Source organism: Lytechinus pictus, chromosome 1, assembly GCF_037042905.1.
Source record: "Lytechinus pictus isolate F3 Inbred chromosome 1, Lp3.0, whole genome shotgun sequence".
Taxonomy (NCBI): domain Eukaryota; kingdom Metazoa; phylum Echinodermata; class Echinoidea; order Temnopleuroida; family Toxopneustidae; genus Lytechinus; species Lytechinus pictus.
The window spans coordinates 6311237-6372184 of NC_087245.1; the positions used below are offsets into that span (position 1 = coordinate 6311237).

The 60948-nt window shown below is 36.0% G+C and overlaps 1 protein-coding gene across 3 annotated transcripts; it reads left to right on the forward strand.

The window, feature by feature from the left end:
• Positions 1 to 23046: 23046 nt before the first annotated feature.
• Positions 23047 to 53895, forward strand: LOC129256462 (DNA helicase MCM9-like). Of its 3 annotated transcripts, XM_064113251.1 has the most exons (18): positions 23050 to 23233; positions 31946 to 32140; positions 32467 to 32563; positions 33261 to 33402; positions 34779 to 34890; positions 35942 to 36030; positions 37520 to 37699; positions 39052 to 39128; positions 40997 to 41126; positions 41605 to 41655; positions 44443 to 44602; positions 45133 to 45309; positions 45637 to 45716; positions 46211 to 46433; positions 48374 to 48470; positions 49477 to 49660; positions 50584 to 50662; positions 52241 to 53895. In XM_064113251.1, exons 2-18 carry the CDS (start codon positions 32092 to 32094, stop codon positions 53866 to 53868), a joined length of 3555 nt encoding a protein of 1184 aa, XP_063969321.1. In that variant the 5' UTR covers positions 23050 to 23233; positions 31946 to 32091; the 3' UTR covers positions 53869 to 53895. The 3 variants fall into 3 exon arrangements, with proteins under 3 accessions (XP_063969370.1, XP_063969321.1, XP_063969415.1); XM_064113300.1 differs by lacking the exon at positions 31946 to 32140 and having other exon boundaries at positions 23047 to 23233; XM_064113345.1 differs by lacking the exons at positions 23050 to 23233; positions 31946 to 32140; positions 32467 to 32563; positions 33261 to 33402 and adding an exon at positions 33540 to 33558.
• Positions 53896 to 60948: the final 7053 nt, after the last annotated feature.

The following is a 60948-nucleotide window of genomic DNA, read 5'->3' on the forward strand; positions in this document are numbered from 1 at the left end:
TAAATCACTTATCTTTTTCTATTCATTAATTCATCCTAAACTCTATTCATTTTGTGTACATTAGGTTTTTGTAATTCATTCATTCTCTCTTTTCTTTATTTTATCCCAATTATCATATTACTCAAAGTTATTAATTCAAAATATTGTTCATTTATTCAGCAATATTTAATATTTTTTGCCCTTCTCAATTAATAAATTTCCACAAATCAAAGGTACATGTAGTCTCCATAGTCTACAAAGTACCGGTAGACTAAAGGGGTCTATCACCTTTGAAGAGACCTGTTTTTTTGTTGTTGTCATTCTGAACATGTTGGATCATATTGGACTATGTATGAGGCATATTTGAAATCCTCATCGGTAATCACAAGGGTTGGGCTCAATTACGTAATAAATTGCATTTTTTTAGTATTGCAAGTTTAATTGCAAGTTTTAAAGGGAAAGCAAAATGTAAAAATTTTGAGGGAAAAAAAATGACTTCAAATACAGTAGGCCTACTGGTATTTGTATTTTATATTCAATTACTTTGCAATAAACTACCGGTATCTAGTTTACTCTGGTTTGCATATTGCCTAAATTCATAATTTTGAGAAAAAAAAGAAAATCTACATGAATAAACATTACACTACTGTATGCTGTTTATATAAAAATCTCAGGCCCATACCTTGAAAATCTTTATTGTTAAACATGAATATCTAAACTTGGCTCTAGCCTCTAATGCAGCCCTTGATTGATATACTGTATCCTACATGTAGTTTAATACTGAAGCTAGCTCTGCTTTGTGAATATATATAAATGTGCATTTTTCAATTTTCAGGGAGATGATATTTATATTAGCATGAAGGCATTTGCAGATCCGGTATGTGGGGGCCAAAGCGCCACCCCCCCCCCCCCCATTGTGGCAACAACAAACTAGCACATCAATGATGTGGAGCTCATCCGGCATCTCGCAACGAAATTTAACACAATTTTAATTTCAGCCCAGTTGACACTGTAGGTAATGATATTGGTGACATAAATTGAGGATATAATCAATTGAATTTGATGAAGAAATGACATGGAAGCATTTTTGTGATCTATGAATAAATTTCATATAAATTAGCATAAATAATTTTCTGGTCAAAAATTTTAAACTCTTGTGTAGAACCTAAGTGATGAACCTCATGTAGCTCTCAGATGGAACAAAAATAATCAAAATCAATCAACAAATGAATAAGTATTTTTTGTGAGATTTGAAAATATATGAATAAATTAGCATATTAATGAGTTTCAAAATTCTGTGTTGAAATTTTGTATCACCACCTAGAGCTATCATATAAAGCAAACAAAATTGAAACTGATCAACAAATGAAGGAGAAAAATACTTTTTTTGTGATTTATGAATAAATTTTGCATAAATTAGCATAAATAATTTTCTAGACAAAATTTCAAAGTTTTGTGAACAAGTTTGGTGTTCCCCATGCAGCTCTACCAGATGGAAGAAAAAAAATCAAAATTGGTCAACGAATAAAGAGGAAGAGGCATTTTCTGTGATTTATGAATAAATTTCGCATAAATTAGCATAAATAAATTTCTACTGAAAATTTCAAAATTCTGTCTAGAAGTTTGGTGAACCTCATGAAGTTCTACCAGATGGAAGAAAAAAAATCAAAATCGGTCCACAATTTAAAGAAGAAGCATTTTATGTGAATTTTTAAATAATACGCATAAATTAGCATAAAAAAATTTCTAGTCAAAAGTTAAAAATTCTGTGTAGAAGTTTGGTGAACCTCATGAAGTGCTACCCGAAGGAAGCCAAAAGATCAAAATTGGTCAACAAATAAAGAAGGAGAAGCATTTTTTGTGAATTTTGAAAAATGCACATAAATTAGCATATTTAATGATTTTCAGAATTCTGTGTAGAAATTTTGAATCCCCCATCTAATGCTATCATAGAAAGCAAAAAGAATTGAAATCAGACTTGAAATGGCGAAGAAGAAGCATTTTGAAATTGTGGACGGACGACAGACGACGGACACCACGGCATAAGCTCATCTTGCCCTTCGGGCCAGATGAGCTAAAAAGAGAAAGAAGAAAGGGAAGGACATTAGAAAAAGAAAAGAAAATGTAGTACTTAAAAGGCTTCACATTCATATTAACTGTTTATTAGATTACTCAGCATGTTCTTTATTTTTAAAAAGTTTAAAATGTCAATTTTCTGATTGTATTCAATATCAAAAACTTTTGCATCATCTATTTACATGTAGGAAGATACTCATCCTTTTGATTCTTACAAACTGCTCATACAGACATGTCTCATTTTGGGGTCTAGCTAGATCTAAAAAAAAATAGCTCACACTCAGACAAATCAGAGCTTGGATGTCCAGTTTTCAAGTAAGTGAAAAACTTAATAGTCAGATAGCCATCCTATTTCATACATGTACATGTATGTAGTTACAAAAAGTGTTCAGAATGACTAGTTTTTAAGAAGGGAAAAATATATAGTTACATGTATTGTGCTAAGTATTTTAAAAGATCATAACTTTATATCAGATCTTGTTCAAACTACAGTGCTGTTTCACCAATCTGATTATAGATTTTTTTTCTTTTATTTTACCATACAACTTTGATAATAATAACAGTTGGCTTTTATATGGTGCTTTATCAATCAATGACTACTCAAAGTGCCTCACATTTATTATTACCTGGTCACTGGATTCATAGCTTTTCAAGCAGCCTGTTAGGCGCACACTTGCTAAACCAACCACAATGATGGTTGTTTCCTACCGGTACCCAATTAGCACCTGGGTGAGATTGGCAAAGTGTGGATTAATGCCTTGCCAGAGGACGCTAGGCCATGGTGGGATTCAAACACATGACCCTCTGATTACAAGGCGAGAGTCAGAACCGCTACAGCTACATGTACATCACAGTGCTTCAACTTGGCTTCCCCTTGCATGGCAGTCCAATAGGAATTCAGCCTGCAATTCAGTCTCAATTAGCAATCAACTACAATAATTCCCTCTGGGAGCTCACTTCATCAGTAGCTGTATGGCACCACGGGCCATGCATGTACTCACAATGAGGACTTCATTTCAATGGTTTTTAGGAATGCAAATTTTCAGTCACAGTCCATTAATCTTACAAAGATAATGGCAATAGACTAATGTCCCTTACAGGCCGTTCAGACTGGAAAGGGGAGAGAAATCTTATCTCTTTCCGACCGACCGTTCATACATGTACATACCCCGGTGTCCGGGAGATTGGCACCGGGGAATGAGTGGGCTAGGTCATACGCAGATGATACGCGGGAAATGCAATTATAGTCGATCATGATCGACCTGAGCGGAAGCAGTTCTCTTGACACCACATTTCACGCATGCGCACTTATGATTAAAACAGGTGCGCGATCTCGGGTTACGAGCCAAGGTCGCTCTTCCTTCGGAAAAACCCTGGGCATAGAACCGGGAGACGGGGGACAGTCCTCCAGACCGTCCAGACTGTCAATTTTCCGGGGGATGTCCCGGGTGACGGTCTGAACAGGGTGATAAAGTGACTTGCTGGTCTGGACTAGGCCCAGGCTAAGTCGCAAATTTGGAGTTTATGAACCAAAATAGCCCGGCCTGGCAAAATAGCCCACGCCAGGCCCGTGCTACTTTGGTGCTGCTTTTATCAGCACCAGACCAGCGCCAGGTCCTCAACATGCATCAACCAAAGAGTTTATGAAGGACAGCAGCACCAGGCCCCTGCCAAAATTCCTCGTACGGACAAAGGTAACAATCAATACACATCACCTTGATTGATTTTGATTTGATTGCATTTGTTCTATTTACCACTAAAAAAACAGAACAAAACAAGTACAAAGTTAACATTTGTAATGCACAATGATAAAATCTGAAAATCATTTGGTAAAAAAGAGTATATGATATGGTACTTAATTTATGAATGAATAAATGACGCAACTAGAAAGGCAAAGCCTTTAGTGCTCCTACTATTTTTGTGTGGGTCTCGTGCACACCAAAAATCATGAGTTACTGAAAGCGGTATAAGCTTGTCATCTTTCAACTGATGTTATTGGACCCATATCGAGTAGGTTCTTCTTATTCAAGCACTGATGTTGACTGAATATTTATGCTGTTTTTCAATCAATTAAGCATGATTGCTTTTGTTCTAATTGCTTTTTGTATTAAAGGTCAAGTCCACCAAAAAAATAAATAATGAATAGAGAAAAGTTCAGAAAGGAATCAAATCTTATTTCACATTATTTTATAACAAGGAAAAAGATCAATCTAATATTTCATGAAATAAAATACAAAAGAAATAGTGAGTGGGTAAGATAATCAGTTTGCTCATTTGCATACTGACCAGGATGTAACTTTTTATTGTGAAATAAAGTGAAACTTTAAAGTTCCATTAACTTTCTTATTTTAGATCCAATTTTGATGAAAGTTTCAGCATTATATTGAGTTTAATATCCAAAATAACTTTTTGTGGTGACTTGGAGTTGACTTGACCGTTGATACAGGCTTTAACAAGCGAATGATAAATACTGTACATGAACCAACAAACTAGGAAGGAAGTCAGGAGCTAGGGATTGCATATTTTGTGCAAGAAATAAAAATACAAATGTAGCAACTTGATACCTCAACGTGCCATGAAGGATTTCCTATCCATCTCCAATACCAGTTCAGGATAAACTGCATCATTATCAAAATTAATATGATTTATCCAGGAACTTAAACATGTTTAATTATTAGCTGAACTTGAAATGCCCTGCTTCTGGAGACATTTTCTAACACTTTACCCATAAAACCCATAAATTGGGGATGTTCGACAGGCGACAACCCGGGATGGCCCGGTCGAGATGACCATGCTAATCAATTCCTCACCTAATTTCAAACCATGTCATGTCGTAAACTTATGATTTGTAAAAAGGTCCTACATGTATTCAGCCAAATAAACTCAAGCTGTGTGTGTAAGCCAAGGATTAGGAAGATTCTCTTGAAAAGTGTACCATGCTGATGTTTTGTATTTACTTTTTGAATAAAACAAGTGGAGCGCCTCTAGCAGTCTCACCTGCATCACGCGATTCAATATAGCAGCAGTGCTAACTTTGAAAACTGCTATAAAATAATTATTCACAAAAAACACCATTTATATAATGATACAATACTATGTTCATTGACAATAAATGACATTTGACCTTGATCATGCGACCTAAGACTTGTCAGTGATACTTGATTACCCCTACATGTATATCCACATTTTATAAGGTATAAACTTTGAAAGTTATGACAGCAATCTAATAATTACCTCCAAAATGGCCAAAGTTCATTGACCTTAAATTACCTTTGACCTTAATCATGTGACCTGAAACTCGCACAGGATGTTCAGTGATACTTGATTACTCTTATGTCTAAATTTTATGAACTAGACCAATAAACTTTCAAAGTTATGATGGTAATTCAACAAATACCCCCAATTTGGCCAAAGTTCAATGACCTTTGACCTTGATCATGTGATCTGAAATTTGCACAGGATGTTCAGTGACACTTGATTACTCTTAGTCCAAGTTTTATGAACTAGACCAATAAACTTTCAAAGTTATGATGGTAATTCAACAAATACCCCCAATTTGGCCAAGGTTCAATGACCTTTGACCTTGATCATGTGATCTGAAATATGCACAGGATGTTCAGTGATACTTGATTACTCTTATGTCCAAGTTTCATGAATCAGATCCATAAACTTTCAAAGCTATGATGGTGATTCAACAGATGCCCCCCAACATGACCAAAGTTCATTGACCTTGGACTTTGGTCATGTGACCTGAAATTTGCACAGGATGTTCAGTGACACTTGATTACTCTTAGTCCAAGTTTTATGAACTAGACCAATAAACTTTCAAAGTTATGATGGTAATTCAACAAATACCCCCAATTTGGCCAAAGTTCAATGACCTTTGACCTTGATCATGTGATCTGAAACTCGCACAGGATGTTCAGTGATACTTGATTACTCTTAGTCCAAGTTTTATGAACTACATGGAGACCAATAAACTTTCAAAGTTATGATGGTAATTCAACAGATACCCCCAACATGGCCAAAGTTCATTGACCTTTGTCATGTGACCTGATATTCGCACATGATGTTCAGTGATACTTGATTACTCTTATGTCCAAGTTTCATAAATCAGATCCATAAACTTTTAAAGTTATGATGGTAATTCAACAGATACCCCCAACTTGACCCTAAAATAAATGACACTTGATTACTCTTAGTCCAAGTTTTATGAACTAGACCAATAAACTTTCAAAGTTATGATGGTAATTCAACAAATACCCCCAATTTGGCCAAAGTTCAATGACCTTTGACCTTGATCATGTGATCTGAAACTCGCACAGGATGTTCAGTGATACTTGATTACTCTTAGTCCAAGTTTTATGAACTACATGGAGACCAATAAACTTTCAAAGTTATGATGGTAATTCAACAGATACCCCCAACATGGCCAAAGTTCATTGACCTTTGTCATGTGACTTGAAACTCCGGCAGGATATTCAGTAATACTTGATTAACCTTATGTCCAAGTTTCATGAACTAGGTCCATATAATTTTTTTTTAAAGTTATGATGACATTTCAAAAACTTAACCTTAGGTTAAGATTTTGATGTTGATTCCCCAAATATGGTCTAAGTTCATTGACCCTAAATGACCTTTGACCTTGGTCATGTGACAAGAAACTCAGGCAGGATGTTTAGTAATACTTGATTAACCTTATGTCCAAGTTTCATGAACTGGCTCCATACACTTTCCAAGTTATGATGTCAATTCCAAAAACTTAACCTTCGGTTAAAGGACAAGTCCACCCCAACAAAAAGTTGACTTGAATAAAAAGAGAAAAATCCAAAAAGCATAATACTGAAAATTTCATCAAAATCGGATGTAAAATAAGAAAGTTATGACATTTTAAAGTTTTGCTTAATATCACAAAACAGTTCTATTCACATCCTGGTCGGTATGCAAATGAGGAGACTGATGACGTCATCCACTCACTATTTCTATATGAAATATGAAATATTATAATTTTCTCATCATTGTCAAGTGAAATAATGATTAATTCCTCCCTGAACATGTGTAGATAGCATTGTTTAATACTATATATGGTTCAATCAAGTTGGTCCGTATTGTCAAATCTGTAAAAAATGAAAAATTGTATAATTCAAACAATAAAAACAAAAGAAATAGTGAGTGATGGACATCATCGACTGGCTCATTTGCATGTCACTGAGTTGTGCACATCACTGTTTTGTGAAAAATAATCGAAATTGTTAAAATTCCATAACTTTTTTATTTTACATCCGAATTTGATGAAATTTTTAGCGTTATGCTAGTTTGATTTTTCTCTATTTATTCAAATCAACATTTTTCTGTGGTGGACTTGACCTTTAAGATTTGGTGTTGACGCCGCCGTTGGAAAAGCGGCGACTATAGTCTCACTCTGCTATGCAGGTGAGACAAAAATGAATTAAATTCAAGATTTTATATGAGAATGAACTGTCAGCAAACACGTCCCCACTTAGGCTATTATGATAAATGAGTCCCCTACATATATTTGAAGATCTAATTGTGATGCATTCTGTACGGTTCTTAAAAATTTGTAACTTCATTTTGCACCTGAGTCCTGAGGTCAGCAAAATTACACTGAACTCTGTATACTTGTACATCACATGTGTACCTTCTGTGATTTGTTTACCAATAGACAACAAAAATGCTATAAAATGTGCTAAAAAAAGTGCCCCAATGAGTCTGTGCAGTACCCTTTGTCTGCGCATACATGTGCGGTTCTAACAAAGAAAGATACGCAGCGACCACAAACATGTACATAGACAGATAGTCTCTCGCTCAATAAACAGAATGGTGGAAAAATATTGAATTTCAGGCATTTTATTACATTTCCTCAAAATTTCTATATACAATATAAATATAATACATGAAAATCAAGGAAATATTTACAATGGAAGATAGCCCATTTCAGTGACATTTACAAAATACCAAGGGGTCCTAATTTAAAGAAAATAACTTATAAGATGTAAGATTAATGATTCATGATATTTATCGGCTGATGCAATTATTTTTTTTTATCTAAGTTGGCACTGCTCATGATATTGTCGCCCTCTTTAATACGCGTCTTGTATCTAGGCTACGATTACAAAGACGGCATTAGAATAGTTGGAACATACACTTGAGTATTTTCAAATACAATGACCAAGGGAGTGTTCACACTGTGTGATGGCCTGGCATAACTTGACATCATTACACCTCCCTTTCCTCAAAGAAATAAATTAGCAATAAAGAAAAAAATAAGGTGAAAATGGGGGTCTTGACCGCGGCACATACAGGGTCACCAGACGTCCTGTATTTCCCGTGATCGTCCCGTATTTTGCTCCTTTGTCACGGCGTCCCGACAAACCCTTGCCGGGATGCCTATTTGTCCCGTATTTCATAATATTGAACAAAATGTAGTTAATACATTTAAAAGTGACAAATTTTCATCAAACAACCAACAGATGACGAAGCAGAGACAACAATAAAATCGATCATTTAACTTTTGCAAGTTCTGCTGTGATTTTCTTGCTAACCCAATAATACATTGCAAACGAACTGGCCTTCTGCCTGTGTGTGGCAGGCTACTAGCTAGCTAGGCATGTAGGATCGGAGCAGATTCTCAATGGTGCAAACAATAACATGATAAACAGTTTTCCACCAAAATAATCACAAAATCGGCGGGAAATTTATATAACTATATTATGGATTCTCAGATTACTGATTTGGAGATGTAATCGGAGGAACAAGTTACTGAGTTTTCATAACTAGATCTAATTGTTTCAGATTTCGTTTTGAGTCTTGTTGTGTATGATGCCGCGATCTAATTTCTAAGTTGACAATGTTTCACTTTGAAATTTCTAAAACATTTTAGTTTTTTTTAATTTTAAAAATATATTTAAAAAACACCAAATATCATTATGATTTTTGTTAGATGATCGGATTGTTTGTTTTTTTAAGTTTGAACTTTTTTCCTCTTTCTTTCTTTTATATCCTTCTTTCTTCATCCTTCTATTCTTCTGCTTGCCCTTTTTTGTTCCATCTATCTTTATTTCCTATCTTAATGTTCTATCTGTCTTTCCTGATCCTTTCACTCTCTCTCTGTTCATTTTTCCTTCTTTCTCTTACCTGCCTTCTAAAATTTTCTTCATTCTTTCTTTCCTTTAAACTTTTCTTTGCTTCTTTTTCCCTTCCTCTCCTTTTCATTTTCGTTCTTTCTCTCCTTCCATTATTTTTTGTTTCATTCTTTCCTCCCTCTCTTTCCTACTTTCTTTCATTCTTTATTATGTTTTTCCTTCTAACCCTCCCTCCCTTCCATTTTTCTTCTTTCTTTGTTTCTTTCTCTCCTATCTTTTCCTATTTTGTCTTTCACACATTTATTCATCTTCCCTTCCTTTCTTTTTCTTTCTTTCTATATTCAATTCAAAGAATGACGGAAATCTTATTTCTCTTTTTTATTCTTTCTTTCATCCTTCTTTAATTCTAACTTTCTTTTTTATTTTTTCCTTCATTTTCCCCTTCATTTTTTTCTTCTTTCTTCTCAATTCATCTCTTTTCTTTCTCTCCTTCATTCTTTCGTTCACCCTCCCTTCCAATTCTTTATATTTTTTTCACAAGTCTACTACTGTTTAGCCTTCTTTGATGATTTTTTTTTGTCGCTTGTCTCGTATTTCATTTTGTGAAATTTGGTCACCCTGGGCACATACGTATCACACGTTTACACTGACTAAGCGTTAAGAACTAAGGTACCCTTTCCAGGTGTAAATTGCCCTTCCCTGGAGACATTTAAACTGATACAACTTCAATAAAACTCCACACACACTGTGCACTAGTATCTTGAATATTAATTTAAGTTAGGGTGGATGTGTCTATCATTTATATCATGAACAACATTTTATTTTGCTGACTCAACTACCGTATTCAGATTCTTAATAGTCATAGACCTCAATCGGCATTATCGTGAAATTGGGAACCAGTTCCTAATTTCCACCGGACACTTTTTCATGACAAGACATGACCTACCTACCTTTTCGAGCTTGCTCACTGCTTCACCGCAGCTGGCGCGCTGATTCTAAATAAATCTAATCCTTCAAAGAGCTTAGATTAGAAAGATTGATTTCGTCGCTGTCTATTCTCTACTCGCTAAAACGGTAACCAGCGTGGAAAAGTCCCCTTAGAGTTGTACACACTGGTTCCCATTTTAGCGAGTAAACTAGTTTTATCTACTCGCCTAAATGGGAACCAGCGTGGAAAACTCCCCATAGAGTTGTACGCGCTGGTTCCCATTTCAGCGAGTAGATAAAGACAGATTACTAATTATATTTATTTTGTTAGTGATGATCTCTGACAAAATAATTAAATCTCACTAATAAACTCGTGAAAATGGGAACCAGCATGTATAATTCAGAAGAATTTTCTTAGGTGGTTCCCATTTGAAGAGTAGATATAAAGAGAGATTGCCAATGATTGCCAGTGATTCTGACGAAATGAATCTCACTAATAAAAACTGTCTTTATCTACTTGTGAGAATGGGAACCAGCATGTATAATTCAACTGGTTCCCATTCTGAAGAGTAGATAATAAAGACAGATTACCAATGAGATTTATTTCGTCAGTGATGATTATGACAAAATAAATTTCACGAGTACCGTATAGAGTTTAATAAAGTGATTCATCCCCATATAGGTCTATATCTTGTTTGTGATTTATTTAGTGATTTGATTTTGTAAAAATTTTTTGTCAACATTGTGAAAGTGGCAGAGTGGTCTTGAAGAAGAGCAGGGAAATGCATGGTAAATGTATATAAATACAAAAATTATAATTCTGCGGAATCGTCAATGTCATCTAAAAACTTGTCCACTCATGGCAATCTGAGCCCGATAAATATCGCATAAAAAGAAGTAACCAGTTGTGTGAGGAGCTTCGCATCGTAAACAAAGCCTTTCGCATCAATTCTTTTCAAAATCTCCAAAGCGAAGTTTCTTTACAATTATCGTGGTGAAAGGAGGTACAAATTCGATTTGGTGACAAGTTCCCAAAGGCCAAAAGCACGGAATGGCTCCTCGATCTATATCTTGTCTAACCCACGGAGCTCCGGCCCGCTCGTGGGCCGGAGCTCCAGCTCCCTGGGTTATCTTGTCTTGTCTTTCTAGTTTCTGTAGTCATGCCAATAGCCATTATACTGTTAATGCCCACAATCATCAGTAGAGGCGCACGGCCAATATTGGAGACTGTCTCCAATATCAGAGACTTTTGTAAAGACAACCCGGTATCCAATTTCAGAGACAGTCTCCAGTTTTGGAGACCAATTTCCTTTGTTTACATTTGCTGCAAAAGGATTACCTTGGCGGCAAATAAAAATGTGATAAGCAGATTCCTCATGAAAAATTACCCCTTTTCACCATCTACTTTACAAATTCACCGTCTACTTTTGTTTTGATAAGGATTTTTGTTGTCAATCACACACAAAACAAATGGGCTTCTGACCTCAGTGAGACAAAATTTTGGGTGAAAAAAATCATGCTTTTGTTGGTGTTGTTTCTTTTGTCCTTTTGCAAAGCAAGTCTCCAATGTGGGAGATTGTCTCCCCAATTGGAGAGAGTCTCCCATATTGGCCATGCGCCTCTACTGATCATTAGGCCTAGGCCCTATATTGATTATTATGGCATATGAACGTCTAACCCTGCGCGGGCGGGAGCCCAGGAGCTTACCGTGTATTTGACCATAGTCACCGGACTAGGGTGATTTATGGTCTAAATATTTCTCCAAATGAATTGTGAAAACAGAAAGTATACAATTACCACGATTATATGGATGAAGGTCTAATGAGTGGCAGTTTCCTGACATCTGGGCACAGACTGGAACCTCAAAAAAACGAAAAGTTCTCTCCTTCTACCCCCGTTTCGATCGGCCATTTTTGTTAAAAATCGTAACAAAATGGCCGATCGAGACTGGGGTAGAGGAGAGAACTTTTCGTTTTTTTGAGGTTCATTAACCCAGGGAGCTCCCTGGGTTATACCTCAGGCGTAGTTCGTGCAGGCTCCACTCCACTTCACTACCGCTACACTACGCTCCACCTACCCGAACATCGGGACAGTGAACTAGATCGGATATTCCGAGTCATAAAAGGTGGGATGGCAATCATGGTTATCGTAAAAATTAAAGAAAAAAAATATAAAGAGGGATATGAATGACTTAATATCTTACTTTACACCCGTATTTCACTCCGTGTCCATCCTCCGGTTATCCTCAAAATTGGTGATTTTGGGCCAGTATCTTTTTCCTCACACGTATTCTATTATTCACGGCCGATTTCAAAACATTGCATGCGATCGCGATCGATCAGCGACCGATCGCATGCGATGTTTTGAAATCGGCCATGAATAATACGTGTGAGGAAAAACATACTGGCCCAAAATCACCAATTTTGAGTATAACCGGAGGATGGACACGGAGTGAAATACGGGTGTAAAGTAAGATATCTGGGGCCCGTTTCTCAACACATGGACAAGTTAGTCATATCTTTATCCACCAACCACGGAGTTAGTTCCAATCTTACTAAACATGTTTCTCGAAAGGTTTCCTAACTAGAATACCTTGATATCGATACTATCGGTAGAACGAGCAGACGAGACGTAGCCTTAGTCACAAAATAGCATAATATTAAAAAAGAAAAATTATTACAAAATTGCAAATATTGTGATAAATTGGGAAATAAATCTTTTCAAAATAATAGCACAGGTGAATTATGCATCATACATACTTAGACCATGAAGACTTGAGCATTCAATTGCAGAGAAAATTAAATTATGAATAATTCATTTCATGACTAAAAAATCACTTGTGGACGTTGAGATTGGGTACCCCCGGGATATCCAATTTCAATAGTTTACGAAAGTAAACCATAACGGTTTTCTTTGTAAAATGATGATAATTATGCGGTCTTTTACGATTCCGAACGTCATCAAAATATAGTTTAACGAAACATTTTTAACCATTGATACCGAAACATACGATATTTGACAAATTATATGCATAAATTAGAGATTAGAATTTATCCAACTGTTAATAGGGGTCTGAAAACAACAAATACGAGTTCAGTTATGGATGGCCTGACGTGGTAGAATATTTATCGATTAAATCATTTTACTATTTCAAAATGAATGGTTTTGTGGCGTTTTACCAATAGTTTTTATAGTTTCTTTGTATTACAATTATCATTGAATGCATTAACCCACTTGTTTTGTGATGTAATTTCAACCTCTATGATTGATTACGTAAGATTATAATTTTAAAATTTATATGCGCTTTTGCATGTCATAGTCTACCCACGTGATGCCACTACGTCATTAAGAAAGAAGTTATGACAGGTTCGGAGGTGTCATGAATATTTAGTGAGGTTGTTGTACCCGATCTTGGTAAAGAGGGCTTCGTGAAACGGTTAGCGGACAAGTAGCTCACTATCTCCGATTTAGTCAAGAAGTTAGACTTATGACGGTGTTGAGAAACGGGCCCCAAGTCATTCATATCCCTCTTTATATTTTTTTTCTTTAATTTTTACGATAACCATGATTGCCATCCCACCTTTTTATGACTCGGAATATCCGATCTAGTTCACTGTCCCGATGTTCGGGTAGGTAAGGGTAGGTGGAGCGTAATGATGAAGCGGTAGTGAAGTGGAGTGGAGCCTGCACGAACATCGCCTGAGGTACCGGGTACCTGGGTTAATGAACGTCAAGATTGACTTGACCAAAATATACATGATATATAACATAGCCCACGGTCTTCATGGTCTTGCCTCTCACTCAGACTTGGCGCGCTGGTGTGGCTTCACGAACTGACAAAGTCAACTCAAAGAACCAGACCGCCCGGGCATTATTTCGAATTCGAACACTGCGGTGAGACCCCGGCCGGGGAGCACAGGGTAAGATCTGTACCACGGCACCGGTCACCGGCACCATGCACCAGCACAATAGTCAATACGTTCTGAACTTAGTTTAGACAGTTGAGAGGCGTCAAGTATTTCGGCAATGCAATAGAGGTCGATTCATAAAATAGAGCAACTTACCAATAATGTACCGGTTGAAATTAACCAATAAACAATAAGCTTACAGGATACTGTCTTCGAGCAGAACTAAAGTCCAAAAATTAAGTTCACTCAAAAGTTGCACAAAGTTCGGTGGCGAGTGTCGAAATATGAAACTTTTTTTGTAAACATCACACATAATTTAGGCGCGCACGCGTGGCGCATACGTATACGGTATAGGTACGAACAGCCCATACAGCCTCGTATGTACAGTAGCAGCGCGCGGAATATACTAGCGCTTTTCATTTTCCGAAAGGGTCTAGGATCAGGACTAGGATCGATCAGGGGGAGATGAAGATGGAGATCGAGAATGAGGAAGGTGGATCACGTGAGGTTGATCCAAGTCAAAGAGATATATATCTCTATGATCCAAGTACTAATATCGACAAATCCCCCCACCCCCACACCAAATGAATAAGTAAATAAATACAAATATGATTAAATAAAAAGATGATTGAATAAATAAATAAACAAATAAGTATTATAAGTGAGTAGATAATGAATGAATAAATAAATAAATGAATAGATGAATAAACAAATAAATGAATAAATTGATAAATAAATAAATAAATAAATAAGTAAATAAATCTAGTTCCCTATTCAGAGGTGCAGAGGGAATTATTACACAGGAATGGGAGGGGGTGTTGACATTATGAATAGATATGTCTTGGCTTTGAATAACTCTAGACTTAGCATTGCTTATTATTGAAGAGAGTGCATTCCACATGCATGGGAGCACTCTTTGCAAAAGCTTTGAATGAGTGAATGAATGAATGAGTGAGTGAGTGAGTGAGTGAGTGAATGAATGAATGAATGTATGAATGAATGAATGAATAATTGAATATATGGATAAATAAATTGATTAATTAATTAATAAATTAACTAATTGATTAATTAATTATAGACTGTCTCACGCCGGGCTAACATGGCTAATGAACTAGCTTCGAAGCTTCAAGTAACCTTAGGGGCAGGGGCAGCGGAGACCCGGAGCGGAGAGAAGTTGAAAATGGGGGGCACAGGGAAAAAAGAGCAAATCTTTTGCTTGGGGGCAGCACATGTAAACTTTTTGGAAAAAAAATCGAAAGCGAGGGAGTGAAGCGACCCGAAGCTTATCATTTAAGTGCTTTTGTATTTTTATAAGTTGATGGATTTTGTGCGTACTCTTGGTGAATTTGTGAAAATCATGATGTGTTTTCCAAATTTCGGGGGGGGGGGGGCAACTGCCCCTCCCCCCCCCCCCCCCCCCCCCCCCGCTGCGTGCGGCCATGATCTTAAAACAAAGAAGCAAATGACATATCTACCCCACTCACATGACTCATGAAACTTCATGCACGTACATATATTTTTACATTTTTTTTTCATTTACTGTGCTCTTGCAGAAGGATCGAAGGAGAACGGTGCTAAATCGCCGGGGTACCGCGGGCGATTGAACGGGGCACGAAACGAGTGTTTTTTCAGGACAACTTATCTGATATGAAGAACAGGCACCTATGAGAAGGCAAAGGGGTACTCGTTATCACATAGAACAGCTAGGTCTTTCTCATGTGAAAGGGGATGCACAGAACACGTTTCTTTGGTAAAAGGGGGCACTGTTACGTGAAAGGGCACCTTTAAGAAGGCAAAGGGGCCATGGGTGTCGATCACGGGGGGGATGGGGGGGATATATCCCCCCCCCCCCAATATTTCAAGTGGGGGGGATGGCCTGTATTATCATCCCCCCCAATAATTCAGGGTAGAAAAATTGTAATAATGATGATGAAAAAATGAAAAGTTTGATAATGATGATTATAGTATGCCATCAATCAGTTTGTTTCCCTCGCAATATTGTTATTAAATTAAAACATTCTTTTCCAGGGCTTTTAAACAGATGGGTGGAGGTTCAAGATGAAAAAGAATGAAATGTTTATGTACCGGTATATGATATTTTTTAAACACATGACTTAAAAGGACCCCGACGAAAAAAAAACTTTTGTTGATTGGGTGTTCCATCCCACCAGTGGTGAATAAATTAATTTTAAGAAATCAATTAATTCAAAAGGGTGGAAAAATAAACGGGTGGAAAAGGGTGGCAAGATAAACAGGGAAACCTCCATGGACGTAAATCCTAGAGGGGTAGATCTTGAAAAAGTACAAAAAACTTTTCTCAGATTTACCCCTCCCCACATCCAAGTGCATGATGTTTGTCCCATTTAATCTACAACCCTTTTGAATATTAAACATTTTATCATGTGACCCCATCAGATACCTCTCATGAAAATATTGAGGTTCAGTGAGCTCAATATAATATGATCATATTTTTACAATGCCCATCCAATCGGCTGACAAAAAAAAAACGAGGAAAAGGAGAAAAAGAGGGAGAGAGGAAGGGAATGTAATGGGAAAGAAGAAATTATTGTTCATTATGATGTTAGATTATACTATAATTCTGTTATTACATAAGACGCATTTTTCATAACTTTATGAAACATAATTTTATTAGGGCCCATGTCTTCATTGTTCCTGGTGCTCACATTGTCTGTTTAACTTTAACGAGATATATAATCCTGTGGCACTAAAACCTCCTGTTTTCAATATACTTCCTCGCACTTCGAATTATTATTTTTTGTGCAATAGTATGCTTCTTTTCATGACTACTCAAAGTGATTGCCACAGTTTAAGGTCTTAATATAAAACATTTCTTGTCCGTGCTTATGTTCGCATTAGTGAGATATGTCTGCTCTCCATGAATTCCTAGAATCAGTCCTTAAAATGTCCCTTTTTCTGATCTCAATATCAAAACTTTTCAGATCGCGCTTCGCGCTCGCATCATTTGGTTAATGAAATACGTATGGTCTTAGTGAATTCCTACAAACAAGCTTTAGAATGCCCCTTTTCAGGTCTGAATTTCCTAAATTTTCAGCTCGCGCATCGCGCTCGCAATATTTGATTATTGAGATGCGTATGTTAATAATCATGATAACAATGACTTCAAGTGCTTCATGTGTAATTCTAACAAAATCAGCAAGCGCTTAGCACTCGCATTAGATGACTGTGGTGAGATATGTAGTGGATTCCTTAAATATAGTCCTTAAAATCTCCCTGTTTGGGGTCAATATATACAAAAATTTCAGCTCGCGCTTCGCGCTCGCATTGTTTAGCGAGACAGGTAAGTATCATGATTACAAAAAGTTGATTATAATGTCCCTTTTTACGTCCGAATATCAAAAATTTTTAGCTCGCGCTTCGTGCTCGCATTATTTCATCAGTGAGATACATATCTGTTTAATATATGGCACTGTCCTTAAAGTGTGTCTATTAGGTCGGTATACCTGGCAACTGAGCGCGCTTCGCGCGCTCACTAAGTGACTCAAAATGTTTGCTGGTGCCCCCCAATGCCATGACCCACGGTATACGCCACTGGGCTTACTTGTAACACAAATTGAATTTTTTGATTTTAGTGGGGGTAATATTGAAAGATCCACATCCACAAGAATATTTGTGTCAATCATCCCCCCCCCCCCCAACCAAGAATACCGATCGACACCCATGAAAGGGGCACTTGCTCAGACATGAAATGGGTCCTTCTCAGGTGAAAGGGGCACTGGACATGTTCGTGAGGGGCACTTTTCTCGGGTAAAAAGTGGCACTGATTCGAGAAAGGGCATACAAGAAAGACAATAGGGAGCACTTGCTCGGACGGGTCCTTCTCAGGTGAAAGGGGGCAAATAACACGTTTGTGATGGGGAATTTTTGGGTACAACTTGGCACTGATACAAAATATATGGCACGTACTTGCTAACACGGGTCCTTCTCTAAGGTGAAAAGGGTACAGAACACGTCCGTACGTGAGGGAACATTTCTTGCTTCAAAACGTGCATGGGGGACACTGTGCCCCCCCCCCCCCCCCCATTTAGGATCGTTGTCCCTGGGTAGGGGAGACGGGGACGATATTGTAACAAACTTTACTAAATTTGAATTATCATATTTAAATATTTGTTCAAACCTAAATAAAACAAAAGATGCATATTCTGGATTGACATGAATAGGTTTAGAAATTAATTTAGAAGCTATTATCGTTTTAAAACAAGAGGTCAAGTGTATAGGCCTATTATAAAAATTGCCCCAAAACACGGGGTAATATCTTATTGTAACGCACCTCTGGGGCAATAATATATTGTAGATGACAAAAAGTGCTTATAGAATGTCCAGGTTTCATGCAGGTCTGAAAATCAAAATTTGAGCTCGCACTTTGTGCTCAGCTCGTTAATGAGTAATAGGTCTATAGGCCTATATAGTCGATATATACAGTTTTAAGGTCGTGATATTAAAAACTTCAGTTCGCACTTCGCGCTCTCATTGATGGCTGAGATATGTATTCTATTCAGGAGTCACTGCAAAACAGCTAATTAGTAGGCCTTCATATCTATCCTACTCATGATTACAAAATGTGCTTAGAATAGATTTCAGGTCGGGATACTAAAAATTAAGGGGTACTCCAGGCTGAAAGTTTATCTAAATAAATAGAGTTAAATTCACCGAGAAAAATGCTGAAAATATAACAAAATAATAACAAAGTTATTGACTTTAAACTTTAGCAATATTCTGTGAAAACAGTCAGGCCCATCAGCCCGCCAAATGAATATTCATGATGACATATTTCTCACGTGAAATGGTAATTATTTCATTTTTTTCAGAGGCGGCGGAACATATTTTCGTTTGGGGGGGGGGGGCAAAGCCCAAAAGGGCATTTTGATGCAAACGGATATTTTCACCATGAGATTTATTACATGTGAGAAGAAGTTGTGTGTTTTGTAATAATTAAGTTGAGAAAAAAGTTTTTTGAAGTAAATTTCTGATTGATAAAATTTAGGTTTTATTTTTTCGCAAGCGAGCATAGTGAGCGAACGGTTTGGAAAATTTTTCAAATCTGAAGTTGTAAAACTCGCTTTTTGGTCAATTATGGACCTAATTACTGTTAAAAGGGCATCCTTCCGAGATGTTGCGAGCTCGAATCATGAGCTGAAACTTTTAAAAATTTCATGTAATAAGACATGAAAAGAAAGTTTTTGAAATAATGAAAAAGGGATGTAAACATAAATAAACAATTTACGCGAACGCGAAGCGTGAACGTAATTTTTACTCTGACCAGAAAAGGAACCTTTTAAAGATCAGTGGCGGATCCAGGGGGGTGGCGCAGGGGCGCGCCCCCCCCCCTAATATTTGAGCGGCGCCGAATCAAAAAAAAAGAAAAGAAAAGTAAAACAACAACTTCGCCGGTTAAAAATAATCAGCAGTGCGCTGCCTGCATATAACTGGCGCCAATCAAGAATAATCAGCGCCACCTTAATCTAAATCGGCGCCGGACAAGAATAATCAGCGCCATTTGGTTATAAATCGGCGCCAGTCGAGAAAAATCGGCACTGCCAGAGTCTTAACCCGCGCCGATCAAGGATAATCTGCGCCACCTTAATCTAAATCGGCACCAGATAAAAATAATCGGCGCCATCTGGTTATAAATCGGCGCCGGTACGGAAAAATCGACGCTGTCTGATTTCTTTACCGGCGCCGATCAAGGATAATCAGCGCCGCCTAAATCTAAATCGGGGCCGGACAAGAATAATCAGCGCCATCTGGTTATAAATCGGCGCTGCCAGAGTTTTAACCGGGCGCCGATCAAGAATAATCAGCTCCACCTAAATCTAAATCGGCGCCGGGCGAGAATAAGCGGCGCCATCTGGTTATAAATCGGCGCCGGTAAAGAAAAATCGGCGCTGCCTGAGTTCGTAACTGGCGCCGATCAAGGATAATCAGCTCCACCTAAATCTAAATCGGCGCCGGTCAAGAATAATCAGCACCACCTGGTTCTAAATCGGCGACAGTCAATTATGAATTGCCGCTGCCTGAATCTTACGTGACGTCGGTAAAAATAATCAGCACTACTTGTTCTAAATCGGCGCCGGTCAAGAATAATCAGCGTCCCCTGGTTCCAATAAATAGGCGCCGGTAGAATAATGAAGAAGGGCCTATTGCCAACCAAATCTAGATCGGCGCCGGTCAAGAATGATCAGTGGCACCTGGTTATATATTTTATTGTTGAATGGTCATAACAAAGCTTATCGCATGCCCTTACAGAGTGGACTGGGGCGGGGCAGTTGCCCACAGAATGACAGATGTCATGAAATCTTTAATTTATTTTAAAAATCCCAGAATCATACAAAAGCGTAGAGCAAATCCTTTAATTTTGATTCTATTTTCCAATGCTTTAATAAAAAGAAGGTCAGTCACTTCTCTTCTTTACACATTCCACATTGTGCCACCTCTATGGCCTTTAGTTTAAGACAGCTACTATAGTGTTTTATGAAGATGATTCGATTTTTAGCCCAAAACTTTGCTAAAACCCATTGCTAGTACCGGGAGTGTATAATTACGCAACCAGTCGTAAATTGAGATTGAGCTATACACAACTCGTTCTTTATTTAAAATCGTGCTTAAATTATCCGCTTCTCAGATTGGAATAAAAAAAAATTCAGCTCGCGCTTCGCGCTCACATCATTTCTGTAGCAAAACCCCATACTTTTCATAATTAAATAGGTGAATAGAATGTCCCTTTTTCAGGACTAAACGTCAAAAGAACTCCCGCTTCGATTTGCAATAATCTGTTGCTGGATATAATCTTGTTCTTTATTACAAACGTCCATTAAACTTTCATTTTTTTTCAGATCGAAATATCAAAATTTTAAGCTCGCGCTTCGCGCTCGCATCTATTGTTTTTTTAGATACCCATCTTAATCATTGGTACCAAAAATGCATAGAATATCAAGCTTTCTGGTAATATAAAGAAATTTCAGCTCGCCCTCGGCACTCGCATTATCTGTGTAGTGAGATATGTATCCTCCTCATGAGTTACTATACAAACAGTCCTAAACAGGCACCTTTTTCCTGTTTTCAGGTCAGTATACTAAAAAATTTCAGCTCGTGCTTCGCGCTCGCATTAATTTGTTGGTGAGATATGTGTTTCTATCTCATGAGTCATATAAATATATGTATGCATATGTGTGTTTGTGTGAGTTTGTTTGTTTTGTGTGATATCGAGCGCCTTTGGAAAATTGATTCATGATTTTGCCCCCCAAATCTTAAAAAAATGGATCGACGCCCCTGTGTTTATATATATATATACATATAGTAAAAAAACTTGTATCTCTATTAATATACAAAAGTATTGGCCTCATCGCAATAAAAGGGTTAATACACGAGATTTTGAAATCGCACATAACATGCATAATTTGTGTTACTTTTGGCTTGTTTCTTTCTTTAATAAGTTTTTCAGTCTCTCTCTATATATGTTTTAGAAAGAGTATATGTTTAAATTGATGTATATTTTCTGTTATAATGAGATATGTTTAAGTGGACTTCAGGGAATGGTCGTACGCAGCAAGGGGGAAGGGGGGGGGCACATTCGCCATCTGCTGTTGTGAAAAACATTTTTTTCCCTTAACATTTCATGAAAACTATGAAAAATGTGCAAATGTGAGATGTGCACCAAATTTTCGAGTCTTGCCCCCCCCCCAGAAATATTATCTGCGTGTGGTCATGCAAAATGGCATGACTGGAAATCCTACATTTTGAAAAGAGCATTTGACAGGGTCAGACTCTTTACCCCTTTTTCAACATTATGGCGCCGGTGAAGTGCAAAAATATGTGCGCCGCTCGGTAGTGCGCCCCCCCCTTTCGCCAAAAGCTGGATCCGCCGATGAAGATTGCATTTAGTGCCTCATGAATAGGATAGGCGGGCTACGTACGTATCTCACCAATCGAATAATGCGAGCGCGAAGCTCGAGCTAAAAATTTGTGATATTCTTTCCAGAAAAACACAGTCTAGGCATTTTATTTAACCATGAACAGAATGACTACCTAATAATAAACAATAATTGGTGCGAGCGCGAACCACGAGCCAAAAATCAAATTCCAACCTGAAAACTGGACATTCTATGCATTGTAACAGGATTACCTTATACTAAACAATAATTGATGCGAGCGCGAAGCACGAGCTAAACATTTGGTGATTTTGTAGCCTGAAATTTATTCTATTTTGATTACAAAAGGATATTTCATTTTGAAAAAAGGGCATTTTCCATTTTGAAAAGAGGCATTTTTTTTTTGGGGGGGGGGCATTTGCCCCCCCCCCCCTCTCATTGAGTATCATGAAGACATGCACCGAACTGTTTCAACCGAATTAAGTAATGCTAATCTTTAAAGGGATGGTCCAGGCTAAAAATATTTATATCTTAATACATAGAGTAGAATTCACCGAGCAAAATGCCGAAAATTTCATCAAAATCAGATAAAAAATAATAAAGTTATTAAAGTTTAAAGTTTAGCAATATTTTGTGAAAACAGTCGTCATGAATATTCATTAGGTGGGCTGATGATGTCACATCTCCACTTTCCGTTTTCTTATGTTATTACATAAAATCATAATTTTTTCTTTATTTCATACTTGGGGGAATAATATGTCTCCCTTATAATGAAATAAGTTGCAACAATAAATATCTAATGCACTAAATCAGTTGTCGATCCAATTTTTATAGTTCTTGGAGGAAAAAATTTGAATAAACCTAATTTCATATAATAAAATACAAAAGAACAAGTGGAGATGTGACATCATCAGCCCACCTAATGAATATTCATGACGACTGTTTTCACAAAATATTGCTAAACTTAAAAATTCAATAATTTAGTTATTTGTTATCCGATTTTGATGAAATTTTCGGCATTTTGCTCAGTGAATTCTACTCTATTTATTAAGTTATACATACTTTCAGCCCGGACCATCCCTTTAAAATGTCATAACTTTGTTCCTTGTCCGATCATTTTCGATCAAATTTTCAGACCGCCCTCTTTCCTTTCCCGCGTGACAAGCGAGCTTTTCAAAACGATTTTGAACTTGCAGCTGGTTAACGTTTTAACGAGAGTTCTTGTGTTACTTGCTGTTCCTGACCTGAAATATTAGATGGGTTCTGTAACGTGTCGTTGAATTCATGTTGTGTAATCAAACTAGGGCCCACATTCTTCCAAACTGATGTCTTGGTGAGTAAGATTAGCTTGTTAGGCTTAAGTTACCCAGGCCAGGGAGCCCAGGGACAAGTTAGTCATATCTATAATCTTTATCCACCAACCACGGATACTAAACCTGTTTCTCAAAAGGCTTCCTAACTAGAATTTAGAATACCTTGATATCGATACTATCGGTAAAAAGAGCAGACGAGACGTAGCCGGCCCTTAGACTTAGTCACAAAATAGCATATTTTTCAAAAAGAAAAATATGACAAAAATTGCAAATATTGTGATGAATTGGGAAATACATCTTTTCAAAATAAATAGCACATGTAAATTATGCATCATACATACTTAGACCATGAAGATTGGAGCATTCAAAAAAATTTCAATTGCTGAGAAAATCAATTATCAAATAATGAATAAATCATTTCATGACTAGAAAATCACATGTGGACGTTGAGATGGGTATAGTCATGTATTGTATTACCGGACACTATTGTGATTCCGGACGCGCATATAAATGCGTTCGAAAACAATTTCGTACCGTAAGACTTCCACAATTCATTTTCACAGATCAATAGACAATACATAGAACAAGATTGCAAAAACAAGGCGAAAAAATCACATTTCTACCTTATTTATCTCTAAAATGACAGAAAATGCTTAAAATATCATATAACATAGTTTTGCATTAACAATTGAATGAATTTATATATTTTCTAACGGAAATATGGGCCTGATTTGCCGAATTTCAATCTAGTCGGCTCCTCCGATCGAATGATGAGGTGAGGTGTATTGTGGGTGATCGTCGACGGCTAGTTCTCAAGGTACCGTGCGTGAGGTTTACCGTGAGTAGAGCCGTCGACGATCGGCTACGCATCGATAGAACTTGATGCGTCACGATACGAACGAGCACTGGAAAGTGCCATGAAACATGCAGCTAACCAAAAAATAAAAAATAAATTAAGTTATCAAACACGAATTTATTACCAACATCTGCTCAGATTCGATATAAAAAAAGAAAACAAAAAGTTAGAATTTATTCATGATATGATATAAGAAGAAAAAAATCACAGAAATTTATTCTTACATCATTATAATCAAGGATATCTTTACCCGTCCGGCGCGCGTCCGGAATCATGATGTAATTTGTCGCGCACGAAAATAATTGTTTTTCGTGGAGGGGTATGCGGCAAGTGCGATGCAAAGAAAATGGTTGGTAAATATAAAATAATTTTATCATATTAATAATTTTCATAATATTTGGAATAGCAAGTGCGAATTTTTCTTGATTGTATTTCCTCTAGTTGTCATTTTTAGAGCACTGAAATAAAGGTGTCCGGCAATAGGATACACTGCCATACCCCCGAGACATCGAATTTTAATAGTTTACGAAAGTAAACCATAACGGGTTTCTTTGTAAAATGATGATAATTATAGTACGCCCTTCTACGGTTCCAAACATCATCAAAATATAGTTTAACAAAAACAAAAATAAATCTATGAAACTGAAACATACGATTTGACAAATTCTATGCATAAATTAGAGATAGAATTTATCCAAATGTTAATAGGGGTCTGAAAACGACAAATACGAGTCCAGTTATGGATGGCCTGACGTGGTAGAATCTTTATCGATTAAATCATTTTACTATTTCAAACTGAATGGTTTTGTAGCGTTTTACCAACAGTTTTTATAGTTTCTTTTTATTAGAATTATCATTGAATGCATTATCCCACTTGTTTTGTGATGTAATTTCAACCTCTATGATTGATTACGTAAGATGATTATTTTCAAATATCTAGGCACTTTTGCTTGTCATAGTCTACCCACGTGATGCCACTACGTCATTAAGAAAGAAGTTATGACAGGTTCGGAGGTGTCATAAATATTTAGTGAGGTTGTTGTACCCGATCTTGGTAAAGAGGGCTTTGTGAAACGGTTAGCGGACAAGTAGCTCACTATCTCCGATTTAGTCGAAAAGTTAGACTTATGACGGTGTTGAGAAACGGGCCCCAGGGGCTTACCAATACCACTCACACGTATTGCGAGGTTAGTACCGGTATTAATAGTATACTAACCTCGCACCACGAACCGCGTTTGGCAGTGGATTTCTAACTAGTGGGTCGCGCGTGCTGGGATCTCACTTCTTGGGTCCACAACACACGACTTCTATGGCTTGATTTTTCTGTGCGTGGCGGCATGTAATGAACCCTTGGGTGGGGGCTTACCGTGTATTTGACCATACTCACGGGACTAGGGTGATTTATGGTCTAAATATTTTTCCAAATGAATTGTGAAAACAGAAAGTATACAATTACCACGATTATATGGATGAAGGTCTAACGTCTCGATCGGCCATTTTTGTTAAAAATCGTAACAAAATGGCCGATCAAGACTGGGGTAGAAGGAGAGAACTTTTCGTTTTTTGAGGTTCCAGTCTGTGCCCAGATGTCAGGAAACTGCCACTCGTTAGACCTTCATCCATATAATCGTGGTAATCGTATACTTTCTGTTTTCACAATTCATTTGGAGAAATATTTAGACCATAAATCACCCTAGTCCCGTGAGTATGGTCAAATACACGGTAAGCCCCTGGGCTCCCTGGGTTACGACTGCCTAGGCCCTAACACAGAGAGCTCCGGCCCGCGAAGCGGGCCGGAGCCCAGAACTAAGGCTCTAAGCTCACCGTGTATTTTCCCATACTCACGGGACTAGAGTAGATTGTGGTCAAAATATCTAGCAAAATAAATTGTGAAAACAGAAATTATGCACTTACCACGATTATATGGATGAAGGTCTATCGTGTGGTCATGGTGGTGATATCCACTCATTCAATGAACAAGGTTATAATATGATCTGATATAACCTTGTTCTCAGACTCAGGCTCAGCTCAGCTCAGCTCAGTTACATCTCCATGACCATGTGTTGCAAAATAAGGGTAGCAATGTTTGGCTTATTTTCTCTTTTTTTTTTGGACAAATGCTTCATTTTTTTACACTGTCTGTTTCCATTACAGCTATTCATCATATAACTTGGCTCTAAGTAAATTTGATTCTTTAAATTGTCTTTTCTTAATTAAGATTGAAAAATGAAAATTTTCTTACCATATTACTTTCCACCAATAGAGGGCGTACACAAAATTTAAGTTTTTGAGTGCTCTGGTGAATACAAAAATTATTCCCTGGTTACTACTGAAAAATAAATTGCAACTGTATGGAAATGAGTAATTTTGGTCACAAAAGTGACATTTTAATGATTTTTTAAAGTGTGTGCTGTGTACAGCATTGGCATACCATAGTCCTACCTGTAGATTCCCCACAGGCAGGATGGTTGCAGTGAACAAGTGGTAGTATCCTGACATAGAGGCACAGACTGGAACCTCAAAAAAACGAAAAGTTCTGTCGCGGTAGCTCTCCATCTTTCAAAATTCAAAACAAAATGGCCGATCGAGACCGGTACCGAGGGTGTAGGGCGCATGCGCGAATTTGACCAAGTCTATATAGCCTCGGTCTCGATCGGCCATTTTGTTTTGAATTTTGAAAGAAGGAGAGCTACCAAAGCAAATACAAACAATGAAGGGTAGTAAACTTATGACAATACTATCAGCACTCACCATTTTACGATGGAATGCGCAGGGCATGAGTGCGCATGGTAAAGAATTAGTAAAATTTATTTCTTAAAAAATAGCAAAGTTTACCATATAATTTGTGTACAGGAGACGTGGTTTACGGATGATAAGATTTTTCACATTCCTGAATACACATGTTTCCCCAGGAATAGAATTAACCAGGGTGGACAAAGTAGGGGTGGTTGTGCAATTTATGTGCACCATTCTATAAACTTTTATTACCCTCGATATGATGAAGAGCTTGAACTTAAATCGGTGGATATACATATCTTGCAATCTAGAGTATCTGTAGTGAATTATTATAATCCATGTAAAAAAATAGATGACCATATTCTCAGTAAATTAACTAAATTTGATTTCAACGCTCATAACACTTTATCGGGTAGTGAGAAAAACGACGCCAACGGTCGGGCTGTTGAACATTTCATTGCTTCAAATAATTTTGTTATACTTAATAATGCAACAGGTACTAGATTGGACCCAGTGACTGAACGATGTCGTGTTTAGATCTAAGTATAACATCCCCGGATATATCGAATAAATGTTTTTGGGAAGTACTCGACACCTCACTTGGAAGTGATCACTTTCCAATAGCAATAAAGGTGCTAATGGAAAAGACTACAAACATATGTTCTGAAGTTGATAACCACACTCCAGAAAATTTCTGGTCATTCAAGAACATGGACTGGATAAAATTCTCTGAAAGATATGAAGAAATTTTCAAAGATATGGCTTGGTCTGATTTACAAGAGGACTACGCTCTCTTCAAAACAATGTGTTTTGAATGCTATCAATGAAACAATACCTAAAAGAGGCAAAAACATCACAATTCTATCCCCTGGAGGACAAAAGAATGTTCCAAAACAATTAAGGATAGAAATAAAGCTAGTAACAAATTAAAAAGACACATCTCAATAGAAAACCTGAATACATTCAAGAAGAAAAAAGCCCAAGCCCAAAAGACGCTCCGTCAAGCGGAACGTATAGTACTTGCTTTAGAATGGTTAGAAAATATTAATGTTTATGTAGGAACAGTCATCTTAAGTGACTCACAAAGTGCGCTGTTAGCTATGCAAAATATGAAAAAATATCATTTGTAACTGAAATACTAACTTTAACTGCTAAACTTCAATACCAGGGTAAAGAAATCTTCCTAGAATGGATACCAAGCCATTGGGTGATTTCAAGTACGGTGTTGAAATCTGGTGTTGGTGTTGTGACAACACCAACACCAGCCACAACACTGTACTTGAAATCAGGCTGGTGTTGGGATTGACCTCGGAAAATATGACGTATTTCCGGCAGTTCGTGTTGAATGCTGGTGTTGAATGTCGTCTGCTGAACCCAGCACTGCGGCTGGTGTTGACGATCTACGTGCAATATCCCCATTCACCAACACCAACCCCCAGGGAATTGGGAAAATCATGATTTCAAGTTCGGTGTTGGGGTTGGTGTTGGCAATCTCAAGCTCGTGAACAGGCGGCGAACACGATGAAACATCCCCGTAAAATTAGCTTTTACAGTTAAGATGAGTACAAATCATTTGAGCTGTATATATACACAACAAAAAAAGTAAGTCCCCCCTTAAACAAACATCAATAATTTCCGAACCAATGCGAGTCTTGAATATATTTTTACATGAGCGTGTAGGTAATTTTATAGGCTACCCTCTGAGTAAATGTTATGGACGTATTTTACGTCATGCTTCAGTGAGCACCGCCAGAAGGCAAAAATGTCACTTTTTAAAAGTCACAAGCCAAATATCATGACTTTGATTCCATTTTTATTGGAACTAATTCATCATTCTCATCATGAAAAATAGTCAGAAGGCTTGTAAAAGGTACTTTCTAAAAGATGATACAACTTTTCTGGCTAAATTTCACGGTTGAATGAACACAAATCCAAATTTGCTATAATTGGATTTTTTACACATTTCTATCAATAAAAATGATAGAATATGATGACAGTTATTTTTGGGAAGAGTATCTTCAACAATATTTATTGTTTCACGGTTCAATGAACATTTATTGAAAACAAAAGATATGATTTTCAAATATCATAGGCAAGTATTGTTTCATTTTGGTAACTGAAAATGATCTTTTCTCAACTTTTTCGTTATGTTCATGACCAATTAACATGCTTCAATGATTCAGAGGCGTTTAATTAAACATTCACGCTTGAATGAACATGTGGAATGTGATTAGCTCTTTTTTACGTTATTGGAAAAAATGCAATTTGTAACTATGGATATCTATCACAAACCTCCTTGCATGGTTCATTTGATTTAATTTTTATGAAAATCCCGATGTTTAATGCATCAGTGAGCACACAATATTAAAAAATTATGCAAATGAGAAGAAAGTTCAAGGCCCTGGCCCCACTCTGTGCCGTATCAAATGGTTATTTTGGTGTGCGCACATTTTGGATAGTGTTACACTGAAGCCATGTGCGAAGTTTCATGAAATAACTGTTGGCAGAAGTAACAAAAACTGTCCATGAAACAAACCCTCATTTCATATTTGTTAAAATGTTGACTTCCTCTCTCATAGACTTGTGTACATTATGGGTGCATATGTTTAAGAATAAGTAACCCCCTATTCAATGTGGTGGAACTTTTTTTCAAGGCTGTCTTTAGCAATGTCATTTGGCGGTAATGTTTATCAACCTATGGGCAGAATTCTGTGCAAAAATGAAATCGATTTGTTTATTTATGGATGAGTGAGCACACATCAAAGTGGGAAATTGGGTATTTTCAATATCACAGACCCATTTTAAATGGTAATAAAGTGAATATTGGGGGCAAATTCGGTTTCAAATGTGACTTTAATTGCTGTTGTTTTTATCATCCATCATTTCTATCACCACACACTTTCCGAAGTTTTAAAATTGTCATGGTTGAGCGAGCACATTCGAAAACTTAGGAATGAATACTCTTCATACTGCATAAATGTATTTTTTCTTACAAATTCTCACGATCAGTTTAATTTATGGACAAATCAGTGGTGGATCCAGAATTTTAAAATGGGGGAGGGGCCTATAATCGGGGGAGCCACCAACATTTTCAAATGTTAACATGATCTAACAAGTTGTAGAGGATACTACCATAAACCCCATTGATGATACGTCACTATACAGGGGCCGCGGAACGGTTTTCAAAGTGGGGGGGGGGGGGGGCTGACCATGCAAAAAATCACAATCGTATGGTCATTTTTACATTTTTGTACATGCTTTTGGAAAAAAGTGGGGGGCTGACCATCCCCCCCCCCCCCGCGGCCCCTGCATTATTGTGCTCACTCAACCACGAACATACAATATCAAAATTGTGTGTGGAGTGGCTAAATGATGGATAGTAAAACAGCATTAACACCATAAAATTCACCTAAAAACAACTTTTGCCCAGCTTTGTATTTGCACAATCTGAAAAACGACTCTTGTGACTTTCAAAAATGGTAATTTTTAATTCAATCTTTAATTACTCATGCATGACTCAACCGATCAATCTCATTTTTCCCCAGAGGTTGTTTAATGAGTGTAGAAAACCACCTACGAAATATCATATCTCAAAATAATTCCGTTCAAAAGTTACAGCAATTTGATTTAGGGGGGACTTACTTTTTTTGTTGTGTATATTTTGATGAAGAATAATGTTCACTCTTTCGAATTCTTGAATTAATTAAAACATTGGTATTTTGTACGATGAGAATTTAATGCATTTCTCTCCGATTTTTCATTTTCGTCGTCGAGACTTCTCGCGTGAAGTTGAGATGATTTAGCAGCGCAGCGCAGAGGCGTGACGTCATGTGCTATCGATAACGCAATCGGTATCATTCCTCTGAACCCAGCTCGGTGTTGGAGCTCGGTTCAGCGGCCTTTTTACTCTCTCAACACCAACACCAACACCGAACTTGAAATCACCCAATGTGGTATAAGTGGAAACAAAACAGCAGATTTTTATGCAAAAGTAGCTTTAACGAATAGAATCAAAATTCAAAATAGTTTAGGTTACGATGAAGCAAAAACATTGATAACAAAAATATATACGCAGGAATGGCAAAACAGGTGGAAGAATTCCATTTGTAATATGAGACATATACAACCAGGGGTGAATCTTTCTTTATACGAATGCCACCTAAACAGATTTGCCGAAAGTATACTACATAAACTTCGTTTGGAATAATAGGTCTTAACTTTGATCTTTTCCAATTAAAACTACATCCAACTGGTTTTTGTGATTCTTGCAAAATATTGGAAACTATTGACCATTTTCTTGTGACATGCCCACGTTATATCATTCAAAGAGCTATGCTGCTCACTGAAACAAATTTGACGGAACCTATAGAAATTCTCTCCCTGCTAAAAAGCATAGACACCGACAAACAAAAATCACTCGTACGTTTCGTCCTAAGAACGAAACGAATATATAACAAACAATATCACATATAACTTCTCCTCAGAACAGTTTTATTCCAAAGAGCCAGTCTCGGGTCATGTTTCTATTGCAGCTTGAGCATACGAATGCGCCAGCCAATCACTTTCTTGTAACCATGATGAACTGAAAACGGTAGCACGAACGTGATTGGCTGGCGCATATGTATGCTCAAGCTGTGATAGGAACATGATGAAGAACAAATGCTGGATCCGCTCCTGTGTGTATCTAGGCCTACTTGCGTATCAGTCAGACTTTCCTTGACATGTTTTACTTGGCAGGCTTATACATGTATTATGTATAGTATAAATAGCACCCCAAATTTGCTCTGATTTCAAATTTGCCCCCCCCCCCCCCCCCCCTCCAGGAAATTCTGGATCCGCAAGACATTGACGGAATACTATGGGTTCAACTTCAAATCCAGTTCTCGATTGATATAATTATAACAAAACTGGATTGAATTTAGACCTGCCAAAAGTGAACAAGAAATTTGACTAAATATTCACTTGATTTGGTAGATTTAATGGTGGCTTGGCACCAATTTGGCCTGGAATTATAATAGTATGCAGGGCTTAATATATTAAGAGAGCAATAATTAGCAAAGTTACAAGATAATTTCCATTAGAAGGGTACCTTTTTGATGATTTATTTGAAAATAGAAATGAATGTATCATACACCTGCAGGTTGCAGACAATCTCTAATCCTCAGTATGTCATCCCATGGAAGTGGTAGTTGAGTCACCCAGATAGAATGACACAGGGAGCCATGTTCATGACTGCTATGACTGCTGTTTCTCTTAACTGTCTTTAAACATGTTTCATATGGAAAAATGGGGAGTAGAGAAGAATTTTCAACCTCTGAAAGAGAAGAATACATCTGTAAGTTTTCAAATTTATAAAGCTAAAAATGAATATTTTAATTTGAATCAGTTCATTATTTTATTCTTGTATTCATCTATTTATTGTTTGAATAAATTATCAAATAATTCATTCATTTATTTGATTAAATTATTGATTCTTTCATTTTTTCAACATTGACATGTTTATTCTTGTTTAATGTATTCATATGTTTGATTAATAATTCATTTACATGTAAGTCTTTTGTTTTTCAATTTCATTTATATTCATTCGCTCATCTTATTTCTAATGAAATTTGGATTTCAAGAGCTTGGTTAAATAAACCTGCATTTTCCCCTTTATCTTAGGTATCTTTGAGAGCTACAGTAAGGAGCAGCACAAAGGAGAGATTGAGACTATACTCCTCAAAGAAGATGACAGTCAACATTATAGTATTCAGATTGAGTAGGTCATGCTGATATCTTTCGATGATGATAAGTTCTTAAACTACACTCCAAACCAGGCGCGGATCCATCCGGATTAGACACCGTACCATTTCAGGGGCCATATCGTTTTTGCACAATAGTCAACCCCTCAAATCTGTTGTGTCTAATCTGGTTAGATCACGCCTGCTCCAAACAGAGTGATTTTTATTCAGGTGTGTGTTGGGGGGGGGGGGGTTGCAATAGCCAGGCAAACATTGATCTGATGATTTTTTGAATGGGCACAACATTATGTTAACGGCACCTTATTTTGTGCTGTAAAAGTCAGTTTTTAATGTCGGCTGCTAAACCAAGTATAATGGTTGCAGATTATTTGTTCTGGGTGAAGATTGTAATTCATCAATTCTTCCCCCTAGGAATCAGAGACATACAGTTGTAAAACGATACCACCTCCCACCTATGTTGTTGGCGTTATGCTTTGAGATGGTCTTCCGGCATGTTAATAAAGACAAATTTAATCTAGACCTAAGATTTTTAAGTTTGTAGGAGATTTCCTGGTCATATTTGTTTTAATACTTGAAGTATCCCAAATTTGCATGAGTGCAAAAAGCCAAATGGAACTGATTTGCATCTCTCAGTATGAAGCAAGAACTGTAGTTCAAACCCCCATATGCAGAATAAACAGTCCTGGTTAAAATCATTGTTTTTTCTTTTGACAGTGCTATGACATTGTTTGAGACTAATATGGAGGTGAGTGATCTGATCCTGAACAGTCCACTCATCACATTGCCATTACTAGACATAGCTCTTACCAGGATAGCAATGGATGTTTTCAGGAACCATCTAGAAAAAGATAACATGGTAAGTTTTTTTTCATCAATTGTTCTAGGTTGTATTTCTTCAAATTCCTTCTTGGGGTTAGAGTTTTAAGATTGGATTAATGTTATGGTAAGGCATAGTGTTGAATCCTGGATTAAAATTTAGATTATTATGAACCATCTAGAAAAAGATAACATGGTAAGATCTCTTTCATCAATTTTTCTAGGTTGTATTTCTTCAAATATAATGGTCTTGGGGTTAGAGTATTTAGATTGGATTAAGGTCATGGTAAGGTATAGTGTTGAATCCAGGATAAAAATTATTATTAAAATTATTATTAAAAAGTATTATAAGTGAATAAAATCGATGGAGAACAATTGACATAGAATCATTTTGGTTCTTTTTGGGGAGACTTAAAGCAACATGTAATTGCCAAATCATGGGAAAATTTAATCATACAGAATTTGCAAAAGGCTTATTGACTTTACACTTAATTATCTGTCCATCATGCAAACTTGTTGGACTAGTTTAATAAAATCTCGGAAAGCATGAATTTGACCGAACTCAATCCCAAGTCCTAGAATCCTAGTACAGGTCTCGTGATTTTTTACCCAAACACACGCTCTATATTTAACATGCAAATATGTTCAAATTGGAAATGCAACTTTTATTCTGATTGATGAGTCTAACTATTCCTTCTCCCAGACCGTTCTAGAGATACCAGCACTGATTACATAACACCGCATTAGGCTGCATCTAGACGTATAATTTTGTGATTTCTTTTCCATATTAAACTTCAGCTGTTTGATTGGCTTATTTTTAATTTGAATTTGAAACTTGGGGCAATGAATAATGTCACATGGCATAGATTATGGGTGGCTTTCTTATGACTTCTTGATTGTATACCGCTTTAAAGTCTTGTCACATCTTGCCATCTCATGATACCATCTAAGAAATTAATATATCCATTCAGTTTTATTCCTGAGCTGGATTTCAGTTTATGAATCTTGCCCTTTAATGAAAAGAATGTTTTAATCTTTCTGCAACCAGACACATTGAATTCCGTCATGTCAGGGAGAAATTATCCTTTATGTAGACATGCATAAGCCTAGAAATTAGTGATTTTATCAGCGATTTTCATTCCAAAGAGAGTAAATTAAGATCAACCTTTGGCAGAATACAGGTCTTGTGGTTGAGCCGCGATATATCTCTTTTGTTTCTGAAGCAACTCAAAGAACTGAACTGGATAGTTGTATGAGAGAGAACTTTGAGATGAGAATTCTTGTGAGTTATAATTTTTCTGATTACTTCTTCCAAAAGGGTTATGGGTTGTTGCAAGAAGCTTGCATTAAAAAACCTAAACTTTCATTGATTTATGAAGCTTGCATTTATAAATGTCTCTATTTTTACCCTCTCAGACTATGAAGACAAACATCCATGGAAGGTTGTCCGGGTTACCAGCTTGTCCTGAACTTGTCAGGGAACAACTCCCAAGAAACACTGATATTGGCAGGTTTCTCTCAATCTCAGGTGATATTTCAAATGTTGTTTCATTTGGAATATGAAATGATATTCTTTTCCAATGTGGATTTTACTGTGTAATTTGATTATATTCATTGTGCGCGATGTGAACGCCTAGCTTAGCCGGGTAATATAGGAGCGCCTTGAGCACCTAACAAGGTGGATATGTGCGCAATATAAACAGACCTGCCAACCAGTACGTTTTAGCCGTATTTAGTACGTTTTTGCAACCAAAATACGGCAGTACGTTTTTTCTTTGAAAAGTACGTTTTTTGTAATAAAAAAAAAATAAAAATAAAAATAAATCGTAATTTATTGAGAAAAATAATCTATATATGTCTCTATTTCATAAAACGTGCACAAATATGGTTATTAGATCAATGTAATTTCAGGTAACTTGTTTTTTTTCAATCATTTTGTTCAAACCAGGGTAAAGATATACACATGTTTTAATGTTTTTTTTTCATCTACAAGAGCAGTGCGCATTTTAGCTTGCATGCAGCTTGAGCGCCGCGATGAGCGAGTGCGCCAAGCATTTTATTATGAAATACACTTTTTTGGGGAAAAATACATTTTTTTTAATCACAGAATACAGTTTTTCATTCCCAGAGGTTGGCAGGTCTGTATAAATACCTTATATTATTATAATTGATCAGTTTTTTTTTTCTCATATCTTTTTTAAACTTGTAAAACATACACTAGTAGTTAGTTTAATTTGTACTTAAATATACAATAACATTCTGTTCCAATGTGGATTTTATTGCATGATTTTTAATATTTGGTTCATCAATACATTTATTCTCTAAAGTGTTTTCAAAATTTAAAACTACAAACTTCATTTGTTCCGGATATTACTACAAGATAATTCCTCTAATTCTTATAACTTCCATACATCCAAAATTATTTTTAAATTTATCATCAAGAATCTGTCAGCATAATATTGACAGAAATTTCTTCCAGAATTTGACTTGCATAAAAGGATGTTGCTGAGTTACTGTATTGGTTTAAATGTAAAACGTGAATTCTATCCCCTTAATCACATTCTGTGTATTTCAAACAGGAACTGTGATCCGCACAACACTGGTCAAGATGCTAGAGTTTGAGAAAGATTTCCTGTGCTCTAAATGCAAGCATGTCTTCAGTGTAGAGGTCAGTTTCAAACGACATAGACCATTTCATTGGCTTTCAAATTCATGACTGCTTATTTTTGTATGTCAAGGTTGGTTTTACTTTATTGTCTCGACCACCAGAGGTGAAGGCGAGACTTAGGGATCCAAATGTCGTCCGTCCGTCACAAATCTAATGACACATAACTCCACAACCGTAAGTCACTTTTCAACCAAACTTGGATGGTAGATGGACTAGGGGGACCTGCATGTTATGCTGCAGTCGGAGGTCACATGGTAAGGTCAAAGGTAATTTTCTGGTCAACGTTAAAGTTTACATGCAAGACTCTCTTATGACACCTAACTCCGCAACCGTAAGTCACTTTTCAACCAAACTTGGATGGTAGATTGACTTGAGGGACCTGCATGGTATGCTGCAGTCGGAGGTCACATGGTAAGGTCAAAGGTCATTTTCAGGTCAACGTTAAAGTTTACATGCAAGACTCTCTTATGACACCTAACTCCGCAACCGTAAGTCACTTTTCAACCAAACTTGGATGGTAGATGGACTTGGGGGACCTGAATGTTATGCTGCAGTCGGAGGTCACATGGTAAGGTCAAAGGTCATTTTCAGGTCAACGTTAAAGTTTACATGCAAGACTCTCTTATGACACCTAACTCCGCAACCGTAAGTCGCTTTTCAACCTAACTTGGATTGTAGATGGAATTGGGGGACCTGCATGTCATGCTGCAGTCAGAGGTCACATGGTAACGTCAAAGGTCATTTTCAGGTCAACGTAAAAGTTTACATGCAAGACTCTCTTATGACACCTAACACCGCAACCGTAAGTCACTTTTCAACAAAACTTGGATGGTAGATGTACTTAGGCGACCTGCATGTATTGCTGCAGTGGGAGGTCACATGGTAAGGTCAAAGGTCATTTTCAGTTCAAAATTAAAGTTTACGTGCAAGGCTCTTATGACAAGTGTTATTCCATCCCAGTCATTTCACAATAAAGTTTCGATACAATTCTGTTGCGTGCCCTCGCAAATCACAATATTTCTAGTTATTTTCATAAGTGGGCGAGACACAAAATCGCTTTTGCCTTGTTCTAGTTGGGCATTTTCATCTATGTAAGATCAGATGAACTGTTGTAATCTTATAACGTGTATGACATAGAAGTGGAAAGGTTTCAGGGAAGACTTGTTAGAATAGAATCAATGGATTGTAATGAGGATATCTGAGTAAGGAGATGGTTTTACAAACATGGCACAGCTGCTGGAGAAAGCTCTGTCAAACTAACACGACCTTGTTCTCTTGGATGCCAGAAGATTCGTACCTTAAGAATTCAACAATAGATCACCATGAAAGACATTATCTTTTTATTTTCCATGTCCTCTAGTGTCAATTTTTTTCAGTTGTCATATAAAACATAAGGAAATTTTTCTTTAAAATAACCTTCAGAGTTATTGACTTGTATATGTGCTCTGCTCTATGTCTTTTCTGACCTTTCAAATCTTATATTCACTAGGCTAATATTGAAAGGTATTATAATGAGTGCAAGCCAGACCGATGTCCCAATCCCGAGGGCTGCAATTCTACCAAGTTCTCTTGCCTATCAGGAATGGATAGTGAAGGGGTGCCCTCTAGCTGCCGAGATTACCAAGAGATCAAGATCCAGGAACAGGTTCATAAACTCACCATGGGAACTGTATCCTTTATAATCTCAAATTAGTTGATTCTCAATGTTTTGCCAAACAGTTGATGTTAATTTTAATGCAACATTTCCTTTGAAGCAGATGATCAAAATGGAAGCATGAATACTGTCTGTTGGCGAAGACATATGTGATGTATAAGAATATTAGAAATAAAAAACATACATTTTCAAGAGAAGTGAAAAGAAATAACAATTTTGATGAAGATATTTGAGATGGCCAAGATAGCCGGACTACGTCTCTTTGTATTAGTAACAAATCTGTTTTTTTTTAAGGAGAATGAAACCCTTGAAACCAGCTGAATCCATATCAAAGAGAAAAATCAAAGAAACATATTGTTGAAAGTTTGAGGAAGATTGAATGAATAATAAGATAGTTATGAGCATTTGAATATTGAGATCACTAATGACAAAAGAGTTTCATTCTCCTTTAACCCTAAAAAGACTGGGGGGGGCTGATTCAGCCCCCCCTCGACATTTTTCGCAATAAATCTGTAACGCAAAAAGCTGGTGCCGCGCCGTTCCATGACTTTTTTTTTTCAAGTCTTGCGCAACTTTTGAGACCAAATTTGCGACGCCCGGGTACTTGGTTCCGAAATTACGCAACATTTTGTAAGTGCATGTCGACCCGAAATTGCTCAAAAATGTGAATTTGTGTACAAATCCAATGCAAATTGTGTTTTTAGCCAAAATTCATAAATGTATCATTATTTTCAATTTTACTAATCAAACTCAATTAATTTCATCTTGTTTATGGTCAAAATAAAGTAGCGGACGATTTCCATTGAAAAAACAATAAAAAACAAAAAGTCGAAAAACAAAGAAATACATAAGAAATTTTAAAAACAATAAAATACATAAGAAAAGAATTGTGATATTGAATTTTTTTTAAAGTACATTTGATCAGAATCCTTCAAAGAGTCTGTGAATTAAAAATTAGCAGTTTAGAGGCCTTATTTAGTTAATTAGAGCAAATCTTTGATTTTACGCATAAATTAGCATAATTAATGAATTATGAGATTTTTCGGAAAATTTGATCCTACAGTCTTGGAGATTATGCCATGGGTAATGCACGTGCCAATTTTCATCGCGATCGCGCGGTCGACGGCCGAGATCATAGGGGGGGGCTGAATCAGCCCCCCCCCCCCCCAGTCTTCTTGGGCATCAAAATAGCCCAGTCTATTTAGGGTTAAACTGATGTTATCATCATCCTGCTCTGATAATGTTTCATCCATACATCTTCTTTTCCATTCCGTAAACAAATGAAAACTTTCTCATGTTCATCAGGTTTGGTAGTTGCAAATTTTGAACAAGATTTCTTATTGTTGACCTTGACCTCTGACCTCTAGATTCCAAGGTCAATGTGGGTTGTATTGGAAGATGACTTGGTGGATTCTTGTAAAGCTGGTGATGACATCACAGTAACGTAAGACAACATAGCTTTTATATAGAATCACTTTTTAACTGAACTTGAAAGATGGATGGATGCATTAAATGCATTAGAGTTTGACTTTATTAGAAGACTATCATTAATGGGCACAAGTCCACTGGAGAAAACTTTCTGCCAAAGACTTTGTACTCTTGACTCAACCCAAGGCCGTCAAATTGTGGCCTTGAGATAATCTAAGACTCTATCCCTGGCTAAGGGCTAATGTGCATGGAAAATGCTTTAATTTTCTTTTCTCTGTCATATCTCTCTTAGTACAAAGTAAGTAAAACCAATAAAAATCTCTGTGCATTCCTTGTGAAATCACTTCTAATCAATAATGAGGCTGGAGGATATGTGGGGGATAATACTCGATATGCATAGCTAGTATTGAACAACTATACATATGAATGCACTTTATGATTCAGAGACAGAGAGCTGAGAAGGATTTTTGAGAGAGAGGAAAAAAGATGAAAGACAAAGTGAGAAAAGCATGAATTACCATATAGGGCCTAACTAGTAGTAGCATGGAAAAATATTTTTACAAGTAGTATTCGATGATTAGTAAAACCAATACAATATGATCTAAATGATATCATTGTGTGCTTGACTAAAGTCGCCATGGTACAGGGATATCATGGAACCAAAAAAAAAAAAGACAAAACTTGACTGCTTTACCCTGTATCTTTTATTGTATATTTTGCATGTAATGGGATTTATTTTTGCAAAAAGTAAAAAATATGGCAATGTTTATGACATCCACCTACATGTATATTGTACAGGGCCCCATCCTCGCAAGCTATGCTTTTCTTGGGGTCCTTCCGATTTTTATTCATGAATTATGTATGTATATATTTTGATTGATTTTTTTTAATGGAAAATAAATGAACTGAACTGAAAACTGTATAGCGAGAAAAGACAGCGTTTATTCTACCGACCCAGGTTATTAATCACACAATTGTGCTTAAAATTAACATGAATGTGGCCTATAGCGCAATCTACAAACTTGCATCCCCTGCCTTGTTAGGTTTTTTGTCTCACCTGCATAGCAGAGTGAGACTATAGGCGCCGCTTTTCCGACGGCGGCGGCGGCGTCAACACCAAATCTTAACCTGAGGTTAAGTTTTTGAAATGACAGCATAACTTAGAAAGTATATGGACCTAGTTCATGAAACTTGGCCATAAGGTTAATCAAGTATTACTGAACATCCTGCCTGAGTTTCATGTCACATGACCAAGGTCAAAGGTCATTTAGGGTCAATGAACTTAGACCATGTTGGGGGAATCAACATAAAAATCTTAACCTAAGGTTAAGCTTTTGAAATGTCATCATAACTTAGAAAATATATGGACCTAGTTCATGAAACTTATACATAAGGTTAATCAAGTATCACTGAACATCCTGCTTGAGTTTCACATCACATGACCAAGGTCAAAGGTCATTTAGGGTCAATGAACTTTGGCCGAATTGGGGGTATCTGTTGAATTACCATCATAACTTTGAAAGTTTATGGATCTGATTCATGAAACTTGGACATAATAGTAATCAAGTATTACTGAACATCCTGTGCAAGTTTCAGGTCACATGATCAAGGTCAAAGGTCATGTAAGGTCAAAGAACTTTGGCCACGTTGGGGGTATTTGTTGAATTGCCATCATATCTCTATAAGTGTATTGGTCTAGTTCATAAAACGTGGAAATAAGAGTAACCAAGTATCACTGAACATCTTGTGCGAGTTAAAGTAGTTTTCAAAATCAGCACTGCTGCTATATTGAATCGCGTGATGCAGGTGAGACGGCCAGAGGCATTCCACTTGTTTTTACTTTATATGCCTCTGTTGATAACATGACTGTTATTTCTTCAACAGAGGTACAGTGATGAGGAGATGGCAAGCTACGTATGTTGATTCTAAATGTGAAATTGAGTTAGCTCTCAAGGCTAATCATATCTCAGTGAAGAATGAACAGAGAGAGGTTCTTACAGTTACAGAAGAAATGGTGAGCTTTTCCTTCAAATTTTGGGTCATTCAATGTAAGTAAGTCCACCCTGATTAATGTTGTAGCTGCACTGTGAAATTGTCTGTATGTAGACCAATTTGATAGAAAAGGGAATTAATACTAAAAAATGGTATAAATTGTTATGTGGCTGATTCTTCAACTCATTGTAAAAAATTGAAGTTACTTTAGTGGTCGAAGGCTACTGAGTTCAATGTCGCATTGTTCAGCATTGAATGGAAAAATACCCTAATTTTAGAGGCTGATGAATTCAAACAAGAATATTGAGAAACTGTGTGCACAAATCATGTCTTTCCATAGTTCTATTTTGTTAATATGAATAGTGACAGTCCTGACAGACAATTTGTAACAAATGTTCGTGACCATACCGGCTCAGCACAAGATTTGTTAAAATTTGATCGTGAGTGAAAATTGAATCAAAATCTACTGATTTAGTCAGGAATTGTGTTTTAATTCACAGAGACAAGAGTTTGAAGAATTCTGGGACAATCACAGGTTCCATCCATTATCGGTAAGTAAGTCTTTTGATTAATACAGTTATTCAGAACTTCTACCATAGTCATAGTGTTAACTCTTATTCATTTATTTATTCATTCATTTATTTATTTATTCATCTATTTATTCATTTATTTATTCATTCATTTAATTCATTCATTCACTTATTTTTTTATTTTTTTATTTAATTAATCAATTATTAATTTTTGTATTTATTTATTCTTTCATCAATCCACCCATCCATCCATACATTTATTTCAATAATATCTTATTAGGGTACCCTTTCAGTAATATGCTGGTATCAATAGGGGGCCCATGCATAAACATGATATACAAAAAGGAATATATAAAATAATTTAAAAGATATAAGTTAAACAAAAGCATCCTTAAAAATAAATGTAATATATGATTTGAGCTCTTTTTTTAAACTAGAGAGGAGGGTTGGGATTTATAAATGAAGGGGTTAGGAATAAACATAGATATTGAGAAGACAATGAACATTTATAGTAATCAGTATTATGTTTTTTTTAATATGAATTCAAAGTTAATTTTGCTGTAGTTATGTCAATAAATGGCTTAGCTCATTTAAGTAAAGGCAAGAATAGCACTTACTCTTTTTTACAAACATGTTCAACATGCTGGTGCCAAAGTTGTTTAGTGTCTGTTATATCTCCTAAACACTTAGTAGGGTGAACCCTATCAATTTGTACACCATCAAACTTGATAGAATTATGAGAATCAGATTTTCAATTTTTGTTCAATCTCTGTCTTGAACCCAATACCATTACCTTTATATTTCTTGTTTTCAACATTGAGTATTAGTTTATTTAATGCTAGGAGTCCACTGGGCTGTCACCAGTTTGGCCAGTTGGCGCCAGTTCACGCCATTTCAACATTGTAGTCCAGGACATAAGTTAAATTTAGTAATGTAAAAAAGTAATATTAAAGACAATTTATGATATAGTACTAAGGGTTAGTTGCAAGAAGTCATTATACATTGGCCAAAGCTTATCCTGCCAGGGGACCCTTTCATAACGCTGTTCGTAAGTTAAGAGCAACATTAAGAATGACTGGTAAATGTTTCTATGCACTAAACCATTGCCAATTAACATTTTGGTGTACTGTGTAAGCTGTAATTTTCGCGGATTTCGCGAATTGCCGATCGGCCGCGAATTTAACAACACGCGAAAATATTGACACACTTCTTAGTCAGTGCCAATGTCCCCAGCAGCAAAGCTTTGCTCTTGAAAACATATTATACAGTGAGAAAATGGAGATATGCACCTCTATATGTACAAAAAATGAGGCTTAGAAAGTACAGTTAGTGATTCAAAAAGTTAGCTAGAATTTCACTTTTTTTAATTTCTCAAACAAAATCAGAGCCTAAAGTATTTTCTAACATTATTTCATCAATATCTATACACTCACTGTAATATTAAAATGTATTTTCCATGAAATAATTTGATTTTATTGTCATCTGATTGACTCTATACACACGTATTGGCAGCTATTTGCATACTCATTAATATTCATAAGTCACATGACCAGAGCTTTTAAAGGTGAAGATTCTGTTCACAAAATTCCACATTTTTGCACTTTTACCATCTTTTTGAAAAATTAATAGAACAAAACACCAATTCTAAAGATTGCTTAACCCTATAAATTAAAGATCAAACTGTGGCATGATGAATTTCCAGATTTAAAGGTAAAAAATTGAAATTTAAACCACTTTTTTCCACAGTTTGTAACTGTTTTTACAGGGACATATTCATGTACAAAACACACATCAGCATGGGGACTTTGAGGGGTAGAGATATGCACGTGATTTGCACTATATTTAGATTTACTTCTTTTAAGTGCTGTGGAAATATTTTCTACATCTTCCGATCGCGAATTTAACAACCCGCGAAAATGTCGGGACCCCCGCGATTCGCGAAAAATTCCGTACGCGAAAATAACAGCTTCTACAGTATACTATTTACCATGTGAAAGGATCACCAGTCGCTCTTTAAATCGCTCTGAACTTACGAACAGCTTTATGCAACACCTACCAGGTGGGTGTTTCATAAAGCTGTTCGTATAAAGTGAGGAGTGACTTTACAAATGACTGATGACCCTTTCTCAGGAGCTAAATCAACACCAATGAAAATATGGTGTATTATTACCGCAACGAAAGGGTCACCTGTTAGTAAAGTCGCTTGTAACTTACAAACAGTATTATCAAACGACCACAAGGTTTTGAAAGGGTATCTTTCAATTTGTGCAGAACAAAGATATTTAGCTCTTATGTTAATTATGAATCCCATCCAAATATTTTGCTTCACTTACAATTGCTTGATATATTTTGAATGCAGGATTGTATTGTATATATTGATTTATAATATAACTGTTCCCATTTTATTGTAATTCAAATTCTTGAAAGTTTATTTGGAAATTTGTCTTGTATGGAAGGATAGTAGTTACAGTTTTATAGCAAGTTGATTTGCTAATTTTTATGGCAAAGAACCTCACAGAACGATTCTTATGATTGATGTAATCAGAGATGCTCTGGCTCAGTGGAGTCTCCAGACATTGAACTATGGGATGCAGGGTTCAAATCTCACCGTAGCTCTTCCATCATTTAGCAAGGCATTTGATATTTATTTGCCACTCTCCACTTAATATATGTAGTAAATAATTCCTTGAATGCTTTTGTACCTTCACAGCTGGTAGTCATGTGCAAACTGGGGTAATCGTATGTAGTGCTAGATGTTTAATTACTCTTGCATATTATCATCTGTCTCTCTGCTTGTTCTTCATTCAGGGACGTAATATAATCTTAGCCAGTCTATGCCCTCAGGTTTATGGGCTTTATGTGGTCAAGCTGGCAGTAGGGATGGTACTTGTTGGGGGTGTAGCTCGACGTGATGCTACTGGTATAAGAACACGAGGAGAATCCCATCTTCTTCTGGTTGGAGATCCAGGTAGGTCTTTCCTGTGGAATACTGCCACTGAACGTTTGTTAAGAAAACAACCGCTAAATCAAGTTTTTAAGCAAGCTGCACCACAGCCACTGTTTCTAGTAGTAGTATTGCTTAATCAGACCTATCCCTTATATTTTGCATAACAGCATCAGACTGCAGCAAAGACCCTAGCTGCGGCCCCCACCTATATTGACGGGTTTCATTTTCTAACAATCTTAATAACTGATAGGTTTTCATTGGCTGAGAAGCATTGATCTCTGACTTTGACTATGCTTATTAAAAGAAAAATAATGAAAACTATCCAGTGTTGGCAAGCTCCAAGAAACATTAAAAGAGACCGATTTATAGCTGAAATAATTTGTAACTTTTAAGTTGACAGCCTGACAAAATGTAATCTAACAAATAAACTAACAGTGCCAATATATTCATGTTATTCAGGATTACTACTCTTATTAAGTTACAGGGCCCATGTCTCTCTTTTCCCCCCTCAAGTATTGGTCATTTTTTCTTATCCTTTTGTATATATATAGGTACTGGGAAATCTCAGTTCTTGAAGTATGCTGCAAAGGTAGTTCCTCGATCAGTATTAACCACTGGTATAGGATCAACAAGTGCTGGTCTGACGGTTACTGCAGTTAGAGATTCTGGAGAGTGGACATTGGAGGCAGGGGCTCTTGTCTTGGCTGATGGTGGTTTATGCTGTATTGGTAAGAACAATATTCAGCACAATTGGTTTATTACACTGGCAGCAATTCAAGCAGTTAACATATTGTTTGGGGGAATGGACTATTGTACCAATCCCGCTTGAATGCTGTGACATCATGTATTTGGGCCATTAACCAGTCAGAAGTGTTAAAAGTTTTGGGTAAAAAGGGTACAACTACAAGGGAATTTTGTTGTCAGTTAGGGTCCAAGTGTTACACTGCTGTTTGCAAACAATATTTCATTCTGTTAATGAATCATGAATTTGTAAAGCTAATAAACCATGAAGTAGAATTGAAATGACATACATGTGTTTTCCATGTTTCATCCAGATGAGTTTAACAGCATCAGAGAGCATGACAGAGGTAGTATACATGAGGCCATGGAGCAACAGACAATCAGTGTCGCTAAGGTATTACACAATTTATCATTACACATTTGCTCTAAAATGTCTTTAATTATTCCTTTTATTCTTCTCTCATTATACCATTTCTTTCTGTATTGGGGAAAATATGAACTTTCAAGGAGTATTCAAGAATTGTAAAGGAATACAATAAAAGTAAGCTCTTGGATTATGTAATGGTATTAAAGTTTACATTTATTTACAGAATTGGGTTGTGCCATTTCAGTACAAGTAGTTTTTAAGTGCAAATTTGAATTTGATTTGATTTTTTGTTTATTTGAATTTTCATTTGTTCCACTTTTACACTAGATTTCATATATGTGTAGGTAACAAATGTATAATTAAAGAAAGCATTTCAAGATTGCTGAGATATTTGAAATGAAATACAAAATTCAAAAAGTGGGAAGCCTGAAGAAAAAGGAATGCTTTCAGAAAAAGTATGCATAAAATATGTTTGTCAATAGGTCTATCATACAGTGTCTGTCATAATATTATTTCACTAGGCTGGATTGGTTTGTAAACTCAACACCCGAACCACCATCCTAGCAGCAACCAACCCAAAGGGGAAATACGACCCAGGTGAATCAATCAGTGTAAACATCGCCCTCGCGAGTCCATTGTTGAGTCGTTTTGACATTGTTCTAGTGCTCCTTGATTCTCAGAATGAGGAATGGGATAGAGTGGTATCCTCATATATTTTAGACGGAAAAGCACCAGCTCCAGAAGGTGAGTTAGCTACTTCCTAAAAATATACATTATAGTATAGCTAACCAATAAAAATTAAAATAATAGTTATACATGCTTAAATAGCACTTAACACTTACTTAATCAGAAGTCTCCAAGTGCTCTACAGTAACGCAGCATAATTACCCTGGCTTTAGCAGAGTAGTTGTTACGCATGCTGCATTTCAAGGAATAAATTCCTACCAGGTACCTATTTACCTCACCTGGGTTGAGTGCAGAACAATGGGGGTAAATTTTTTGCTGAAAAACATTCCATCATTTCCATGGCTAGGAATCGAACCCACGTACCTCAGATTGAAAGACGAGAATCATAACCCCACAAATAAAGTCCAAAATTATTATTTTTTACGGAGCTTATTTGCAAGCACCAACATTTTTTTCTTCATAATGTGGATTGTTAATTGCCTTAGTAAGTAATTGGCCGATTGTGTGCCATCAGAAGGAGTTTGTAAGAACCCTTGCATTATTTTAGTTGCTTCGCTTCAATTTACCGCTGGTACTAAGCCTAACTTGTTAACCTTGACAGCCATTCATGGCTCGCCATTTAGTATCCATTGTCTAGTTTTGGTTCTATTACACATTGTTTTGCTCTAGCGCTTTAGCAGGGTGCTACATAACTTTTTAGAAGCACTTGCCCAGTCGGGCAAGTAAATTTTTAAATAGTTGGAATATACTTGCCCAAAAATCTATTTCACTTGCCCGAAAAAATCCTTGAAAAAACAGTTTTACCTCTTCAAAGGAAAGTCTTGTGGTTATTTAAACCATTGACCTTTTTCTCTCTTTTGACATGAACTGATCTACCCTGTTTTATTGCATTTCTTTTTTCCAAGGTGATTTTATCTTGCCTGCCATGACCAAAATTAGGGTCAATATCATATCATATTGACCCTAATTTTGGTCATTCTACTGTGAGAATTTTGCTTGCCGAATTCAGGCAGGTAGTTTTGGTCTATACTTCTGTAGGGAACTAGTTTGTACATTACTCAAGTTTATTGCAGTTCTGTTTGTCCATTTCAGTTTAATACAAGTTCATTAATTTCAAGCCAGAGTTCACAGAGTTCTTTAACTCCTCTCTTATTTTCAGGACATTGCTCTACTCCAAAATGACCCTAATTTACTTTCCCCTTTTCTTCAGTCTCCATCAGCATTCTTGCCTTTTATCCTCATTTATCTTTGCTATCCCCATCTCCTTTGTTACCCTCATACATCCTTCATTCCTTGCATCCCACACTTGACCATTCCTTTTGTTATCAAATTCCTTTATCTCTTGGTCCTCCCTTCAGCTATGTTAATTACTCCCCTCTCTCTTGGTTGACTGAATCATGAATATTTATGTTGTAAGACTCCTTATGTGTGATTGGTTCTTATTCATGATGATGCGTTACTTCTGTTATTGTCATCTTCCAAGTTAATTTGAATATGTATTGAAATCAAGTACCTTGTGCAAAGAAAGCCTAGAGAAGAAATGAAGAATAAATTATGCCCTGCCAAGCTCAGGCAGTTGAGCACAGACCTTCAAACCAGCAACATCTACCTCTTCATCTGTTCTTGTTCTGTGTTAGAAGAACCCGCGTATACTTAGAGCTAATAAAATATAGCTCCTACACTTCAAAACACTTGCCCGACTCTAACTTTTACTTGCCCCAGGCAATCAGGCAAGTGCTTATGTAGCCCCCTGGCTTTAGTCATTCATGCGATTTTACTCCAATGAGTGCATTTCGAAAAGCATTAGTATGTTCATTTTTAAGGCTATTTTACAATTTGTTGGTACTGTGAGATTGTTTTTGTGGTTGGCATGCCCATTTATGTTTTGTGTTTGTATTGTAACTATATTCTTTACAATGAGTTGTTCACTATGTTAAAAAAATAAGATAAAATCCTGATAAAATCCTAACTATAGGCCCTATGTTTTCTTCTCTTAGGAGCTCCGGCTAGTGATCTCTGGAGCATTGAAAAGATGCAGACCTATCTCAGCATCATAAAGACAATTGACCCTGTTCTTACCCCACAGGCCAATCTGTAAGTAATTTATTTTTTTGAAGGTTTCTATTGCAAAGAAAGAATCGGCACAGACGATGCACCATGAATTCTTTTGTGGGCATGTATTGGTCCTGAAATGGACTAAACAAACTCTATGTTTTGACAAGTATGTCGTCTTTAGGAGAAATGAAGACAAGAACATACTTGATAAAAAGTTCAGTTAAGGGGGTCCTTTTCAGAACCAACACATACTCACAAAATAACACATGAAACGTGAAACCTCTATGCTGATGTAATTTACGAGACATAACACATTAACTACTTTTTTCTCTAATTCCTATAGACTTAATAGCACATGGGCAAAGTTCAATTTTTTTAATTGATCTTTTTCTCATTTATTTCACTTTATTTGGCTTCATCCAATCTCCAAGATTTGATGAGTGTCCAAATTAAATGTACCAAATGAGATTGATAAAATGCTAAAAAGTCTGTATAACCCAATAGCAGGAAATGTACATTTTTATGAGCAGGAGAAAAAAAGAACTAATTTCTTGTTCATACTCACATGAATTCCTGTTATAAAATTCCTGTAGTTTGTGTTCATTTGTGTCCTGGATTAATACAACTTCTCCATCTTGTATTCTTTTCTTTGAAACTGTAATATGAAATGGGAAGTAATTATGCACTTTTTACTTTCATACCATACAACATATTGATATAATACATTATAGTTTGTTTTAAACAAATGATGAATTTTGTCAGATTGTATAGCTTTGGGTTTGAAAGCAGTCAATATCACTGTACTATACCACTTCTTGCGTCTTATGTTTTTGTGACATGGTTTGAAATCAGGCAGTATCACTTTACTATCCCACCTCTTTTTCTATTTGATATTGCTTAGAAAGCAATCAATATCACTTTGATATCCCACTTGTCAATTTGACATTGCTTTGACTCAATGAAATAACACATTACTATCCTACCTCATGCTTATGCCATTCAAAATCATGTCTCTGAAAACTCTAAAATTTTCATCATGATGTAGAGTTTTATCCCGCTACTACCAAGCTCAGCGACAGGCAGACATGAGGAACGCAGCTAGGACTACTATTCGTCTTCTTGAGAGTATGGTTCGTCTTGCCCAGGCTCATGCTAGGTTGATGTGCCAGACTGAAGTCAGGGTCCAAGATGCAGTGGTTGCAGTCAGTGTCATGGAATCATCTATGCAGGTTTGTACTTCAGCTTCATACCAGAATTCAAATGTGTCAAAAACTATATCTTTGTTCTTGTATTTTTCAATTTTGTATCCTAATATAAATATGATTGCATTATCCTTGATGAGAGCAAGATAGTACAAATGCAAGTGCTACACTTTCAAAGTATTTTTTACCAATTTTCTCTTCACTATGATTTCTGTTGCTTTTATTGTTTTGTTGTTGATTATTATTGATTGATATTCTCCAAGGCTCACACTCATGAATTATTAATTGTAGCACATATTCAGCATAATTTATTTTGATGGATGTAATCATTTAAAGGGTTAGATTAAATAGCACTTCAGTGAAAATGACGTGCGGGCAAGCATTTCTGCAAGTCAATATCCCAATCGGTCAAGTGGTTGTTTTAAAAATAGAATTAAAAAATGACATTAAATTTCAATAATTTTTTGATAAATCATAATTATTGGCCATTTATCTCTAATATGATGTCAAACCAGTAAAAAAACAATGGAAATGTAAAATCAGCGCCAATTAACCGATAATTCATCGCCAGGTTACTCGTTCGAAGAATGGCTATGGGGGCTGCCATCTTACGCTCTGAAGTACACTGTGCGCATGCGCTACTATCCTGCGCAATTTGCTGATGACGAAAGCTGGGGAACATTATTTTGCCATGTGCCCATGCTCCATACATCAGCGCTACATGAGTGAGCCAGCTGATTCTTGAGCTCGCTGCAAACTTCATGACTCGGCCTTGAGATTTGTGATCATTAACAGATGAGTAAATAATGAGCAAGTGATGAAAAAAAAATTTGTAGAGGCCTGCACTTCATTTATGGTAACTTCACATACTTTTAGATAACCAATCTTATTCTTTGTCTGTGATTAAAAGTAATGGAGGTTTATGATAATTTTATATCTCTAATGCTCAGGGAGCTGCTCTTTTAGGAGGGGTCAATGCACTTCATACATCATTTCCTGATGATCCAGAAGATGAATATCATAAACAAGGTATGATTTAGTGGTTTCCATAGCTCAGGTTGAATATCATCAACAAGGTATGATTTAGTGGGTTCCTTAGCCCAGGTTAAATATCATAAACAAGGTATGATTTAGTGGTTTCCTTAGCCCATGTTGAATATCATAAACAAGGTATGATTTAGTGGGTTCCTTAGCTGAGGTTGAATATCATAAACTCGGTATGATTTAGTGGTTTCCTTAGCTAAGGTTGGTATGATTTAGTGGTTTCCTTAGCTAAGGTTGGTATGATTTAGTGGTTTCCGTAGCTAAGGTTGGTATGATTTAGTGGTTTCCTTAGCTAAGGTTGGTATGATTTAGTGGTTTCCTTAGCTAAGGTTGGTATGATTTAGTGGTTTCCTTAGCTAAGGTTGGTATGATTTAGTGGTTTCCGTAGCTAAGGTTGGTATGTTTTAGTGGTTTCCTTAGCTAAGGTTGGTATGATTTAGTGGTTTCCGTAGCTAAGTTTGGTATGTTTTAGTGGTTTCCGTAGCTAAGTTTGGTATGTTTTAGTGGTTTCCTTAGCTAAGGTTGGTATGATTTAGTGGTTTCCTTAGCTAAGGTTGGTATGATTTAGTGGTTTCTTAGCTAAGGTTGGTATGATTTAGTTGTTTTCTTAGCTAAGGTCGGTATGATTTAGTGGTTTCCTTAGCTAAGATTAGTATGATTTAGTGTGTTCCTTAGCTCAGGTTGAAGCTACTTTTAGCAGGATCTTTTGGTGGGAATCTTATATTACCCCCCCTCTAATTCTTCCACTTAAGCAAATCCAAAACACTGAGGGCGTGGAAAAGACCAATGTGAAATTCCTTGTGTAGCAAAGCAATAAATTGGCAGAACTTTTGTTAAGCTTTATTTCTATTACCTCTAGAAGATCTCAAGGTTCCAAGGGAAGAGTGTGCTTATTGCAGATACATTTTCTCTAAGCAAATAAGAATCAAAGATTGCATGAATGTATTTCTATCTAGAAACAAACACCCTGGAACTTTAACTTTGACCACTCGGCCATAGTACATCGACATATGAGGCTGGTTTATCCTTTACCTCAAATTGAAGTATGTTAAGCGAAATTTTGGGTGATTATACAACATTTTCTAGAGCACTTACGGACTACTGATAAAATTTGCAATTATTGTTAAATCTACAAGCCCCGGTGTGCTTATTAAAAACATTCACTCTATCAAAAGATTTTGTTCCATTTAACAAAAGCAGTCCACCATGAAGGTATTGAGAAATGACAGACAAAAATATATAAAAAAAAATTATCAACTCATCAGACCTCCAAACCTAAATATTTTTGTAATTATTAGTCTCCATGGTCAGGAGGGGGTTTAGGTGGGATGAGGGAACCCCTATGTTTTACTGCCCTTATTTATTACAAACTTGAAATGAGGACATATTACTTGTTGGTTCTTTTAAGTTTATGTAAAAAAATATTTGTGTCGAAGTACAATGTACATGTATGATTACATATATGGATCCTAAAGATTAAACACCCCAAGTTCTCTTGAGTTGCAATTTTTTTAAAGGAATATTGCAGACCTCTTACAGTAGGGAGTTTGTTTTATTTTGCAGCATCCTTGATCCTAACTCATCTTGGATTGGAACATCTTCTGGAGGAGGAGATGGAGAAGATGGAGAATCTAGCGAGGGAAAGAACTCATTCAGAGGAGGAGGAGAAAGAAAAGGAAAGGGAAGACATCCGAGATGAAACTCTGAATCCATTTGACAATACCCTAGATTCAACGAACATGGATTCTGTATCCAACCTCACTGGGATTGATGATGAATCAAGGAGCATGGTTATACCAGACACACAGGAGAGTCATGGAGGGCATCATCAATCAGATACTAAGAGACCAGAATCAGCGACTAGAAAATCTTTAATTGACACGGGTCAAAGGTCAACAGTGGACAATGGATGTAAAAGTAATGAGAATAGTACTACAAATAATCAAAATGGAGGTCAGAATGAATTAGTGGAAAACAACAGGACGGCTCTTAAGGAAAATGGAAAGTGTAATCTTATGATGAATGAGGATGATGATAGTGACATTGTCATGGCATCTGTCTCCAGCCAGAAAAGTACGGGTATTTCAATCTCTGATAACAGAAGTAACCGTGGTAATGAAGATCAAGAAAAGACTCTATCAAAGTCTGATGAGATCTCAGTTGGTGAGATTGATTTATCATTGCCTAGAGAGAAATTGGTAGGAGAAGGTGACCAACTAAAGAAGAGAAAACGCATCTTGTCAAACAGTAATAGAGAAAGTTATGTTGAGGATGAGGGTAGACAAGAAAAAAGGAAGAAGGTTAAAGGCAGAAGAGGTGATAGAAATTATATAGAGGATCTAAATGGAAAGAAGAAAACAAACAATGATAGAATTGACAATTCTGCAAGAATGATTTATGAAGGACAGATATTGAATGAAGATAATTTACAAGATGAAGGAGACTTGTTGGACAATAGTAATGATTCTTCTATGAGTAGCACTAGTGCTTCATTGGTTGAAAGTTTCAAAAGTAGGTGCAGTGAGAAAGGATGGGCAAGAACAAACGAAAACAGGAAAAAGGTTTCAAATATAAATCCTTCCAAAGCAATGGACAAGTCAAAAGGGAATTTTGCCAAGGATTTGAGTCATAGAGAAGAACCCAGTAACAAGAAATCAAGAAAACCTAACTCTTGGGCTGATGAATTGGATCTTGAAACATCTCATGATGAAAGTTTTACTGAGCGGGGAGATGAGAAACAAAGCAAGACAAAGTCTTGTAAAACTAATCAGAAACCCTCAGCCCTCATACTGTCTACGTCAAACCCTAAGCAGATGTGCAGTGATGACCAACAACCTAGGAGAGCTGTGCCAAAAACATTTTCTATCTCCTCATCTTCTTCCGAATCCTCACCATTATCATCTGGAGGACGACGCCCTGCACTGTCTACGATCAACAAACTAAAGAGTTTTACCTTCTCACCACCACCTGCTAAACCTGACAAAGTAGTGCCCCAAACCACTGGCTCTTCAGACAAGGGTCAAAGGAAACCTGGTAATGTCAGTGAATCTAACATTGCTAAACCTGTTGGGAAATGTGATGCCTTAAAAGCAAATGATCCGAGGAAAAAGAGCAGTCATGTTACTGGATCTATTTTTACCACTGGGGATGATATTGAGTCATTTGAATTTGATTTGGATACATCCCTTTAGATGAAACCTTGTTTGAAAAAAAAAACATACAGTGTAGCTGAAGGGAGGAGGGAACAAGAGGATATTCTTCACTTCTATCCATATACTGAAGTCATGGTAAATATAATGCTATAATTTTTCAAGCAGATGAAGCCAATTGTTCCTATGCCATAGTATTGGAGGTAGAGCTACGATCATACTTGTGAACAATCATCTGGTGCCGTAACCTAGAGAGGACTGGAGTCTGTTGATCATATATCCTCACTTGAGGTTAGGGCTAGAGGCATTAGATAATTTATGTCTGTTCCATCTGCACTCTGTTGATCTTTGAGTAATTCCACTTCAAACAGGATCATCTGGCCATGTGTCTTGAACTCACCCCATTTGTGTTACGCCGCCCAAATCTAATGATAGCAAACCTATCATTATAATAATGGTCATAACTTCAAAAATATTCACCCAGTCCATACTTTTTCTGAAAAGGAAGTTCATGAGGATTCCAAAAATGGCATTAAAAATGAGGAAGGGTGCACTGCTGACCTTTTATGAGTGAAAATGTTTGAAATTTTAAGGACCCCAAATGAACTTCATTTCAAATGTCCATATTTTTTTTCTTTGCCCATACCATTAATCACTTTCCATATTTGGATTGCTCATGGAATTTCCTTTCAGATGATATAAAACTATAAAGGGATTTATTAATATCATGAAGGTCACTTTGATATTTGAGGAATGTTTGTGCCATCCAAGCCCAGAGAGATGTTTCACAAAGTGTGACTTGAATTGCTTACTGTCGATGTGCACATGATATGTATACACAATCTCATACAGTAGAGCGCATCCTGTTAGCATGATTTGACCATTTCAGTGATGCCTCATATACCTCACACAACTTGGAATTTAAGTTTGACTCTAAGTCACTCAAAAGGTATTTTCATACTGGGGTAACTCCGGATTGAGTCGATACGCTTGTACTGCGGACCGACATTACGCCCCCTTTCAAACAGGCAAGCTCCGCAGCGGTGTATCCGCAGTCGTTTCCATGGTTTCCAAGCAATTTTGCGCCATGTGTGTGGCACGCAGAGTCTCCCCCATGCGGAAATATATGAAGTTACGCATGAGATAGGCGATACTGCACTTCCAGTGTGGACTAACTCCATTTGTAACTCTCTTCTCGAAGTGGGATGAGTACTCCGCTATGAATCCGGATTGAAATAATCTTAGAATTTTCATACTGCCCTCCAAAGTGGAGTAACTCCTTCTGGACTCCAGAGTAACTCCACTTTGGCTGTCGGTATGAAAGTGGTATGAGTCACAATTAAATCTTTGTGAAACACCCACAGCTTGGCACCTGGCTTATGAACCTTTTATGAATCTGACACATAGGCCCTGTAACATATGCAATTTTACAATCATGTCAGAAGAGTGCTGGTTGATAATTGATTTCAATGTTGCTCGATCATCACCAGCAAAATATCACTGATAACACAATATATCGCCGAGTCAGAAAATTCATTTTATTCCTTCATTATGAGCTGCAATCCAGTGAGGATATGGAAGGGGGAAATGAAAGTACTTTGGTGCTTTTCCATGAATAGCAGGCATCTGGGTACTGTCCTGAGTTGGTTTAAAGCAAAACAACAACATTAAGGTCAATAAATAGTGATTACTGAACACCACTAATCTGAGAAGAAATGTGAAATACTAGGTGGTTCACTTCAATTGAACATTGAATAGGTAAATTGTTACTATGTGGCTTTACTGATCAAATTTTTGCATTTTCTTCAACCATTTGAGAGACCATCTTCTGACTTGTTTAATGTATGCATATTGGAGATGATCTGATTAGATATGGAGGTCATGAGGTCAAAGGTCGCATAGGTCATTAATTGATTGAAATTATTTGTGTTAACTGAAGAACCATCTGAGGAGTTATCTTCCATCTTTGTTCATGTGTGTACCTATTAGAGAGAGGACGGTTTTACTTGATTTTGAGGTCACAAGGTCGAAGGTTACAGATGTTTTATTAATTTTTTTGTTTTTATTTTATAAGTTGGAATTGAGATGTGTGATATATTCTAGATTTGGCAGTGATGAAGGCAGAGATTTTGACCACAGGTGTATATGTATGTGCAGTTGAGAATATATCTAGTTATCAGGCCTGCTAGTTATACATTTGAATTGAAATTTACACAATATGTAAGAAGTGGAAGGTTAAATGAAAATTTATCACATCATTTTTTAAAGTGTAATCTTCCATACCTTTGAAGTGAGAGTGACTATTTGATTCAAACCTCTTGATCATAGTCTTTTCCATTATATTGCTTTTTCTGTAAGGAAACATTATTATTCCTTGTCATAAGAGAACATCTATTTTTTTTCCATTTCATGAAAGAAAAACATATGAAGCATGAGATGCAAACATGTAAGTCATTAACATCTTCAATAAGGTCAGAGATTTCATTTTAATAAATGTTGTCTATGATATATTCTACATCTAGCAAGGGTGGAGGCATAAATTTTGACTAAGTGCAATCAAGAATATCTAGTTATACATTTGAATTGAAATTTACACAATGTGTAAGAATTGGAAGGTTAAAAAGAAAACAAAACAGGTTATGAGACAGGAAGAAATAAGGAGATTTTTTTTCTTGCTCTAAGTCCTATTAAGATTTTCTTTTAGGAGATATGATTTTTATTGTCCCTGATTTAATGCATGAAGATTCTAACATCAAGTTCAACTGAGAACTATTTAGGAGAACATTGCCATTCTTGGTCTACATACAGTGTACCAAGGAATTATTTGTACATTATGCATTATACCTTGGTCACATTTGCTCTACGGCGGCCGTACGGCGAGTCGAAAACAGCCGTTTTATTAATTTTAATTCAAACCACCTATATGCAACTGGTACAAAAAATGTTAAAACGGCCGTTTTCGACTCGCCGTATGGCCGCCGTAGAACAAATGTGACCATGGTATTAACAACACTTTAAAAGGAGACCGTGAACTCTGCTTCAAATCAGAAATTCCTGTTCTGGCTATTATAAAATCTAATGAATTGTATATTATTATTAATTTATTACCTATCTTTTCCCATTAGGCCTAAAGTACTTACTATGAATTAATTCAATGTAATTATATTATTTTCAAACTACAAACCAGAAAAGCTATTTTTTTCAATGCCTTTCTAAAAATTGCTCGTCATGGAGACTGGTCTAATAAAGTGGTATTTCATTACAGTATTTTGAAGTTGACACAGTAAAAGATCAATTCAATTCTTTTTTATTTCACAAGCCAAAGTAAAATAGGCTGATAAAAACAACAAATGTAAAATAAATATTGCATTGATAATGATGCAGCAGCTCATCACAGATATGATACATAGATTACAGAGACAAAACAAACAAACTAATCATCACTGTAGAAGGATGTAAGGCTTGTGTGGTACACCTAAAAAGATGTAAAAGCAAGGTAGCCTGGAATAAGAAAAGACAGAAATAGCAGAGAAGAACACAGGGTTGGAGCAATAGACTTAGAGCAATAGACTTACATGTATAGCAACAGACTAAGAGAAATTCCAAGTAAAGAGAATAGGGACTAATGTACACGTTAATGAATATTTGAGACAAAGAGGGGCACTGGCTGACAATTTAGTGCTCTATTTGCTGTATACAGAGTTACTTTAAACATTTTGGAGCCTCCGTTGTTCCGTGTTTTGTAAATGATGAAGATTACTTGTTTCAAAGGAAGCCAGTGAAGTGAATTAAAGAATGGCTGGGAAGGATGATCTTGGGAAACTTGTGAAATTAATTGTGCTGCCTGATTTTGTAGTCCTTGAATACAAATTAATTGACTAGAGGGGATTGTAGAAAGAAGTCCATTGCAATAATCAATACAAGACATAAAGAAAGAACAGCATTGTGACAGGCAGACTGGTCTATGAACCTTCTGATTCTTGAAATATTCCTTATAATAAAGAATAATTGTGCTACAGATAAGAGAGATATTGTACGACATTGACATCTGGGAATCAAATATAACACCAATGTTTTGTATTTTTTCTGAGGGTCTTATGAGTGTGGCACCAACATCTAGCTGACCTTTTGAAGGATTGTGCAGGTTATAAGTACATGTAGAGGCCGAAACAAAATATTCAGTTTTTGTGTCATTAAAAAAAAAAATATTCACTATCATCCACCGACTTGTATCGAATATACAATTCTGAAGTTTAACAAGTGCATTGTTGAGAGTGCCAGGAGTCTTGGGATCAAAAGAGATAATTATGTCATCAGCTTATAAATGATTATTGACAGTGATATCCGATGACGTCACCAACAATATCAAGCTGTTGACCTAATACCTATATAACCAAGATATGAAAATTATCTACATATCACATGAAAGAGAAAAGTAAAGCTTTTGTTTTTAACCTTGTTGGAAATTATGCAATCATACATAAATTATTATGAATCACTAAGTGCAATAATGCATAGTGTACCCGTAACTGTATGTAAATGTAACTTTCAATGCTTTAGTGATTTTGACTTGTGTCATATTTTTCTGAGAGATAGATGATATGCTTTCATTTGATATAAATACTTTTCATTGGTTTACTTCATTTTGACATAAAATGAAACATAAAATATTATCCAACTGCAACTCTTATCCAAAAGACTGATCACAATTTGCAACTAGACGCCAAACAAAGGCTATATTTTCTCTTTCATATGATATCCAATTCATTAGATTTTACAATAGTGGGTTTTTTTGGTTCCTAGTACAGTTCACCTTCTCCCTTTACAGTATTGTTCATGTATAGTGTATAAATAATTCTGATAAACACTGTATGCCAATGGATTGAAAATTAATTTATTTGATTTGGGATTAATGAGATCAAAGAGAAATGCCATTAACTTGTCATTTTTTATTGCTTTTTATGCTGTCATCAGTATCCGAATATTATGTTATGTCCACCCTAATAGCTTATATATATATATATATACATATATATGAATAAAAGAGTTCTGCATATATATATATGGATATTTAAGATTTTAGTGTAGACTTAACATAATGTAAATGTGAGAAATTATACATGTACAACAGCTTTGACAACTCATGTATTCAAATATGTTGTGAAAGAAATGAAGAGAACTATGGTAGGCATAGCTTAAATCAAGGTTCCCCAGAGCCAGGTCATTGTTCAAAACCCACCTACAACCGATAAAGGAAATAAAAATTGGTATAGTGTTGAAAATCTGTTTATCTGACGGTCAATCGGATCAGAGTCGCCCTAGCCACTAACCCGTCTCCGTGGTCTAGTGGTTAAGGCACCAGCGTTCAAAGCTGGGGGCCCAGTTTTTATTCCCGGCAGAGACATTTTTTCGGCATCACCAATTTTTCCAAAGGGTAGATGGCTCTTGGGATTCTCTATTTAAGCTTAGCCTACTATTGTTTTCTTCATTCATTTCTTGTACAACATATATATATACACACACACACAATTATATATATCAAACAACAAAATCATTTTTTTTTAAAGATATAAATGAAGGATACATGTAGAAACTAAACAATTTTGGGGGAGATAAATTTACTGATTTCACATTAGAATTTGATTTGTTTGGGTGCCCGATCAAAATAGATTTTTTGTGTATTGTCTTGTTTATAACACGCCTTCACAAGCATGAAATGGTTTCAGAATATAAGCTTTGTCAGTAGTTCAGCTTTCTAATATTTAGTTGCTGAATATGTAAAGTACTTTCTTAAACTGAGAGATGGCACTAAATTTAAATTAAACGGCTGGAAAATGCTATACAAAAATTCTGAAGAATTTTGTATTAATGTAATGTTTGATGATACTTGAGTATATATGTAGTTCACCTAAATGACCCTTTATCAAAGCTGTAGACAGGCTTTAACATATAAAATCTTTAATATATTAGAACTTTAACATATAAAATCTTCAACATGCAGTGTATTAAACATGAGAAATCTTGAGCATCTTTAAATCTGTAACATGTTAAATTTTTGACATTTTACATCTTGATATATCAGATCTTTAACATAGTAAATCTTTCACATTTCATTAGATCCTTAATATGTTAAATATCTAACATATTAAATCTTAGAATATTAAATTTTCAACTTATTCATTCTTCAAAACATCAGAGCCTTAACAGATTTAAAATATTTAACATATATGTTTAACATGCTAGATCTTTAACATCTTTAGTATTAAGCATAATAGATCTTTAATGTATCTTATCTAATCTTTAGACTTTAACATATTAAAGCCTTAACAAATTTAAAATATTTAACATATATATATTTAACATGCTAGATCCTTAACTTAATATATTTGTATCAAATCATTAACATAAAATCTTTAACATACATTTTAAATGCTACATATTTATCATATTATAAAATATTAATTTTCTAAACTTTTTGAATCTTTAACATGCTAGATTTCTAACATATTAAACTTTAACAGAATTGAATATTTAATACATTTGGACTTTAATGTATCAAATCATTAACATATAAATCCTTAACATAACATATCATTCACATATTGAATCTTTAGCATATCTATCTTTTAATGTATCTAATTTTAAACATATTAGAACTTTAACATATTAACTCATTAACATTAATATAGAAATTATTGATATGTAATATCTATTAAATCCTTAACATCTTTAATATTAATATTTAATAACATTAAATCTTTAACATATTAGGTCTTTAACATACTGGTATACAAAAATATTTAATTTAATAGATTTTTAATAGGCCTAATTTTTAATGTATCTAATCTCTAGTATATTAAAGCCTTAACAAATTTAAAATATATAATATATATGTTTAACATGCTAGATCTTCAACGTCTTTAATATTTAGCGTAATAGATCTTTAACAAATCTGATTTAATCTTTAAACATATTAAAGCCTTAAAAAATAAAATATATTTAACATAATGTATATATTTAACATGCTAGTTCTTTAACATATTAAACTTTTACAGAATTATATACTTAATATATTAGTTTTTTTAACGTATCAAATCATTAACATATCTAATCTTTAACATA

Coding starts and splice junctions, on each gene's coding strand:
- LOC129256462 (XM_064113251.1), top strand. CDS start 32,092: ATGGGGAGTAGAGAAGAATTTTCAACCTCTGAAAGAGAAGAATACATC. Junction 46,434..48,373: donor AAAAGCACCAGCTCCAGAAG/GTGAGTTAGCTA, acceptor TTCTTCTCTTAG/GAGCTCCGGCTAGTGATCTC. Junction 48,471..49,476: donor CTTACCCCACAGGCCAATCT/GTAAGTAATTTA, acceptor ATCATGATGTAG/AGTTTTATCCCGCTACTACC.